This window comes from Lathyrus oleraceus, chromosome 5 (genome assembly GCF_024323335.1).
Source record: "Lathyrus oleraceus cultivar Zhongwan6 chromosome 5, CAAS_Psat_ZW6_1.0, whole genome shotgun sequence".
Lineage (NCBI taxonomy): Eukaryota > Viridiplantae > Streptophyta > Magnoliopsida > Fabales > Fabaceae > Lathyrus > Lathyrus oleraceus.
Window position 1 is genome coordinate 644154640 of NC_066583.1, and position 72089 is coordinate 644226728.

At 34.7% G+C, this 72089-nt stretch overlaps 5 protein-coding genes and 1 pseudogene across 5 annotated transcripts; 5 read left to right on the forward strand and 1 right to left on the reverse strand.

Moving 5' to 3' along the window:
* Positions 1 to 6786: 6786 nt before the first annotated feature.
* LOC127083671 (uncharacterized) lies at positions 6787 to 12714 on the forward strand. The gene is made up of 7 exons (XM_051024002.1): positions 6787 to 6901; positions 7651 to 7936; positions 11160 to 11404; positions 11479 to 11535; positions 11632 to 11889; positions 11976 to 12037; positions 12215 to 12714. The coding sequence occupies exons 2-7, from the start codon at positions 7677 to 7679 to the stop codon at positions 12503 to 12505; spliced, it is 1173 nt and encodes a 390-aa protein (XP_050879959.1). The 5' UTR covers positions 6787 to 6901; positions 7651 to 7676; the 3' UTR covers positions 12506 to 12714.
* A 7630-nt stretch (positions 12715 to 20344) lies between these two features.
* Positions 20345 to 23298, forward strand: LOC127087589 (uncharacterized). Its single transcript, XM_051028496.1, has 5 exons — positions 20345 to 20826; positions 20906 to 21041; positions 22151 to 22371; positions 22536 to 22709; positions 22899 to 23298. Exons 1-5 carry the CDS (start codon positions 20665 to 20667, stop codon positions 22983 to 22985), a joined length of 780 nt encoding a protein of 259 aa, XP_050884453.1. The 5' UTR covers positions 20345 to 20664; the 3' UTR covers positions 22986 to 23298.
* Positions 23299 to 30768: 7470 nt separating this feature from the next.
* Positions 30769 to 39400, forward strand: LOC127087590 (uncharacterized). Its single transcript, XM_051028497.1, has 11 exons — positions 30769 to 31344; positions 31503 to 31571; positions 32579 to 32671; positions 32920 to 33041; positions 33717 to 33912; positions 34695 to 34870; positions 35970 to 36099; positions 36906 to 37066; positions 37181 to 37269; positions 37484 to 37607; positions 39023 to 39400. Exons 1-11 carry the CDS (start codon positions 31054 to 31056, stop codon positions 39066 to 39068), a joined length of 1497 nt encoding a protein of 498 aa, XP_050884454.1. The 5' UTR covers positions 30769 to 31053; the 3' UTR covers positions 39069 to 39400.
* A 262-nt stretch (positions 39401 to 39662) lies between these two features.
* LOC127087591 (uncharacterized) lies at positions 39663 to 40319 on the reverse strand. The gene is made up of 2 exons (XM_051028498.1): positions 40060 to 40319; positions 39663 to 39970 (listed from the first exon to the last, which is right to left on the reverse strand). Exons 1-2 carry the CDS (start codon positions 40267 to 40269, stop codon positions 39782 to 39784), a joined length of 399 nt encoding a protein of 132 aa, XP_050884455.1. The 5' UTR covers positions 40270 to 40319; the 3' UTR covers positions 39663 to 39781.
* An 18270-nt stretch (positions 40320 to 58589) lies between these two features.
* LOC127082648 (uncharacterized) lies at positions 58590 to 59347 on the forward strand. The gene is made up of 2 exons (XM_051022879.1): positions 58590 to 58796; positions 58892 to 59347. Exons 1-2 carry the CDS (start codon positions 58590 to 58592, stop codon positions 59345 to 59347), a joined length of 663 nt encoding a protein of 220 aa, XP_050878836.1.
* A 2969-nt stretch (positions 59348 to 62316) lies between these two features.
* LOC127082649 (probable anion transporter 4, chloroplastic) lies at positions 62317 to 63965 on the forward strand (annotated as a pseudogene).
* The last annotated feature ends 8124 nt before the right edge of the window (positions 63966 to 72089 follow it).

The following is a 72089-nucleotide window of genomic DNA, read 5'->3' on the forward strand; positions in this document are numbered from 1 at the left end:
CTATTGGTGTCCCTCCATTTCCTCATTATTTTTTCGCTTCACTTTAGAGTGCGCTTTGTTACAAAAGCGCCCTCTAAAGTGCGTTGTCTATTCCAATAGTATGCTCCTTATTTTTTCTCTTTACTTTAGAGTGCGCTTTTGTAATAAAGCGCCCTCTAAGGGGCGCTGTCTATTCCAGTTTTTGGCGTAGTGTTTCAAATGGATGTCAAAAGCGGTTTCTTAAACGGCTACATCAACGAAGAAGTCTATGTCAAACAACCCCCGGGCTTTGAAGACTTCAAGCATCCTTCACATGTATACAAACTGAAGAAAGCGCTCTATGGATTAAAACAAGCACCAAGGGCGTGGTATGACCGTCTAAGCAATTTTCTATGTGAAAAAGGCTTTGAAAAAGGAAAAGTAGACAAGACGTTATTTATCAAGAAGATAAAAGGGATTACCTTACTTGTGTAAGTCTACGTAGACAACATAATCTTCGGTTCATCCAACAAAGAACTATGTGAAGAATTTGTGTTGATAATGCAAGGTGAATTTGAAATGTCTATGATGGGGAAGATGAACTACTTCCTTGGATTGAAAATCAAGCAACTAAAAGACGAAATTTTTATCAACCAATCAAAGTACTGCAAAGAACTGTTAAAGAGATTTGACATGGATGGGTGTAAAGCAATGTCAACACCAATGGGCTCTGGAACTTATGTTGATCAAGACGAATCGGGTGTGTCAATTGATATCACGAAGTATCGAGGTATGATTGGTTCTTTATTATATTTGAGGGCAAGTCGTCCTGACATAATGTTTAGCGTGTGTTTATGTGCTCGATTCCAAGCAAATCCTAAGGAGTCACATCTCACGGCAGTCAAGAGAATCATGAAGTACCTCAAGGGAACAACCAACGTTGGATTATGGTATCCTAAAGGTAGTGTGTGTAAGTTAATTGGTTATTCTGACGCGGATTATGCAGGTTGTAAAACAGATAGAAAAAGTACTAGTGGAACGTGTCACATCCTTGGTAATGCTCTAGTCTCATGGTCCTGTAAGAAACAAGCGTGTGTTGCTCTTAGTACGGCTGAAGCAGAATACATAGCAACAGGCAGTTGTTGTGCCCAGAATCTTTGGCTAAAGCAACAATTAAGTGACTATGGAATCGATATTGGATGCATACCACTCCGATGCGACAACACAAGTGCGATTAGTATCACAAAGAATCCGGTCATGCACTCAAGGACCAAACACATAGACATTCGACACCATTTCCTTCGTGATCATGTGCTTAAAGGAGATGTCGAAGTTACCTTTGTCGATACTCATAATCAACTGGCGGATATCTTCACAAAGTCGCTCGCAAAAGAACCATTCTATAAGATTCGAAGAGAACTTGGCATTCTGGATGAAGGTGACATATAACTATCTCACAATTATTCACTATACATAAGGCCAAGGTACACAAGTTCTCAATCCTTCTTAATTTTTATGAAATTTTTTTTCTTCAATTTTTTTTTGTGTATATGTGTTTTTTTTTGCCACTGTGTAACCGGTTACTTCACTTTGGATAACCAGTTACCCTGCTCATTTTTGCCTAATTCACGAAATTTCACTTTGTGTAACCAGTTACTCACATATGGATAATCAGTTACCCTGTTGTTTTTTGTCTAAAAATCACATTTTCCTCACTGTGTAACCGGTTACTCCCTTATGGATAACCGATTACCCTGCACTTTTTCAGTTTTCTTGTGTGGTATATGATGCTTAGCCCATTCTATTTTGCATGCTTGATATTTCTATCTTTTTCACCCTTTTTGTTAATGACAAAGGGGGAGAAGAAAATAAATTATTCCTATGATATTTCCTTGCTGGTTGTGTCTCTCTAACAAATATGCAGAATTCAAAGACTCCTTAATTCATCAATTAAGGGGGAGCATAGTTTAAGGGGGAGCTGTTGATAGAGAAACACCACGGGACCATATCTTCAGGTTTTTTGGGTTGTCATCATCAAAAAGGGGGAGATTGTGGAGACATGACTTCTCAGATATTTTGATGACGACAAACCTTGCTACATAGCCAAAGTCGGATTAACAAAAAGATTGATCAAGGTTTAAAGGTCGTGTATGAAGTTTCCAACAAATGATCAAGTCTTGGTGAATCACATGAAGATTCGACTTTCACATGGATTAAGGTAACACTTGAACTCTAGTTAGTTATACAAGTGTTCACAACATGTTGCATTCATATCATAATCATTAAAAATAGTTTTATGCATCAACAAACCACCACACTTCATTTTTTAAGTTATTTTTCAAAACTGTGTTAGAGTAACCGGTTATCAGTTTTAGAGTAACTGATTACTCTGAGTAATTTTCAAACCTTTTTGTAACGTTGGAACCATGTAACCGGTTATCCAATTTAAGGTAACCGGTTACCTCAAGCAAATTTCAAATTATTTTGTAACGTTGAATGCATGTAACCGGTTACCCTATTTAAGGTAACCGATTACCACTGATCCAGAATGAAAAATATTTGCATCTTTTCATGAAAACTCTTATGGTCTCTTCATCATGAAACATGGTAACCTTTGGATTATTGCATTCATCTGAGGAGGTGCTTTAGACATTATATAAACATCATTTTTCAGATTTCAAAATGACCTCCTTGCAAATTTTAAAATCATTTACACACATTCTCTCAATCTTTCTAAGTGTTCATCCATATTTTCTTAAGAGTGAAACTTTGCATAAACCTTCATTTTTCAGCATCATAGTTTCATTCCAATTCAAGAACACTTGTATAATTACTGTGAGATTTGAGTGTTACAAAGGAGAAGATCAATTATTTAATTGATATACTTCAATTTTCATCTATCTCATCTTATACAAATTATTTAGAATTATATTTATTGATTACAACTTATTCTTAGGATTGTTAAGGATAGGTTTGTAAGGTATTATCCTTGTTATCCGGTGTGTGGATACAAGAGGTCCATTTGTGAGAAATTGAGTCTCGATTGGACTTTAAACATTGTAAATCCAAGAGGATTGTTCTTGGTGTGTTAGAATAGATAGAAAGACCTTAAGGTGTCTTGTCTAGGAATCTAACATTATAGTAAAATTCTCTTTCGTGTTGAAAGGGGAGTGGAGTACTCTCAATCTGTGAGGGGAACCACTATACATCGCTGTGTCATTTACTTTCTGCACTTTAACGCTTTTCATCACTTAAACATTTCAGAAAGTAAAAGTCATAAACCGTCGAAAATCCGGAAAATACTTTAAGTGCCTCATTCACCCCCCCCCCCCCCCCCCCCCCTCTAAGGCACTCCTTAAACTTACAGATCCAACGTCGAGTATTTTCTCTCAAACTCAATTGAAATACCCCGATTAAATCAAAACATTTTTTTACAATAAGTTGAATGAAAAAAGGAGTTGACTTTGAGTTTTCAACTTCACTCCTCAATTGGACGAATACGAGTTTTCTTACTCGGTCAGTCGAACAATTGTCATTTTCCGCCAAACATACAACTTAATCAAATCATTTCCTTAAATAACTATACGAAAAAGGAGATGGTTTTGAGCTTTCAATTCCTCTTCTCAAATGCTTGGATATGAGTTGTCTTACTCAGTCATTCGAGTATTTGTCGTTCATTCTAAAATACGTCAACCATATACAACCTTATTTTCATAAACATTCAGATGAAACAGAAAGCGGTCTAGAGTCTTCTATTCCTTTTCCCGATTATTAGGATACGAGTTGTCTTACTCGATTATCCGAGTATTCGTCATCCGTTCAAAACACCTTAACTATTATCAAATTCTTTCTATAATTAAGGATGAAAAAGAAAGTGGTCTAGAGTCTTCTACTCCCTTTCCCGACTGTTAGGATACGAGTTGTCTTACTCGACTATCCAAGTGATCGTCATCCAACCAAAGAACATCTCAAACAAACAAAACGTCAAACATATTAATCCAACTTGTCACCCTCATGTGATCAAAACTCTTTCCAGAAAGAACACTGTTAATCCTTTCTAATGCGCACAACAAACTAGTGCTTAAGCCTCCGCCGAGAGTAGACAAGCCAGCGTTTAACCTTTAGAACACGATCTACATAGTTGTTCACTAAAAGACACTAACCAGTCGTAGTGCCCGAACTACGAATGCTCTGATTTCCTTATTATACCATAAGGATACGTAGGCAGGAGATTACTGTATCTTCGCGAGCACACTAATAAAAAACCTCCCCTTTCCCTTTCTGAGGTTCCCATCCATCTCTTTTCAATACTCTAATTACCTGAAGATAACAAACAAACATAAATTAACACTCGAAACACAAATTAGAACTAAAAGGTTCCCGTTGAGTACAACGGACGCAAGGGGTGTTAATATCTCCCTCTTGCGTAATCCACTCTCGAACCCGAATATGGTTGCGACGACCATTATTCCATTTCCTAAAGGTTTTATCGATATTTTCCCATCCCTTTATTGGGATAAATAAAGTTCGGTGGCGATTATGTTCGAACATATTTTTTCCGCGACCATTGCGAGGAATCGTATTTTTCGAGATGCGACAGATGGCGACTCTACTAGGGACTAGCTCCAAGCAAAAGAGAGTGAAGCCTAATTTAGTTCAGTTTCTGTATTGTGTGTTAATCTTGTTTGTTTGTCTTTTATTTTTATTCTGTTATTATCATTCTGTCATAATTATTATATTGTGATTTATTGACCATGTCTTATTGGGGGTTCTCTGGTTGGTGATACTTTGTGAGATAGGCTCTCCACCCGAGTCTGAGAAAAACCATAAGATTAAGTTGGTGGTTCCGTAGTGGGCGCCCGCAAGGAGTCTTCCTTGTTGGGAAGATACGAAGACCCCGCCTATAGGAGATTCTCTTGAAATATTATTGCCCGACGAGTTTTCGTCACGACGATAGTATTCTCAAGTTGGATCAGTGACTCTAGGGACCTTTTAACCCACTATATCTGGTGGTTATGTAGTATCGACTTGAAAAGTCCCAGACTTATTGGGTTAATACGAAAGCCCCAATCAGATGAGATCCCTTTGACGTATTATTTCCTTACAGTAATATTTCCAACCTCGATCTATGACTCTGAGAACCTTGTTAGAACCCTGGACTCGAGAGTCGTGTAGTAGAATCCCTATGGAGCCTTCCTTGTTGGGACAATACGAAGACCTCACCTAGACGAGATCTTTTTAAGGATATTATTGTCCGACGAGTCTTCGTCACGACATTGACGTTCTCAAGAAATATCTGTGACTCTAGGAACCTACCAACTGTAGAGCCTACCCCTGGGGTTACATTAACCAGAGATACCTGTTATTATGATCTATCTAAAAACACTTTGATCTTGTGATCCTGAACATGTCACTACACTCATACACGTATCATTGCATCTGCAATCGTCATGCATTGCATATCATTTTTCACCAAAAAAAATAAATACAAAAAAACTCATCCATCCTTCGTCCATAACCTGCAGTTGATTTCCCGACACTTATATCAGACTAAAAGTAGCTCTTGAAAAACCATGGATCCATTGGAGCAAAATCACATTGCATTAAGAGGAGATGTTGACTCGATGAAAAACCAGGTAGACCAACTTGTGGAGGCTATGATAGCTTTAGAAAAGAGGGAGGACAACATTCAGCAGACTGCAGTCGTAGAGAATGTTATTCCAGCTCCAGTAAATGGTCCTACCCAACCTCAGCTTGTGCGAACCCCAATTGATAACCCTATTGTACAAGAACGTCATGTTGTTCAAGATTCCTAACGTCATGATGTTGTTGAGTATCACAGTTTTGCAATCTCCGTGCCAGATTCCCATGGAACAAGCCTAGTGGTTAATGCTGAACAACCACAAGATGATGAGATTGCTAAAAGATATTGCGTGCTAGAGAAAAGACTCAAGGCCATAGAATGACAAGATACTCTTGAACTGAATGCTTTAGACATGTGTTTGGTACCTGGCCTGGTTATACCCGCAAAAGAAGATTTAAAAAAGAAGAAAAATAAATCCAATATAACTAAACCATTTATTTTATTTATGTAGAGATAAACTATTTAATTAATAATAAACAAAACCATTTAGATCAATGTTACAAAATTACAAAATCTTTGATTAATTAAAATCTCTCCTGATTTTGTGATTAAAAAAATCTCTCATGATTTATATGCTTTATTTGAAAAAGAATATTAAAATTAAAGAATCATATTTTAATATTATTTTATTTTAATATTTATTTTTGACAAAATCAAATTCATAATATTTATCATCAAGATTAGAGTTACAAATTAGATTCAATAAAAAGAGCTTTAACAAATTATCTCAATTAATTTTACTATACTTTTTGTATGCTATGATGAATAATTGTTTTTTTATAAGCCTATGTTAAATAATTGTGATTGTGGTCTAATTTAAAAAGATAAATTTCAACATTAAGATAGATTCAGCTCAAAAAGAGAATAAAAGATAAATAAATAAATAAAACCACATAAAATCATTTAAACAAACTCTTTAATTTTGAAAATCTCAATTTTTTTTTATTTAGTAAGTTTTATTATTTTGAAAAAGAGTGTTAGAATCAAATCCTAATAATTTCTTGGGCAATATTAAATTCCAAATATTAATTATTATGATATAATTTTATTTTATCGATATTGCAAATAACAAATAGTAGTAATTAGTATTTATTATAAATAAAAGTGAGTATTTTCTGATTTAAATAACAAACTTCCTAAAAAGTCTAACCCAAAACAAACTTTTAAACTAATTCTTGTTTTTCCTTTATTCTTTCCTATTCCTTTGCTGCCAATTTTCACCACTCATCTCTCTCGACTCCCACCACCACCTTCTTCATTCCACCGTCGCACCTTCAAACAGAACAACCAATCTATATCGTTAGGGTTTTTGAATTTTTATTTGTGATTTTTTTAATTCTATTAAATTTGTGATTGATTATGAAATTGGAATTATGATTGAGTATAATTTGTGTTGTGAAAAATCACTTTTATGGTTTTTGATAGGTCCAAAACTTTGTATTTTGGAATTGTTTGTTGTTGTTCATAATCTTTCTATGTTATGATCACATCAAAATCTTAATTTTTTGTTATATTATATGAAATACATCGGAAACACTTATACTAGTGGACACAATAAATAATTTGAAAATAAATAAATAAATAAAATATAATCAGGTGTATGAGTATAGATATCGAACACTGACACGGACACTCAACGACACTGACAGAGACACTTTTTTTCAAAGATGTCGTGCTAAAGAGGTTATATTAGTTTTTGTTCATTGTTGTTATTACTATTTGTGAATTTTAATTGTGAATACGCTACTGTTAATCAGTTTTGGATTCAGTGTGTTGAATTACATAATTCCAATAAATAGTATATACCATGATCATATAACAATGGTGTGAATGTGATCTGTCTATGGATATTGTGTTTTGGTAAATGGTTTGTTTGATCAAGATGTGAATGTGTTTATCATTTTTTTTATTATTAAGTGTTTACCATTATTTTATTGTGAAGAATGTAGTAATTTTAGAAACGTATTTTCCTTGATAATAGTAAAAAAATTTACTCTTGGAGTCTTGGTTTAGGATGATAATGTGGTTTTTGCATGATGTCTTAGCAGGGAAGGTTGCTGCGTCATTTGTGAAAATGAGTTGGGACATGGAGCTAGATAGTCTATTTGAGAATGTAAGTGACTCTCCATTGTCGGGACGAAATAATCTCGAGCCTTGGGAAAACTGGAGAGGTGATGATGGCAGAGAAGCTTTGAAAGTGCCAGATTCACGTCAGGATGTCGTTGAGACGTCTAGTTCTAGCTCCTTTGGTGATACAGCTGCTGCTGCTTCCTTCGGTGAACCAGAAGTCGAATCACGAATGTTTGATGACGGGCACGAGCCACTTCATCGAAGGTATATTTCAGTTTGAGTTGTTTTATGCATCTATTATTCCTTTCATGTCTATGAGAAGCATGTGTGCATAATGAAATAAAAAGAGTAGTTAGGAAAATCCCTCCAGTTCATTAGTTTAAACAACCGACCGGTTCACTCCTACCGTTACCTTCTCTTTCACAGGACTAGTCCCTTAACCCTTTCCTCTACTCCGCTCTCATTCACGCTTATGCTCGTATTAATGGCACATCAAAGGCTGTTTCTTGCAATGCAAGAAAACAGAAAAACAGAAGCAGAGAGCAAGAGAGGATTGAGAGAAAGAGAATTTCAGTCTTTTGCTTCTCATAAAAATTTCACACAAGTTTGTAAGAGTTATGTCATCACATGAAACGAATAGAAAAATGTTGATTATATAGTTGCTTGTGATTCAAGTAACTTACTTGAGTCACAAGTTAACTACCTAATTAACTTACAAACTAACTTCTAGTTAGTTTTAACCCTCATTTAGAATTAGTACAACATCCCCTCATAATTCTAAATGTCTCCGAGTCCTAATTGACTTCTTAAGTACTCAAAGCTTTCAATCTCCAAAGCTTTTGTAAAAGCATCAGCTAGTTGTTCCTTTGTAGGGAAAAGTATGACTTCTATCATGCCTTTCATCATTTGCTCTCGTATGAAGTGAAATATTTTCTCAATATGCTTGCTTCTTTCATGTGATACTGGATTCTTGGCCAAGCTAATTGCAGATTTGTTGTCAATCATCAGCTTCACAGACTTTTGCACTTCACACTTGAGTTCTTCAACAAGGAATAAAGCCAAATTGACTGACAAGAGGCAAATGAATTTGCTATATATTCAACTTCACAAGAGGACAAAGCAAGGATTGGTTGCTTCTTTGTACACCAAGAGGTGTCTGCTTCATTGTATAGAAATACATAACCAAATGTGCTCCTTCTATCCATTGTCTCCACACCAATCAACATCAGAATAATCAACCAAACCTGTTCTTCTTTTAATCACAGCAGTTTGAAATTTTAAACCTAGCTTCAAGGTTCCCTTTAGATACCTGGTATCCTTTTTTCAGCTACTAGATGTGCTTTCTTAGACACACTCATGAATCTACTCACTATACTTATTGTATATATCTGACTTGCTATTGAATAAGTATCTTAGTGAACCAACAATTTGTTTGTACAATGTTACATTTACCTCTTCTTCACTTGCACACTCATCTAGTTTAGGGTTTGTCTCAAAGGAATTTGTGAGTACTTTACAACCAGTCATACCTTTCACTTCTGTTCGTGCATGATCATTCCTTTTTTTGCTCTTCACAAACTTCATTCCAAAAAGGTTATGACCTTCTTAGGTCTGTCATTTCAAACTCTTCTTTCATTTGATCCTTTAGCTTCTCTAAAGCACATGGATGGCTTCCTGTGATAAGCAGGCCATCCACTCACAAGCAAATCATTATGATGGCTTCTTTCTCTGATTCCTGTACATATACACCATACTCCACTGTGCATTTTTTGAATCCTAAGTTAACCAGAAATTGGTCAATTCTTTTGTTCCAATGTCTTGGAGCTTGCTTCAAACCACACAAAGCCTTGTGTAGGTTGTATACCATTTTTTTTCCTTTTCTTTTATCACAAAACCTGGGGGCTGAGTTACATATACTATTTCTTGTAGAGGACCATTCAAGAATGGAGATTTTACATCCAAGCGGTGCAAGGACCAGTCTCTACTATTAGCTATTGCCACCACCAACCTCATAGTTTCAATCCTTGCCACTGGAGAAAAAACCTTATTATAGTCTATGCCATGTTTCTGCAGGAATCATCTAGTCACCAATCTTGCATTGTCTTTTGAAACTGAGCCATCAGGATTTAGTTTGGTCTTATACACCCATCTCACACCAATAGTTCTTTTCTTCTCAGATAGAGAAACCAACTCCCATGCGTGATTCTTCTCAATAGACCTCAGCTCTTCCCTCACAGATTCCTTCTACACTTTGCTTCTGAATGGCTGATTGGCTCTGCATCGGCTAAAAAGCAAAGTGTATTAAGTCTCCTTCATTGCTAACTGCACTATCAGGCAGTACTTCACAATCTTCAAGTCTCCTAGGTGTTTGTCTTCTCCTTTGTGTCCTCTCATTAGTATGAGATTCCGCAGATACAACTTCATCAATTTCAATATTTTTGCCATTCATTTCACCATCAGAATCTTCATCATGGCCCGCAAAAATTTGTTTGACCTCACCTTCTTTTGTGCCTTCAGCTTCCCATTTCCAAGTTTCCGATTCATCAAATATCACATCCCTACTAATTTGCAAGTTCTTGTCAACAGGGTTATACAGTTTGTAGCCACCTGTTGAATGATATCCTATGAATATCATCTTCATACTTTTATCCCGAAGTTTGGTTCTTCTTTGATCAAGGATGTGTTTGAAGCAAATTGATCCAAACACCTTTAAATGCTTCACAGATGGCTTTCTTGCACACCAAGCTTCCTCTGGTACCTTCATCTTCAACTTCTTGATAGGACATTTAGAATTATTACAACAGGAATGGACCTTTCTTTCAATCCATTCGTTTATACTCTTCCACTTTTTCAGCTCTTTTTTCATCCTTAAAAAACCCAGCTTTAGGATCACCTTCATGTTCACTCACTGTTGTTTGGGTTTGTCTCTGATTTATACATCGGCATGACCATTATTGATATGAATGTGAAATGCCATGCCGGGATGCGGTTTCTTGGACTGAGTTGATTGTTGCTTACGCAAAGAGTGGGGACATGGGTTCCGCGCGGGAGTTGTTTGATGGGTTTCCCTTTAAGGATAATATTGCTTGGACTTCTATGGTTACTGGGTATGCTTAGAATGCCATGCCGAAGAAAGTGTCGAAATTTTTTCTAGGTGTAGGTTTATCCTATTTTTAAGAAAACTATTGAGCATGTCTATTATTATTAATAATTATAATGCCGAAGAAAGTGTCGAAATTTTTTCTAGGTGTAGGTTTATCCTATTTTTAAGAAAACTATTGAGCATGTCTATTATTATTAATAATTATAATGCCGAAGAAAGTGTCGAAATTTTTTCTAGGTGTAGGTTTATCCTATTTTTAAGAAAACTATTGAGCATGTCTATTATTATTAATAATTATAATGACGATACAATTTACAATGTATTTGATTTTAATTTCAATAGTTTACATGTTTTACGATTTTTCTCTATTAATTAACCATTCAGAAAGAAAAGGGAGACAACAGCTCATTGGAGGAGGTTCATAAGTCCTGTTGTGTCGCGGTGTAAGTGGGTTGAGTTGCAACTGAAACAACTCAAGTCTCAAGAACGCAAATATGCTAAAGAGCTTGCGGCACTTGATTATACACAGGATATAAATAAAGACATGAAGAGGAAAAAACGAAAAAAAGTTGAAGAGAATTGCGATTTAGCATCATACATGTCTAACCATACCTTATTCTCCTACTATGGTATGCCATTTCTTTATTTAGTTTTGCAATAAGTTTTTGTTTATAATTCTCTCTCATTTCTGTCACTTTTCCAGAGAAAGCCGATTGTAATGTTGATGCTGGTTTGGAAGATTGTCATGAAGTTGTCAAAGGTTAGTTACAGATATATACGCGTGATGCTGTTTTAGTCATTTGTTTATGCGAGAGTTCGTGATATTTTATTCTACATCCTGTTTTAATGATATCAGGTGGTGACAGTGAAAAATCAGTAGAGTTCAAGTCGAATGATTTATGGGCTTCTTTTGGTAATTATGGTATCGATAAATCCTGGGACGATGCCATTCAAAAGATTATAGCTTTAGAGTCTCAACTTGAAATTTTGAAATCTAGACATGACAAGGTGATCAGTGAAAATCAAGGAAGGTTTTGTTCTGTAAACCAATCAAGCATACTTGAACCATCTGATGGATATAATCATCCCGATATAAACCCTGATTCTTTTACGGGTAACAAGAATACATTTCCAGTTAGTTTAACTCGTATCTAATATTAGCTTCTATTGAGTTTCTAATCGGAGATTTACTTATGCTAGGAAATGCATCATCAGGTGATGAAGCCACTATTCGGCCTCAAATGGATGTTCCACGGGACAATGTAAGCTTCCTATGGAACCAACTTCTTTATAACTTCTGAGTTTAATACTTGTTCTTTATAGATTCTATTATTGGTTTGAGTTGTTGAATACTCATGATCCAAGGTCGATTTTCTATTATGCATATTTCTCGCAACCCTCATTGTGAATTTGCAATGTTCGCCTGTTCTTATATGCAGATCAATGTTGAAGATCTCACACAGAATCATCAGGTAGTTACAGAAGAGTTCCATGAATTAGAAAATGTTGGAAATCAACTTGTCAAACAAATCGAATCATTTGGAGAGATTAAAGAGATTTTAAAGTTTCAAGGTTCAGAATCCGAGCACAATGTTGATGTGCGATCACGTTCTACATTAAAATCAAAGATCCCTAGACATGAAAGGAAAAGAGAAAAGTCAAAGATCCCTAGACATGAAAGGAAAAGAGAAAAGAAATCTGGTTCAAAGAGGTCAAGGAGATCTGGATAAACTGGATCTCATTCGAAAATGGAAGCTGCTTCTGTTGGAAGCAAATTGATCTATCAATTTTTGCATCTCTTTAAAATATTCATTTGGCACGCAACTGTTAGTTATTATTTTATTTTTAGTTCTTGAATTTTCCAATTAATTTATTGAACAAAATTTGTCTTTATTTTTGTTTTCAGGCCAAAATAATGCATTGTTTTGCCAAGATTGACTTTATGAGGAATAAAAAACATCTTCCAAAGCAAATTAACTTTGCATTTAATTAAAATAACCCTTTAATTTCCATCACAATATTGTATTACCGAATTTGAGTAAGTTTATAATATATATTAACGACTTACGTTAAATCTCAATCGTTAATAAAATTAAATCAAACGATCATATAAATAGTCTATTTAAAAAAATAATCATGTATTTTTTAAAAATTTTTATTTTATTTAATATAATTGTTTGATTCAATTCTATTAACGGTGAAAAATTGGTGTATTATATCTGATGTCAATTTCAATATATATATATATATATATATATATATATATATATATATATATATATATATATATATATATATATATATATATATATATATATATATATAACTAACACAAATTCCAATAGCTGCAACCCAATAATAATACAATGAAATCAATAGGTCATTTAGAAAGACACATTATGATGACTTTGAGCTAGGACATATGTGAAAGATACCTAAACTCAAGAAAAGTTATAGGACTTTAAGAGCAAGTGTGAATCTTCCTTAAAATAACACTTGATTTGAAAAAATATCGGAGTCCTTCCCTGTTAGATGATATAACAAATAATATTATGACCAAAGATTTTAAACCTTCAAAAATTCTAAAAATCTCATATAAAAGGAGCATCAAACCATCAAATCAAGGTACATATATTTTTTATTACATACACCTTATCTCTGAAAGAAACATATTCATATGTACATCAAAGTGTTTACATGTGTCGTCATCCATCAAGGTGATCGACCACGAGCAACACCACCTCCAGAGTTACCATATTATGCCCAACTTCAGAACCATGTTAACGATTCTTTACTGGAAAGATCATTGGTGCCCTATGTGGGAACGATCGACATCATTCAACCATCTAATCAAACATCAAAATGAAAAACCAACAAAAATGAACAACATATAACTTCAATCATTTGTGGTTCGTTGCTAGCGAGTATGTAAGGACAAACCACAATCTTGAAGAAGGAGTTGTGACATCCTCCTCACACCCCGGATAACCAAATCCAACTTCCACTAACTATTGAAACAATCCCTTCCACTGAATGATGAACCTCAACTACCAGTTGATTGAAACTTGGCTTCACACCAAGAAGAGGGTGATAGCATACATCATATCACCACTCTAGTGAATCAGACTACAAGCACTGAAACAAATACCTTGATAAAAGACTTACTCGTGGTTGTCAATAGATAGTCTGCAATGTAAGAGTTTCAAAATGAGCAACTTTGAGGGGTCGAAATCATAGGTCCCGACCACTTCCTTTCATTCAGGCTTCACAAATATGTAGTAAGAAATCCCAGAAATGACCAGACCGAACCCTCTATGTACCAACGAGCCAAAGATCAAAGAAGACATGTGACTCGTTCTCTTCTCCCAAGAAGGCAATCTTCTTCGAAGTTGGGACATGAAGGTAAGCTTCCAACGCATTGAGGCCGCCGCCACCAACATAACTCACATTCCTCATCCTCTAGATATTTCCCAAGAGAAAAAGACATCTTATTTTGAGACACATTTAGCAAAAGAATCAAAGAGTAGTCTATAAGGATATAACTCTATAATCCACTAGAAAAGAGATTCTACGATGGGAAGGTTGACATTTACGAACATATGGATCTCGTTGACACCTTATTGAACTTCTCTTTTTAATATTTTATTATTATTTTTATCATTTTCTTCATTTTTAAATAAAATTTAAGCTTTTGTTTAAAAGTTAAAAGTACTTTTTAACTAGTTTAATATCAATTAAACTAATTATAAATTTAATTAAATGATTAACATGCCCAACATACAATAAATTTTTTAGACTTATTTTACCATGTTTTCATTCAATTTATTTAGGTTATCCATTGAACTTATCATCTTTTGATTATTACTGATCCGATGTTGCACATGAGTCAAAAACGAGTTAATAAATGTAGCATACGGAAGTGACACTTGAGTTGTATCACAAAAACTCTTGATTATTTTAATCAGCTGATTGAAACAAAAAGGGGGTTTAAGTTTTCGGACAATTAAAATTAAATAAAACGATTACAATTATGATTAAAGTATTAATCTACTGATTCGGTAATTTCAGACTTATCGTCAGTTATTATATCACGAATTCGCTAAGCGAATTCAATTCCTATTTGCATACAGTATCGATTAACAAGCGTGATCAACACCTATGTAAATTATATTTCTATTTTCCGTATTAAGCATGAAAACTGAAGATCAGGTGAAGTTAGCGAATAAGCTAAGTTAACATGCATTGATCAAATTTAATCAACACTATTATATGTAACTCGAATTAAGAAAACAAGAATACACAAAACAAGATTGAAAGGAATTGAATAAAAATTGATAATATAATAACCTCAAAGTCTCGATAAAATTCTAAAACAGTAGATTAACCTTGGAGGTTAATCGGCCATGTAATCCTAATGATCTCTCTAATTCCTAAAAAATGTCTAACTTTCTCTAATGTTGAGTTTATCTTAAATAATAAAGAAAATTGGGCTTTAAGAGCACTGGCCCGAAAAATATAGGCTGACCCAAAACTAACTAATTTATTTTTATCACGCCAGAAACGAAAACTGATAATTCAAATCCTCTTCACTCTGGATTAACTTCTGACATCAATATTAAACTTGTATCTCTTTCTCTTAAATTTCCAACGCATATTAGAACGCTTCAAATTGCATCTTTTAGCTCAAGTTATGATATGCACAGTGAGAAGGTATCAAACTGTAGTTTATTTCCGAAAATAAGCAACATAAAATGAAATCAAAGAGAATTCAAACCTAACTTAAAAAACATATTAAAAGCATTGAAAATAAGGCGAGAAGTCATAGAATTGTCTTAGCACAAAGTAAAATATGGTGCATTAAAATACACTGATCAAATTCCCCCACACTTGAACTTTTGCACTATGAGCAAAACTCTAACTTCAAAATTCAAAACAGACTAAAAATGAGAAACAAGAACAAAAACAAAACATACCTTTCAAATACTTTCAGGATCACATAGGGATAAACAAAATTATCATTCTAGGCTTCATAAATATGGCGTTAGTGAATAACCTCTTGTGACAATCAAAGCAAATAGGAGGATAATTTATCAAAGAATACATCAGAAGTGACAATATCCTCACAAGATATAAATATTCACTCACTCTCAAGTGTTTAGATTATTTCTTTATATTCAAAGCACATCATAAAAGTTAGCACTACCATAAACTTGAAAAGACTCTAACATCCACACTTGAAATACATTTACATAAAGATCAAAAGGACTTTATTTGGGTTGTAATGTGGCCAAGGTAATAGGGAGATAAATACTAAGGGGTACTAAGCTAAAATTTAAAGGGACAAAAGAGAATTTAACGGAACTGCGAAAGTTGAACTAATGATCACTTTATTCATTTTCAAACAACTTCTGTACAACCATTTTCTCTTCTCTTTTCTCTTTTTCTTTAGTTTCTTTTTCTTTCCTTTTTTTCTTCTTTTTTTCAAAAGGAATAATAATATGATTTTTTTTTTCTTTTCTACCAACTGTTGAAATATCACAAATATACTAATTTAATGTCACACAACTTCAAACAAGACTTTTTCACCCCCTTAAATAGGGTTATAACATTGTTTTTCACTTTTAAACTTTTAATGAGTTATAGAAAAAAGGAATAAATAAGCTCAAAGAGATTTCAAACAAAGGACGAGAATTTCATGGTTGACTTTTTGCCTAAGTAGCTAAAAATAAAAAAAATAAAAAATTGCATTTATCATATCAGTGTGCATAAGTAAACAAGAAGTTTCAACAAGAGTCAAGTTCAATTCTAGACTAACTAACAGACATGAGTGAAATCACACAAGAAAAAAAAGAAATGAAATTTTGTATGTCATCCATTATAAGGCTCAAATTCTCACAAAGGATAATGATCTACCACAAATAATGCATAATTTATAATTTAGTATACTTTATCATACTGGGAATGCAAAGAAAGTCACTCATATTTGAAGGTTTAAGAAACATAAGAAATTGGGGTTTGAATTGGATTTATAGATTAATTTTTTTTTGCAACCCAAGAACTCAAACAGCAAAGATAAGACAAAGGTAAACAACACAAGTATTTTTATTCTGGTTCACTGTTAACGAAACTCCATCTAGTCCACTCGTCTGAGTGATTTCACATTTTCAATAAGTACTTAATCTAATAATCAAACTGATTGCAAAAGTCAAAGATAATTTGTCTAAGACTTCTTAAGAATTCTAACTATAATCTAGTCTCTCAAGAAATACAACTCAAAGACTAATTGGTAATGACTTCTTGATAATTATGACTATAACTTAGTCTCTCAAGGAAATTAACCAAAGGTTAAGATAAACAAGGTTGTGTTTACAAGATACTCCTAAAAACAGGCATATCCACACGTTTAAAACAAGTATTACACTTAAGAAAATATTTCAAGAAAAATGTTCTAAGTGTTAGAACGATGGAGTTCAAACAGGTAACATCCTTGCCAGCTCCAGAATTCTTCTACCCAGAGGTTGACTTAGATCATCCATATGTTATTCTATAGCCTTTAAACTTCATTTGTCTTTACTTCTATGTTTAGTTAACCCTTCTGGAGAGTATATACAACTCATCTTCTTCTTCATAACTTTCTTCAGCTTGCAAAGTTTTGCCCTTTTCAGGCTTACCTTTGGACTTCAAAGGCACAAACTTGACTTTTTTTTTTAAGGCTCATCCTCTTCAAGTTCAATCTCATGACTCCTTAGAGAACTTATAAATTCCTCCAGATTCGTTTTGTTTAGATTCTTTGACACCTTAAGTGTTATCACCATTTGTCTCCATTTCTTAGGCAAACTTCTGATTATTTTCTTAACATGATATGAAGTGGTATAACCTTTATTCAGAATATTTAATTCAGATACAAGAGTTTTAAATCTTGAGAATGTCTCCCATGTCATTTCATGCTCTTCCATTTTGAAAGATTCATACTTTTGGATTAAAGTCAAGGCTTTAGTTTCTTTAACTTGCTAATTTCCTTCATGAGTCATTTTTAAAGAATCAAATATAGACTTAGTAGAGTCTCTATTTGTTATCTTTTCATACTCATAGTAGGAAATATCCTTCAGAAATATAGTTCTGGATCTATGGTGATTCTTGTGATCCCTTTTTTGTTGTTCATTCATTTTACTTCTTTCAATCTTAGCGCCACCTGCATCTGTAGGATGTGTGTAACCATCCATTACCATATCCCATGGATCAATATCACAACCTATGAAGAAACTTTTGATTCTATCTTTCCAATAGTAAAACTTTTCTCTATCAAAGATTTGAGGTTTTACAGAATAATGATCTTTATCATTGTTTGCATGTGCCATTTTATGTTAAAAAATATGGATCTTTATCTAATACAGTTCATTGTTTGACACAGAGTAGTCAAAACCAGAATCGAAGCTCTGATGCCAATTTAAGGTTCAAGAAACACAAGAAAGGTGAGTTTGAATTGGGTTTCTAGATTAAATTTTTTTTGCAATCCAAGAACTCAAATAACAAATTAAAGATAAGTTAAAAATAAACAATACAAGTATTTTTATCCTGGTTCGCTGTTAACGAAGCTACGTCTAGTCCACCGCCTGAGTGATTTCACCTTCTCAATAAGGACTTATTCCAATAATAAGACTCATTACAAAAATCAAAGACAATATGCCTAAGACTTCTTGATAATTTTGACTATAACCTAGTCTTTAAAGGAAATACGACTCAAAGACTAACTGTTAATGACTTCTTGAGATTTTTGACTATAACTTAGTCTCTCAAGGAAAATAACCAAAGGTTAAGATAAACGACGTTGTGTTTAAATATGCTTCTAAAAACAAGCAGATCCACAAGTCTTAAACAAGTATTACACTTAAGAAAATATTTCAAGAAAAATGTTCTAGGACATCAGGAACAAGTGTGAAACATCCTTAAAATAACACTTGATCCAAAAAAATGATTGAAGTCCTTCACTGTTAGATGATATAAAAAAATAAGATTATGACACATGTCTATTTAGACAGTGATCTTGCATGAGAAGATTATAGACCTTCAAAAATTCTAGAAACCTCATATAAAAGGAGCAGTAAACCATCAAATCAAGGTACATACATTTCTAATTATATACCTCTCACCTCTGAAAGAAACATATTCATACGTATGTCAAAGTGTTTACATGTGTCACCACTCATCAAGGTGACAGACCACGAGCACCACCTTCAGAGTTACCGTGTTATGACCAACGTTACAATGACGTGAACTATTCCTTACTGGAAGGATCATTGGTGACATATGTGTGAATGATCGTTATCATTCAACCATCTAATCAAACATCAGAATGGAAAACCAACAAAAATGAACAACACATAACTCCAACCATCTGTGATTCGTTACTAGCGAGGCTGTAAAAAGAAACCACAATCTTGAATAAGGACTCACGACATCCTCCTCACACATGGATAACCAAATCCAACTTCCACTAACTATTGAAACAACCCCTTCCACCAAATGATGAACCTCAACTACCAGTTGGTCAAAACTTGGCTTCACACTAAGAAGAGGGCGATAACATACATCATATCACCATTCTAGTGAATCAGACTACAAACGCTAAAACAAATACCTTGATGAAAGACTTATGCGTGGCTGTCATTTAGTCTGCAATACTAGAGTTTCAAAATGAGCAACTTTGAGGGATTGAAACCATAGGTCCCGACCACTTCCTTTCATTCAGGTATCACAAAGACGTAGTAACAAGTCCCATAAATGACCAAACTGACCCTTCTAAGTACGACGAGCCAAATATCAAAGAAGACACATGACTCGTTTCCTTCTCCTAAGAAAGCAATTTTCTTAGAAGCTGAGACACGAAGGTAACCGTCCAACGCATTGAGGTATCTGACACCAACATAACTCACATTCCTCATCCTCTAATGATTTCGCAAAAGACGAAGACATTTCATTTAGAAACATATTTAGCAGAAGAATCAAAGAGTACTCCATAAAAAGGTAACTCTATAATTCATTAGGAAAGAGATTCTATGATGGGAAGACTGACATCGACGAACATTTGAATCTTGTTGACGCCCTCTTGAACTTTATAATAGTGTGAGGCCTAGAGAAGTGAAAACTACCTCTTTTTAATATTTTATTATTATTTTTACCATGTTCTTCATTTTTGTATAAATTTTAAATTTTTATTTAGAAATAAAAAATTATTTTTAACTAGTTTAACAACAATTAAATTAATTACAAATTTAATTAAATGATTAAAATGCACAAAATACAGTAAGATTTTTTGATATATTTTACCATGCTTTCATTCAATTTATTTAGGTTATTCATTGAACTTATCATGAGTGAGGTGCGTGGATAGCATGGCAAGAGAAAATTAGACTGAGGCATATGAGGAGTGGAGTATTGGTTCATAAATGATTGTTAGTGGAAGAAATTATCAACCCACTAAAAGAAAGGCTTTCAGGTAATTTTATGGTTGAAGAAAATATACATTACATAATAGCGTGCTAACATATATATATTAATCATTTTTATACAAGTAATACTGTAAGAAATAGAGGAGTCTAATTGTAAAAAGAAAATTTAATTTATTGAAAATTATTATCGTTAAGACAATGATGTGACGACATAAGGAAGAGAATGTTGGGCAATATAACCCTGGATAGATTGATTTTCTACCATAACTTGTCTTGTTCGGAAAGAATTCGCCCAATCCAAGACACGAATATTGTATCGCATTAACCCTAATTTTTACAATTCGATTTCAATTGCTATTGTATTTTGGGGAAGATCAAGCAAATACAGAAAAAGCATAAGAAGAAACAAAACCTAAACGACGACGACGCAGTTTTGAACGATGTCTGCTGCGGTGTGCGGAACCAAGAGATCTTTCTTCGAAGACCTTCCTCCTTCACCACCTGTTTCCAAGAGGCTTCGTTGTTCATCTTCTCCGATTCGCCTTTCTCTTCCGACGCTCGTTGATCACCTTCGCAATCTCTTTCCCAATATGGAAGATCAGGTTTGATGATTTTGTTGATTTTTATTGTTTTTGATGAATTGATTAATGTTCTTGATAATTTATGGTGTTTTTGTTTTAGATCCTTGAAAGAGCATTGCAGGAATGCGGTAATGATTTAGATGCTGCTATTAAAAGTTTGCACGGGCTTTGCTTGGGATCTGCCGATGAAATTGCCGCAATTGCTCCACAGCCTGATGTTGTTACCGTTGAATCAGGTTCGATTTGATTTTTAGAGTATTCATCAACGTGTAGTAAAATTGATTTTAGAGACCTTTGGTTTGGTTTGGTTTGGTTGCTCTTAATTTTAATTAATTTTGTCTTGATAATTGCTTCTAACTTGGAGCTAGAAAGCTGAGCTTTTGATTCTAGAAATGTCAAATTTATGGTTGAATTCTCTTTTATATTTTAAATCAACTTATCTAAACATAAGTAGTGTTATCAAATAGCGGCGCCATGGCTGCTCTGGGGATATACATGGCCTTTTTTGGACTCTCTGCAATGATAAATATTGGCCGATATTGTGGGTTTTTCTGCCATAATCCGCTATAACGGCCTGTATGATGGGATTTTGGCTCTCCACAATGGACCGTCATCTGCCATCGGCAACACTGAACATAAGTTACTTCACCTTCAAGACACCTTTGTGTATGTTCTATTTAGCTTTTGGAAGAGCCAAAAACAATTCTAAAGATGTAGAATTGATTTTGGAATGATTTTGAGGTGTTTGGTTCTTATAAATTAGAATTGATTCGGCCTCTAGAGTTGATTCTAGTGAAGCTAGAATTTGTAGCTTTTGAGTTTAAATGTGATTGTTACATTAAAATTTAATGTTCAACTTACTTCTACGTAAATATATCCAAACATAAATAACTTTACCTTCAAGTCACTTTTAGCTAGAATAAGTTTTACAAAATTAACTCATTCAAAACCAATTCTTTTCAACGCAGAACCAAACACACGCATATGTTTGCTTACACGTTTGGAGCACTTCTGTATGTTAAAAATTGATTTAACATGTTTCGTTGCTCTCAATTAAAATTGATTTTGGAAGTGATGATTTCTAGCTTTTGAGTTTAAATGTGATTTATACACTTAATTAAAGTCAATTTTATATAATCAATTCATCAGAATCAATTTTTATTTCTGCAGAACCAAACATATTCTCTAGTCGGATAGGATGTTTTATTTGTGTATATGTCTATTACTTAATATTTCAAGTACTGTTTTGTTATGCAAAATAATGCAATTTTTCTAATGGCATTTTGTGTCATGATTAAGATGAAAAATAAATATTTGATGGATTAGTTTTTGGAATAATTTGTAGGTGTTTTTGAAAATAATGGGGATGCATCTGCCTCTGGGAATCAGCCAGTTGAAAACAATCTTCCTGCTGATGGACCTGAATGGATTGACTTGTTTGTTAGAGAAATGTCATGTGCTACTAGTGTTGATGATGCCAGAGCTCGTGCTGCGAAACTTCTTGAGGTTCTGGAGAAATCGATCAGTGCACATGCGAGTTCTGGGGCATTAACTGATCTTCAAAGGGTATGTGTTTGGGCTGTAATTTCGTTTCTTAGTGTTTTGTTAATCGTGCTGCTAAAATTTGTGGTATATGGAATTTCAAATACAATTATGGAGTGGAGTTGTTGGTTGTGGAAAATAATTATCGGTTGTAAGTTTTGAGCTTATATAGTGGTTTTTGTTTTCAGGAAAATCTGATGTTGAAATATCAAGTTGAAGTCTTGACCAAGGAGAGAAATTGTTTTAAAAGTGCTTTTAGAATCCAGCTTGAGCGCCTTTCAGATTATGAAGATAAAGACCGAGAGTTGCAGCAGCTGAAGCAGTTGGTATCTCAATACCAGGAACAGATCCGGACTCTTGAGGTTAGAGATCAGCTTTATCCTTGTTCTGTTCTCACAGTTCCTCGTTTTAAAACTGCTATTTAGTTTTATACATATATTTTGAATTCTTTTCCTTTGTAGATAAAGGGAGAAAATGGTTTCATTGTTCTAAAAAGGTACAATTGTTTTGCATATGCTAATGAATGTGGGTATCTATGGCTTTGTTTACAGGTTAACAACTATGCTCTGCGAATGCATCTTAATCAGGCACAAAAATACAACCCCTTTCCCGGGCGTTTCCCTCCCGACGGCTTCTAATGCAATCGGCGGGTAGAGTTTCACAATCAAGGCAGTTAAATAGCTGTATCTGGCTAATTAATTATATCCCATGTTTTATTTTTCCAAAAGAAGTATGTATTGTTTATTGTTACAATTTGTGTAGCTCCTGTAGGTCAAGGAAATGTAGCGCTATTCAGGGGTGAATCTATCTTATCCTGGAATAGAACCGATGATAATAATTCGTTATTTATTCCTCACTGAATTGATTTCTGGTATTATATGTACTAAAATTACTGAGAATGTTCAAGACCAGTTTGTTACCATCACTATACTACAAATTATGTTTTTATTTGCTCTTAGAGTTGATTATTTTCAGTTAATTGTTTCATGCATATTATGTTGATTTGCATGGTACATGTCTAAATTGTGTTGTATTACTAAAAACAGAACTCGCTTATGTCATAGGAAAAAGGGTTATTAATCCTATAAACAAATACCAACTATTTAGTAGTATACTAAATAATGAACATGTAAGACCATCTTACTTGGATTTGAACTCAATAGCCCCGACAATGTGAGGAATAAGTAACAATTTAGTACAAAGCATTTTTTTCCAACAGAATTTGACCATTAAACACCCTGACTTTCAAATAACGAGCAAGAACAACATTTTTGAGAATAATCATATTATTATGTATGCATCTAAGTCATCTACATAGGACTTAAATAGTGCATATTCAATCATCACACTGCAGGTACCTTCAAGTAATGGTCCCACAAAATTTGCATTCATATAATTAGTCTCGTGACGGTATTTTTTCAGGATTAATAGGTGGCTGCCTACATGTTTTCTATGTTAATAAAAACCCTAAAATTCAAAGAAAATTCATAATTCTCTATACTTCAATTTCAGCTATTTTCTCCACTCACACCTTTTGTAGTTGTGGTCCCAAAACAAAACTCCATTGAAGACACATTGAAGCACGTGGTCCCCACGACTCTAATGCTCTTCGAATTTCATTACTTGTGGTCCCAACATTGACGAAGCTTGCTTTGAATCAAAACTGTGTTTGTTGTGGTCCCAATATTAAGGTTAGTCCCACATGTGCCATCGTGTGTTATGCTTAGTTGTATTATGATTTGCTTATGTTCTTGAATATTGTATGTCTTTTCTATACCCCACTTGCTTTGAAATCACTGCATGTTTGTTTTGTTGTGTTGACTGTAAACTTCTAGGGTTTTTGTCTTTGACTGTGAATGTAATGTCTAATTTACCCTCTTTCATATTTGTAAAAGATGCAAGGTTAAAGTATGAGGGTGAAGATGTTTATGCTTTCAGTGGGCAAGACTCTGATTTTTGGTGCTTCTTTGAAGCCTGTGACTTAATCAAGGGGATGAATCCATCCTTTAACCTTTACGATGTGAAATTATGGTGGAAACATAAAGTGGGTTGTCTTGAAAATATCTAAAACCCTTTGGTAATGATGAGGATGCAACAATGTTAGCTTTGTTTGCTGAGAGGAATAATTATGATCATAGCCAAGATTATCAATGGGTGAGAAGATTTATATATAGAGGTTAATAGAGAAACAAAGGACATGGAAGTGTTGAGGAAAATGAAAGTGCTAAAGACAGTGAATCAAGTGAAGGTTCTTTGGATGGTATAAATTTTAAAGACAGTGAAGAAGAGAGAATGCATGATTTTGATGAAGACATTGATGAATGGTTAAACATTTGGGTGGATAATGGTGAGTCTAGAAGGGAGCTGCTGATGGTGGTGGTACAAGTCAAGTAAAAAACAAAGTGTTTACTACAACTAAGATGGATAGGGAGCATGTCATAGAAGATGATTACATGACTGATGAGCTTGATAGTGGCGTAGATGGAGATAGTTGTGATGACAGGCCTGCAATGATTATGTTTAATGAAGAGGAAACACTTAGAAAGGGTTTCACATTTAAGGTGAGATGAAATTTTCATCTCTGAAGTAATTTAAGAAGGTTGCACTAGAACAAAATGTGTTGAATGGTAGGGAGGTAAGATTTGTCAAAAAAATATGAGAATAGGTGTAGGGTTATTTGTAAGAACAAATAACATTTTGACTACATTATGCTATGTAGTAGAGTTTTGAGAACTACATCATTTAAGACTAAATCTCTGTTTTAGAAATACAAAAGTGGAAGAAAGTTCTTCAACAAGAATGCTAATGTTGATTGGGTTTCTAGAGTGATTATAGACAAGTTGAAGAATAATTCTAGTATGAAATTAAATGAAGTTGTAGCAGATGTAAGATTGGGGTTTGCTATAGAAATCACTGGATATAGGGCTTTCAAAGTTAGACAACTATCTAAAAAGATTGTTGAAGGGGACTCGGCCAAGAAATATAGTATGCTATGGTCATATGATGCTGAATTGAGGAGGGCATCAAAAGTCCTACATTGAGGGACCCCTAGGAAGTAGCAACCACTCCACTTTTACTGGGAAGTTGTTGACAACCTACTTCTTAAGGATTTATGGCCATGACTTCTTGAACATGCAGTTATAGGTAATATACATGTCATCATCCATGTTTCCTCTCATGGTGGATCGCATAATGTGTGAGGGGTAGACTTAGGTGATGTGCTTTAGGGCGGGCGCCTAACAAGGACATGCTTCATGCCTCCCCTTTTATGGGCACTAACAAATATATCACTACATGAGTGACAAAATGGATGTATTGGATTGGTAATGAATGAATCAAAATAATTCATTAATCATTAACAATACACTAAAATTTCCTTTAAATATCTTATTCATCCAGTAACATTTTTTCAATAAAAGGAAATCCATCCATCCATGAAATTTGTTTACTTCATTTTTTTTAAAATAAATCATTTTATTTTATAAATTTTACAATTTTCAAAAAATATCTCGTATCTAAATATTTAGACATTAACTTTTAAAATTATAGTTGTGTGTGGTATTACAAGGGTATATGATACTTAAAGACCTTAGTGGGTTTATAACGGTTAAGGCTTCCTTGTTGCACGAGAGGCCCTAAACGGTGGTGTTATGGTGTTTTCGGTGATAAGAGAGGCCCTATAGGATGTCTGTTGGGAATGTCAAACATCAAGCATTCAAATGACCATACTCGCTTCTATTTAATGTAAGCAATGATGATCTATATTTCGAGACACTAAACACCAATGCCACGTGCTAGAAACATGTTGGATTTTTCCAAATTTTGAGGGAGCCTAAAATTTCTATGGTTTTAACTCTCGTATAAAAGTTTCTCTTTTGGTTTTATTGCTCTATTTCATTCTTACAACTTTTGCAAGCTCTCCGAAAATCTTCTAGCTTATGGGTTCTTGATTCCTCATTTCAAGCCTCTCATGTATGCATTTTTCTTTTTCTTCCTTTTGTAGTAGTTGTGAGTATATATTATAAGGAAAGTTTGAAATATGGTTTTAGGTTAGTGTAAAGTTGTGGGATTTGAGGATTATAGGCATCCTTTTGACAATTATGATAGTGGTGATGATTTCTTTTTGTTCTTCTATTTTCTCATGAACAAAAGGATAATGGCTACCCCATCCGTCATGCTTAAGGACGTAAAGGACACTTGACCTTACTATACTTCTGATAAACATATCCTCTCCTTTCAAACAAAAGTAGAGGTTTTTCCTTAAATGATGAAGGAATGGTTATCTTCGAGGCTTGCTCACCATCTAAGAGGGTTACCATGGTCGTCTCTTCTGATCCCCCATCCCCCTATTTCTACTTCTATCTCTCATTTATCAAAGATATGGGGATTTTTCTTCCCTTCCACCCATTTGTCATTGAGGTATTGAACGTCCTCAATGTTGCGCCCTCATAGCTTCTCCTTAACAATTAGGGTTTTATCAAGCCTTTTAGATGGTATGCGAGGGGATGACGGTTTCTCTAATATTGGGGATATGTTTCTCATTTTATGCTACCAAACCTCCAAAAGGAGGTTGGGCGTCCTTAGGAGGTTTGTCGAGAAGGTTCTTTTTTAGGCCTCACTCCAACCACCACAAGAATTGGAGAAACATGTGCGTCGCGTGAGGGAGAAAGAGGATTCTCCCATAGTGTTAAGGGTTGATGGCGCCCTCTCTTTCCCTTATCTTGGAAGGATAAACTCTGGGGTCGCAGGATATGACATTAAGAATCTTACCCCAGGATAAGTGATGACGGCTTGCCTCCTGGGGAAGTTGAGGTCATGGACTCATGCACATTAATCGATATGTGGTTGAAGGGAGATAATTACCTCGCTGATTACCTGAGTAAAATTGGGTTTGATTTGGTGTTTAAGAGTGAGGTTGAAAGTTTCCCTAGTTGGTCGAAGACCAGTAATAACAACAATATTGAAAAGAGTGGGAGTGGCCATTCCACATGTTAAATGGAAAGTATTGTTTGAAGACTCCCAGAAACAGATGGCAGCTATAAGCATGTAAGGGTTATACTTGGGTCCAGTCTTCGAAAATTGAATTAAGTCGAAAAATACCTTGATCTTTCTAGGTTTATGCTTTCTTCTTTTCAACTATGTGCAAAAAACTAAGATAAATGTCATTGTTGGTGGAAGGAGAAGAACATAACACACAGTTAGGATGTTCCATGAATCCCAACACAAATCCTCTATCTTCAAACGCACGAGGTTTGGTTGATGATGAACAAGGGAAAACGTTTTCAGATTGTTTGGTTTCATAAATGATATGGGTAAAGGGTCCAGAAACGCATGAACAATACATGTAAGAGAAAAAGGGATTAATACATGGAAAGCAAAATAACAATTTTCTCTTTCTCCGTTGGAGGTTTTGGAACATATCTACGATTGTTAATGAGGATAGTTCTTTGAAGATCAACAACAGAAGAGACTTGTGACTGATTCTTACCGCTTAAAGTAAAAGCCATTGTTTTGAGCTTTAGTAGAAAATAGTGATAATGGAAGTTTGAAAAAATGAAAAATTCTTAGGGTTTAGAAGAGAAAACAATGTTGCAAAAAGGGAGGAAAAAAGGAGAATAGGGTATATATAGTTATGTGAAAAGAGACTATCCAGTTTCCTTTTCAAATCAAAACAAGCGGCATTTTGATTTTTGTTTTTTTAATTATTAATTAAATGATTTTATTTTTATTTTAATGCGGTTAATTCTTGTGACACACGATGGTCTTGGAAGTTGAAATTATGATGGGGACTGCACACACGTTCATTGACGTGATGGTTAGGTGAAAGTGGTCATGATGACAATGACGTATGCATACTGCTTTGAACATTGTCGAGAGTGTACTAAAGCACCACCTTTATTCCATATTGCAAACATGATTGAAAATGGAATTTTTTAGGAGCATCTGTTAGCTTGAGATTTTTATCCAGTATGTTCGAAAAAAGTGGAGGTGAGATAAAAATACAGGCTACGTATAGTTAGGTAAATCATATTTTCGACACCAACGTCACAAGGTCTAGTATGAAGATTATCAACAAAGGTAGTTATGAGACCTGAAGATGTTCTTTCGACAACAATAGCAGTTTTACAATATTTAAAGAGCTGAAGACATGTGGAAGTGATGCATAGGACAAAAGGTAACATAATGTTGTATATGTCAATTTCTAGATAGTTAGCCGTTGTCTACGGTTAGTGATGTACATGTATATAAGTCGATTTAATCTTTGTAACAAGGGTTCACATTTTTCATTATTGTTCTCTATAGAATTCAAGAATCTAAGTTACATAGATAAAAGGATTTGGAAATGTATGAATCTGTGTCCTACTTTTTAATCAAAGCATTTTTATTTGATTGCCTTTTATGAAATTCTTTTATTTATCTTTTCAAGGAATTAGGCACTTTACTTCTTGTAATTTTTATCCGATTATTTTTAAAAACTGAACCAAACCGACCGGTTCAACCAGTGGGACCGACAACCAGAGAGAATGTGGTTGGATCAACCTTTCAAAATCGTTAGTGGATCAAAACCAGAGTAAAACCGAAAAAACCGGGTTGAACCGTCTAAAACTATTCGAACCAAAGAACTGGAGCCGATTTTGTAAAACCATCCGGTTAAAAAAAAACATCAAATTAACTATTTTTTTGAATTTTAATATGTCAATATCAAAACTTAACATACATTGCCTAATCACAAAAAAGAATTCCGTGTTTTTTTACAATCATACAAACTTTTAAATTTTGTCACTTCATTATAGTTTTTCTTTCAACCACACTTCATCATCATCACGCTGTCTCTTTTAAACATATTCACGATATTCAACTCAATATTGATTGTCGTTCAAGTCAATATTATTTGTTGTTGTCAAGTAAGACTCGTTTGTCGTAGTTCAACTCAAATTCATTTTTTTTTGTTAATGAAATGTCTTGTACTATTTATTTTTGGTATTCTATCTTAATTATTTAAAATTTATTTTAGTTATTATATTCTATTATTTTAATTATGGTTTGAATTAGTTTAATTTATTTTATTCTAATTCTTTAATTTGATCAAATTATTCTTAAATAAAGGTTGAAATAAAGTGTAGAACTATGTTATGTTATTATATATATTATTGATATTGTTGTATTAATTTTGTAATAGATTTTTAAAATATTTACTTTATTAAGTTGTGAACATATGATTATGTGTGACATATCTATAAAATTTAGTTTCATATTATTAGTTTATTTAATAAACGGTTTGACCATAGGTTTAACCGATTGAACCAATTAAACCTTAAATCGCAAGTTTCACCGGTTCGATATCCAGTCCGGTTTTTAAAATATTGATTCTACTTTTAAACTTGAATTTATCAAGCATGAACACACTTTGTCAAACATTTTTGCACAATATGTTCTTAAATTTTTTTCGAATTTAATTTTGTAAGTGAATTACAACTTGTGATTTAATTTACTAAAAACAACATTAACCAACATGGTATTTAGAATTGAGCCAAACATTATGAACAAACCGCACTTAACACTTACTTGGGAGTGAGTGCAAAGAAAAACAAGGTGACGATAAACCAAAGTAAGCCAAAGAAGAGAGACGGGGTGTAATAAGTAAACTCATGTGGAGCATGTAAGAGAAGGTTACATGTAAGTTACACAAGGGTGTCCAAAAAGGATGAGAGATTGCATTTTTGTGATTCTCAAAACACTTATCGAGTTTGTAATGATTATATGTCCGAGTTACGCAGTGTGATAGAGAGTTTACGTACGTATGTTTGGTTCTGTCCTGAAAATAATTGATTTTGAAAGAATTGATTCTAATTAAAAGTGAATCAAATGTAAAATGATTTATGTTTGAATAAATTTATCTTAAAATTATTTTAAAATTAATTATACTATGAGATTAATTACTATATACTGTCAATGTAAAAAGTTTTACACTGTCGATTCATCACCATCATCCGTTTGTATTACTTTATAGATTTTTAAAATAAAAATCAAATTTGTTTCAATATCCAACATCTATGATTAACTGACGGTGTAAAATTCTTTTACACTGTGAGTGTATATAAATTAAATTTTTATACTATTCTATAACAGTTTATAAAAAAATATATTTCACATTTATTAAAAAAAATTAAATTTTTGTATCTTATCTTAAATATATTTTATGAGAAAAATGTAATAAAATTATGATTGATAGTTATTTATGAAAAAAATGGAAGAGAAATCAAATTAAATACAATCTATATTTAATTTTATCTTTAAAAAATAGATTTTAGAAGAGTTTAATTTAAATGAAATTAAAGTGAAGTTGTTTAGCTTATAATTTGTTAGTTACATGAAAATGAATATAAATGGTTACACATGAAGTACAAATTTATTTAAGTTGTATAGTATAGTAGTTAATATAGAAGACTAAAGCATAATAAGAAAAACCGGTCACAAGGCGAGGCCAGCAATAGGCCACAACTTATCTCATAGCCGTGGGTCCCACGAACCTCTTCCTTTCCGGTTTCTACCAATGCCAATAGTCCAGTTCACTTCCACCACCATCACCACCAGCACCGTACCCATAAACCCCCACTTTTTTTCTCCCACAATACAAGCGTGCGTTAATATCATGAACAAGCCATATTTTTAAATTCAATTTCAATTTCATTTCAATTTCAATCAATGGCAGTTATTTCCCTCTCTCTTCTTCCTCCTCCTTCTACTACTCATTCTTGCTTCTGTGCCTCCGGAATCCATTTCCGTTCCCACACCACCACCAACAATTTCCTTTCCATTCATTCTCCTTCTCCTTTTCCTTCTACTTTCTCTAACTCTAATTCTAAATTCTCCGCTAGAAGAAAACGATTTCACACTGTTTTTGCCGCTTCTTCTGATTATTACGCTACTCTCGGAGTTCCCAAATCCGCCACCGTCAAAGATATCAAAGCCGCTTATCGAAGGTTAGCTCGTCAGGTATCCAATTTTCGTTTCTTAAAGTGTTTATTTAATTTTTTGTTGATGAAATTGTTCTTAATTATGTTCCTCTATTGCAAGAATTTGTAACAAGTAGGATCTCCTACATTTTGAAATTTGATTTATGTGATTTTTCGGATTGTTTGATTTGTATGCAGTATCATCCTGATGTGAACAAAGAGCCTGGTGCAACGGATAAGTTTAAAGAGATTAGTAATGCTTATGAGGTATGTATAGAATTTACACTTCTCAGTGTTTGTTGTTACTTTGTTACGTTTTCTTTACTGGAAGAGTATGCATGTTCAAGTTCAATTTCATTTGCTTAAGTAATCAGCTGAAATTTTTATTGCGAATGATTGGATGTTTGATTTAGGGTCCCTATTTCTACCGCATGTGTCATTTTTCTTTTCTTTATAAGTAGAATGGAAAAACTAGTAAGCGACACACATAGCCTTTGGTCATTCGAATGAAGTTTAAATGGTTGCAGTAGTGCTTTAGCTGCCTCTGGCCTGATCCAATGGGTTTTCTGTTCAATTCTGAGGTTTTTCTTATTTCTAAACAATGCGTGCTGTTAGAATTTTCGCCTTAATTGCGGTCCACCCCTAGTTGCCTTAATTGCGGTACTTTGGCTTGCCTTCATTGCAGCCCCAACACCTTCATTGTGTTGGGTTTGAAGGGGTGGATTTAGTCCCACATTGCTTAGAGATATGATATGTGTTGTGCTTATAAGTGGGGTAAATCCTCACCTTACAAGCCTGTTTTCTAGGGAAGAGTTAGGCTCAACCCAAATTCTTGAGACTTGCTTTTAAAACGTTTTCAGCCATTTTTTTGCAGAATATGATATTCAATATGAAAACATTTCTGCGCTATGAGAAATTGGGCTAAGTAACAAGCTAGTACTCTAAATTACTTTAGTTAAAAAAGAAAAATGACAGATCAAAACAAAAAAGTCAAGTTTTAAAGAGTAGGTAAGCAGAAGCACCTTAAACTCTCTCTGTTTTTTTATCTAATGCTGTGCTATAAAGGACTCAATAATCAACGTCATACGAAAGTAGAATGGTACTTATGAATTACCTTATACTCTTAATTGGGTTGGTGGAAATGTCTTAAGCTCCGGTTTCTTTTAGGAACAAAGGTCACAAATCCATTTTGAAGTTCTATATCAGAAAATGTACAATTGTTTTAGATTGTATTTTGATACTGTCTTCTGAGTTCTGAATTACAACACTGTCAGGTGCTATCAGATGACAAAAAGAGGGCTTTGTATGATCAATATGGCGAGGCAGGGGTTAAGAGCTCAGTGGGAGGAGGATCAAGTGCCTATGCGGTATTCAATATGATTTTTATGCTTGTTTGTTTAGTATGTCAGATTATGGAGCCACAAACTTGAAAAAATGATAAAAACTTGGTTGTCAGGAGAATAACCAGTTATTTTACTGATGCTCCAATGACACATATTGCCTTCTTTATGGGAAAAAATTGAAATGCATGTCAATTTTAGTTGTCTTTACTCTATCTACCCATCTCTTACTGTTTCTGTAAGGTAGATTTAAGTTAGTAATCTTTTTCTTACAGACAAATCCATTTGACTTATTTGAGACATTTTTTGGGTCAAATATGGGCGGCTTTGGTGGCATGGATCCAACTGGATTTGGCACACGGCGTCGTAGTACAGTTACTAAGGGCGAAGACATCCGGTGAGTTACAATGGATAAATAGTTCCGTTTCTTCCAGCCATGCATGCCAAGTCAATGATTATAATATTTGCTACTTGATTTAAATGTCTAAAAAAATATCTTATTCTAAATAGATTTGTTGATTTTATTTATTTATTGATTAGTTCAACCCCAATAAGCCTTGTTTGATTCCTGGATCTAATCTCGCCTAGTTGAATAAAGCTTGGTCTTCAATGCCTATAAAGTTTCAATAAGAGAAAACCGAGGAAAATAAGTACATTATTAATCAGCCATACTGGTTTTGAACTTTACCAATTTAGACCCTTATATTATTAATCTAGGTCAAGTACTAGAGTAGTACAGTACAGATAGCATAAGCTTCTCCACAATACTTTTCCATAAGATACAAGGAACGAACTCACAAAGAGAATAGAACACCAAAATCTAATGCTTTGGCTGGGGGTGGTGGAAGGATCAGGAGAAATGATTCGTTGGGAGCAATTAAGTGACACTTCAATTCATCCACATTGTGTTTTAACACGGGGAAATTGTAAGCAATAACTTTCTCCAAATATCATCCGGTGATCCGACATCTTTTATATTTAGTATTGGCAGTTTTACACAAAAAAAATTACACCTGTACTTTTAAGAGAGTTTTCTGTAAATTGAGAAGACTTTTGATTCAAATATCAACAGGTATGATTTCTCCTTGGAGTTTTCTGAGGCAATTTTCGGAGCAGAGAAAGAATTCGAGCTTTTCCATTTAGAAACATGTGAAGTCTGTACTGGTACTGGTGCAAAGTTAGGATCCAAGATGAGAGTATGTTCAACTTGTGGTGGCAGGGGTCAGGTGATGAGGACCGAACAAACACCTTTTGGGTTGTTCTCACAGGTAATTTGAGTTGTTTTCTTAATAGGTCTGGATATCATTTTCTCTCTCTTTCTCTCGATTTTGTAAGTTCTGCTAATGTGGAGAACAATAACCGAGAATTCTTGACAATTGCTACTGGAACTTTAAGATCATCCTGCTGATATGACAACCTATCTCTTTGTTGTATTTCTATGTTGTAACTTGTAATTGATTTCCACTGGTTGTTCTTGAAAAAGAATCCCATTTGCTGCATGAAATGATTGGAAGAGATCAGTAAACCACATACTCGTAACATATGGCAACCGTCCTCCAGTCAGAAAATAAAAAGAAAAAAAATGGATAAAAGTAAATCTACCATTTATTGAATTTATTTTGATTAATCAGTCTCTGTAATGCTGATATTGTTGATTTGTTTTAGATAAAGATTTTGAAATTGAAATTAAATCCCATGAGAAATACTTGAAAATGTAATTACACAACAGAGATTGTATTTTGCAACATGAATACAAAGGTATTCCAGTTAAGTTTCTACATTGGTTAAACACTTTGCATGCCCCTAATATAATTTTCCTTTTATTTCATGAATTGTTTACCCCCCTAATCCAGGCTTAGTAGGAAAAGATTTTCATTGTTCTTTGCTGTTGTTGACATCTTTATGTTTGACTTTTGGGAATAATCATTTCATTTATCTTTTCATCAATTGTATATATTAGTTCATTTTTGTGCAGTTTTCTTACATAATATAATTTTTTTGTACTTTTTCTCTGGTTGACAGTACTATGCTAATCGTTTTTCAATGTTAGGTTTCAGTATGTCCAAACTGTGGAGGTGATGGTGAAGTCATATCTGAAAATTGCCGTAAATGCAGTGGTGCAGGACGCATACGGGTTAAGAAAAATATGAAAGTTAAAGTTCCTCCCGGGGTTAGCTCAGGCAGTATCTTAAGAGTCACTGGAGAGGGTGATGCTGGACCAAGAGGGTATGCTATTTTATATCTGGTTTTCTCATTGTGAAAGTATTCAGCCAATTATTGGATAGAAGTTATACTAAGTTGCGTGTGTATTGCTTTTATTGTATGTATGTATTGCTTTTACTGTATTTATGTTACCACACGACATATATGTTTCCATCAGTTAGTAAGTTTTTCTCACACTGATGAACGAAAAAATACTTATAAAAGGAAGGAAGGGTATTACAAAATAAAAGGAGGATTAATATCGATTCTCTTTGATGTAAACTCTTAGAATTTGAGTTTAAAGCCTACCTTAGCTCGACAAAATCAACTTCTAAGGTGAGGGCTGTCCAAGCTTTATAAGCACAGCCTAGGACATATCTCTTGTCTAACTCTCAGCATATCCTTTCACATTTATGACTAAACATCTAAAGTGTGAACTAATAGGGATGGAATACTAGGGATCTCAACATAAACAAACAAATTTGAGTTAAGCAATGACATTCTTACAAAAGAGCATTCCAATAATGAGTAATCCAATCCCTCACTATGTTTAGAAAGGAGACCTCATCAGAAGCCATGAAAAATCCTGTAAGGCAAGTCCAGCTTTTCAGGGACAAATGTCCCATCAAAGCACAAGCTTAATGCTCCAACAAAAGACAGCAAGAGGGTAAGCCTACAAAGAATGCTGCATAGGAAGCCTGCTCCAAAAAAAAACACCTAATTGGAAATGTATGTACAGTGATCAACACCCCAGACGTAAATTATGCTTCTAATATATCCAATTAAGAGAAACGTAATTTGATTTGTTATGAAATTGTTGACCTTTCTTACTGCTCTTCTCTTCAAGTTTTATTATATCCAATTTGGAGTCATGGAAAAACTAATTGGACTCAAATATGTATCTACCTTGAGCATTTTAAAAAGGTCAAAGACATTTGAGATAAAAGTTTTCAAAGGGTCTTTGTTAATTATTTTATCTATGCTAGAAAATCATTTTGTATCTTCTGATGTTCCTCCCCAACAGCGGGCATATTAGTTTGTCAAAATGCTTTAGTTATTCATTAATTCAAACTATATCAATTACTCGATTCAGAAGCTGCAATTGATTATCTTGTCACAATAGGGGTCCTCCAGGAGATCTTTACGTATATCTTGACGTGCTTGAGATACCAGGAATTCAAAGAGATGACATTAATCTCCGCTCAACAATATCAATCACTTATCTAGATGCTATATTGGGGTCTGTAGTGAAGGTAAATTAACTTATATACTAATACTATTCATGCAAGCTTGAGTATTTATTGCATCTTTTTATACACTCTAATTATGCTTTAGTCCTTTTAATTTCATTAAGGTTTTATTTTGGTCTGTTTTCACTTGCATTAACATCTTCCCTGTTGTTTTCTTTGTTATCCTTGAAACCCGATGCTTAGCATGATGTGCCATAATGTTCTATTCATATTTTTCCCTGACTAAAAGTATTTTATGCAATAATAGCGCTATATTTTCCCATATGATGGTAGCAGAATGATAATTATACTCCTATCTTCTCTAGAAAATAGTAACCGGAAGGAATAAATTTTTAAACTATGACAAATAATCAAATCACTACTCACAAATATAGAAAGGGAAATAGAGATTCTCATGATGATAATCCCGTTATTTGGATATTAATCTAATCCCTTAGTATTTGGGATTTTACTACAGAATCTAACATTATCTTATGTTGGCCTTTGAATGTAACTATTTGGATAACACTTTGTTTTTCTGCTAGCACTTTTATTGCCTTGCAAGCATCACATGAAAAAAAGTGAGACTGATTTGGCTGATGAGATTTTTTATGACTAAAATTGGAAACAGTCTGGCCATTTTTCTTTTATAAACATGTTTAGCCTTTTTTACTAATTGACATTGTGATTTATTGAATGTTAAGATTTGAGTTTTGCTGAATGTATATATTTTTTTCTTGACTTTTCTGTGTTTTGGGTGTCCACCCCGAAGTGACTTGTTACCTTGAGGCATTGCAATCAGCAGTTAACATTTTGTGGCACTTAAACAGGTAAAGACAGTTGAAGGCACTTCTGAACTACAAATCCCTTCTGGTACTCAACCTGGAGATGTCCTCGTCCTTGCAAAGAAGGGTGTACCAAAATTAAACAGACCATCAATACGTGGTGACCACTTATTTACTGTTAAAGTTACAATACCAAAACGTATCAGGTAAAGTCATTTTATAATTGACTTTGTTTCTGTTACTCCCTACCGAGTATTGTTTTTTTGGGATCCATATCAGCAGTTTAATTTGAATTGCCTGCCTCTACTATGTTTATTCAGTTCAAAGGAGCGTGAGGTGCTTGAAGAACTTGCTTCTCTAGGTGGCACAAGCAGTCATTCAAGATCCCGTCCTAGGACCCAACCTTCCAGTATGTGGCGTTTTTATCATTTGTATATCTGTTGTTCTTTCTCCCCTATCCTACAATCTTAGGAACATTTGATTTGATGTCTTAAATCTTTCATATAACATATGATATATAGTTAGGTCTTCTAGACATATTGGACAATGGCAATAGAGAATTGTTACTGTGCAATAGTAGACTAGATAGTTTAGTTATGAATCGTGATGTTTACCTTTTGCAGCCGGAAGTAAGGAAGCTCCTGCAGCTCAAAGGGCCGAAAGTCCAACAGAAACAGTCACAGAAAAACCAGAGAAATCAGAAGAAGAAGATGATGACTTATGGAACAAACTAAAGAACATGGCTGGGTAATAATGTTATTGTATTTTGTTTCCTTTTTTCCATAAAAATGGGTAGAGCCTTCAGTTTTCATTAATTGGAAACTATCTCAGACTAAAAAGATGGGTAGAGCCTTCAATTTTCATTATTGTATTTTGTTTGGATTGATGGAATAGCGGAGCAGAATGGGGTGGAATGGAATAATATTCCATTGTTTTGATTATTTAAAATCGGATGGAGCGGAGCGAACTGTAGTGGTATGAATTTCATTCCATTCTATCACTTACCACCATATTCCTTCCCCTCCGATTTGGGCAGAATGAACAACTTGTCTTGTTCAGTCCTAAAATTTTCAAGCATGGAATGGGATCTTCGCTCCGCTCTGCTCCATTCCAGCTCCGTTCATTTCATAATATCCAAACATGACTCTTTTAAAGCATAAAAGCAGTTTTAAAACTAAATAGGCGAGTGGCTATAGATTTTATTCTTTAAGTTAGGGATGACAATTAAACCCATCCCTCCCTAGTGGGTACCCGCAAAATTTACCTACAATGGGTAGGGTAAAAATCCGCAAAATAGGTACGGATACAAACGCGGATAATTATCCATTAAAATAAGCGGGTATGGATACTTAGTACCCACCCGTTCCATACCCGCACAATATATATTTATGTGTTTTTATTTTTATTCTTATGTACACAAGTTAACTTATCAATTTTATTAAATACATGTGTTTTAATTTTAATTCTTATGTACACGAGTTAACTTATCAATTTTATTAAATACATCATTATTAAATTTGTATGTATTTTTATATAAATGTTTGTTTATTTCTTAACTCAACAATAACATCCTTAAATTTTTTTAGTGGTATTAAAAACTTAAATTTACATGATAAATTATAATTATCAATTATTTTTATTAGAATTGTGGGTAAATGGGTATGAGTATGTGTACTTAGATACCTATAGGATACGGATACGGGTACAAATGTTGGTGTTCATGCGGTATAGGCTCGGGTACGGAGATTTTTTTAAACTGCGGATATGAGGATGGGTACTATAGTATCCAACATATACCCTACCCATTGCCATCCCTACTATTAAGTCATGTCATTTTCCCTATGTACTCGCATTCTATTTTTCAACAAAATCTGATTCTTTGTATAAATTTTTGTCATTGAGTTGATACATAATAGCTGAAATTTTCCATTGGATATTTTTTTCATTGTTGAGTCCTCACTAATGGTTTGACTTGGAAATTATTGTTGAACAAAAATGGATATTATGTCATTCATTTATTGTCATTTTACAGGATAAGGTGTCACTTTCATTATTAATTTTAGCCCTTGATTAGGTTGAAAGTATCCTTGTTCATCAAACCTTGGTAATTGTTTTGTGCATCTGACGAGTTGATTAAAAATTACCACCACTGAAACTTGCAGGTCTGTGGCAAATGGAGCTCTAAAGTGGTTTAAAGATAATCTCTAGCTCAATGGGATTAATAAGTGATCAACAGTCTCCAGAATATAGCTTATCTTAATAGGGCTAGAGAGTTGTAATGTTTGAAACAGCTGCCAGCCGAAGGGTAGGGACTATGCAGACATTTTCTTCAAATGCTACAACTGAAAATTGTTAGAGGAAAGCAGCAAAGTGAAACAAATGATGCATATTCTTTTATTTGTTGTACTTGTAAATTTTGGCACGAGGCAGTTTATACAGAATAACTTGTTGGAGAATGAATCTTTTGTACCCATTAAGCAGGTTGCACTAGAGAAAGCTAGTGTATACCTCATATGAAGTCTAAGGTCCATTTCAGTGAATCACTTGAAAATTTGAAGTTATTGCTTCTTAACTCCTTCAAAATGTCAAGCTCATACGGCATTGACCTCAAATTGCTTCTATGCATGTCAAGTTTACTTTCATAAATATAATGAAGTTTGAATTTTTTTTTAAAACAATGGATGTTGATTAGACATAAAAGATGGATCTACTTTTTGTGAAGCTTTTTATTTCTTTGGAGAAAGAAATAAGATCTAACTTAAAAAAAATATGGGTACGAGTACATGATTTTTCTATTGGAAATGTATCAAAATTCTTTGGCATTATTGATGCACTTTTGGACAATAATCATGCAAATTCAACAGAGCAATAAACAAAGAAATGATAATTACACTGTTTTGATTCATAAGTAAACAATGTGTCTATGTCTTCTGGCGAAGGCTTTGATTTATCAAAAGAAAAACAGCAACAATGACAGGAGTTGAGATGATAACAAGAGCCAACACAAGGTTTGGAGTAGTTATCTCAGGGAAAACACCAGTACCATATTTAATCACACCCGCACCAGCAAAAGAACCCATCACTAGTTTTGCCACATACACTAAATCCTCCTATATTACATCATTCAAACAAAAACTACTATTAGTAGTTGCAGAAGAAAGAAAATTAATAATAAATAAAAAAGGTTGATTTATTTTACTTGAAATGAAGAAGTAGTAGAGTTTTGTTCTCCGTTTTTGGGATCCAGGGCTCGAGGAACAACACTAGACAATCTCGTTGTAGTTGTTGCAGGGAAGAGAAGTGATGCGTTTGGTGAAGTAACAACATTAACCTTTCGGCGGAAACAAGAAAACTTACAATTGTTGTAAGTGCTTCCAAGTCCAACTATCTCTGAAACTGAAGTTGCCATATCTATTCACAACCACAAACCAGAACATCACCACAGGTAACGGTTAAATGATAAATAATAATAAATAAATATATTTCAGATACTATAGTTACGAAAATGGACACAAATAGGTTAAGGTTAGTGAATTCAACCTTGCACCCTAAAATTCAATGAGGCACCCCTCTTTAATTTCAAAATGACAACGCTCCCTCTCATAAATTACAAAATTTAGATAAAAATAAAAATCTTGTAATTTATCTAAATATTCAATAGAAATATGTAAATTCGAAAAGAGAAAAGTTGGATATTGTACTAGATTTCTATTGAATTTAAAAATATAGTATGCATTTTTATCGGATATTTTGTAAAAAGTACGGTGGTCTTGTATATGTTGTTAGACTACTTACCATGAATGGATCTGAGATGGATGATACTCTAGAAGATTTTACATAATTCTTCGCAAATGACTTGATATATTTTACTTACATTTTTCATATGAACTTTTGAAAATATTAATCGAAGTATGAGTAATTTATTTTATGTTATAATAGCAGATATTTCTCTCTCGAGTAGAAGTGTTATCATAAGCACAATATATCGGAGACAACATGGTTACCATTTATTTTGATACAATGAATATGCTAAGAGGCAGGAGCAGCAAACTAATTCTTGGTTGTGAGATGAGAGGAAATTACAAAAACAAAGGAAAGTCATAAGTTACTTATAGTAAAAGAGTTGAATGTCCCTTTCGGTTCAGATCTCTGCCAAGTGGTTGTGGTTGAAACATAAAGGTTAGATGTGGTATTTGAAGGTGAGAAAAACAAATGAGGGGATGAGGGTTGGATTATTTTGGCTTTTTCTTCTTTGAGCTTTTTCTTCTTCTACTTCTAATAGCTTTCAAACAGATTCTGAACACTTAGTTCAGAGTCTGACTCAAAAAAGCATGAATAGCTTCTAAAGGTCCTTATCAGATTCTGAACCAGAATCTGACTTGGAGGATCAAAGTTGACAACAACGGAATATTTAAGTACAGAAGCAAAGAAAGTAAAAGTAAAGACGCCTGCAATTATCCTGGTTCCTATTACAACCTGAGAATAGTTCAACCCACTCCCAAGGGATTTCCAATATAACCAAATCTGATTACAAATGCTCTAGCACGAAGCAAGATACTTTCTTTGCTCAAACTCACAAGTAAGAAACTTCAATGCTCAAGCACACAAGGAAGAGACTTCCAATGCTCAAACACACAAGCAATAGACTTCAAATGTTCAAGTACACAAGTAAAAGACCTTTGACTCTATAACAAACAATTAAGAGATTTGAATAACAACTACACTTGATATACAATCAGAGGTGTAAACAGAATCGACTTAGAAATACTTTAAGACTCAAGAACTTCTAAAATATACAAATATTAAAATGTTATAAGTCTAACAAATTTGACAGAGTAGTTTATTCTTGAATGTCAATGTTCAGAGTCAGTAATGTAGTGTGTTATATTGTAGCTTGATAGTCTTCTTCTTCTGATCTTTTACTTCTTATATATAGAGAGAGAAAAGAGACATTTGAGACTTTCACCAAAAGGATGGATAACATTTGTACTTGATTAAACACACCAAGCAAACACCTTTCTGCAAGAGGAATTATCCGTTTAAGCTCAGACACCTAAGAAGAGATTTTTCCTTAAGTCTTCACGTGATTAAAAAGGTCTCCGAGCCTGCCCGAGTTACCTCAGTTGAAGAGCTTTTGCTTCAAAGATAGACTTTGTTCATACTTCACTTCTCATAGGCTGATCACATCAAAATCCATTTTTGAAGCTTCAGAGTCTGGATCATTAGACCATGACTATCTTCAGAGTTGACTTATTTAGAGTCTGGATCTTCCATCAGAGGCAGAGTCTTCATAAGTGGTCATTAGAGCCAGAGTCTTCAGAAGTTGCCCTTAGAGCCAGAGTCTGATCTTTTGATTCAGATTCCTTAAGCAGTTCTTCATCTGTTCTCAATCATATATTCGTGCAAGCTTGAACATATGTTAGCATACCCAATTTTTATTTAAATACTTTGTTATCATCAAAGATCAAGAGATATAATATCACCCAATTTTGTTCCAACAATATTCATAATCATCGTCTAGATTAGAATTTAGACGATCATGACAAAGTAGAACATGACGCTGAAGTATATAATGGGTGCACAAAAATATATGAACGTTGAGAATCCGACAAGTGTTTGGAAAATGTATAAAATCAACAGGGATAAGCTGTCACATGAAATTGTTGGTGTTACGTCATTAAAGTTGATATTCTATGTTGAGTTTGCTTACTTGAAACATGAAAGGGAGGTCAATTTCACACGAACACTAGAAAAACTAAAAGAGTTATTCACATCCAAGAAGTTATTTCCCAAAGTCATGGTGATTGATCGGGAACTTGCTCTGATTAATTCCATTGAAGTTATTTTCCAATCCTCAATCCACCTCTTATGAGTTGTCCATGTTACGAAAAATGTTGGTGCAAAGAACATGATATAGAAATAAGAAATGAGATCATGTATTCAAATAAGGTGTTTAAGCATGAGAAACACTTGCAATATTTTGAGCTAGTATGTGTTGATATCCCTTCCTTTATTGATTAAGTTAACCAAACATATTTGTCACCATATAAGGAGAAATTAGTTGTTGCATGGACTACCAAAGTCACTCACTTAGAGAACACTACATCAAACAAATATATTTGTTTACATGATTTTAATATTATTACGCAAATATTAATCAATTTATGTATTACATATTTCTATAATATTTTATATATGATTGAGTCTGCTCATTGGAAACTAAAAAACATGTTGATTATTAATATAGGATCTATGTAGAAGAAGGGATGTAGTCAACATCATGTTGAAGTTGCAACTACGTGCAATTAAAGTATCACTTTAAAAAGAAAATGCAAACATTGATTATCAACATAACACTCATTTTTATTTGAGATTGCATAGATTCATCTCAAGACAGTGTAAACATCACATTGTGAATGTGTTTGAATGATTGAAAAGAGTTGGTGATGACAAAGTTGCATGTGGATGCTTCAATAAGATAACACAAGAGTTACCTTCTACATGTGAACTTGAACATCTTCAAGTATAAGATGATCATGTTCCATTGAATTCCATTAATGTATTCTGGAGGAAATTACACATTCAAAAGTATGAAGTCATTGAAGAATGTGAAGTTACACATTTCATGCTATTAGAGAGATATACTTGGATGAGGTTAAAAGTCATGTTCCTTGGTTAGTACGCAGTTAGATGGTGAAGTTTTTCACTATAGTGGTTTGTATTCTAAATTATTGAACGACACAATGTTAGAAGTTAGGAGTTCATTAAAATTCTCTTGCTTGAGTGTTCAAAGGTGTGAAAAATTTATGATGATTCTTGATATGTGTTATCTTATTGCAAACATATTCAATATGATATTGGTCTCATTATTCCATAACATTAACATCACATATTTTCTACTTGTGGTAAATGTACGATCATCTATGGCGAAAGTATGGTGTCCATACGACATCATATAGGGTCAGAGCGTCAATCTTCCACATGTACTTTTGAAGACCACCTAGATGAGAATGCTTGGAGCTTATGGCATGTGGGGATCCATTAACGATAAAATCTCGACCACGCTTGTCACAAATAAATGGGAATTGCTCAAATATCCAACATTGCACTAAATCGTACAATTTTAACTTAACAAATTAAACATACAATTTAAACATAATAAATACGTAGAAATAAAACATAATAACTATTTATACCTAAAATATGCTCATATAACTGACAAGTTGTCTCGTCTCAAATGTAGTCTCCTCTCCAATGACATGATAGAAAAATGTCACAACAACCCAACTCCATGTCCAACTATAAAATCCAAGGCCAACGAACATGGCCATCTACCTCATATCAATATAGACATACGACTTATCTACCAAAAAAAGTGCATCCAACGAGATGCAACATATATAACCTGAAGGCCTCCTGGTACATAGAATGATCCACCAGTCTGCTTGTTAACCGTGGTAATACCTCAATTGTGGACACACTTTTTTTAATTTATATTTACGAAAATATATTGCACTACGATCAAACTAATAAACAATGGTTATACATTTATGGAGTGACAAGGTTCGAATCCCAACTCCAATTTTTTACTTTTTCGTTACAATTGATGTTGTCCTTATATTTATAATATATAAATTAAAACTGAAATACCTATCGCCATGGTTGATACTGAGAACCATTGTGAAAGTCATTACATTTCATCACGATTTTTTAAAACAACAGTGGTGAAATTGTTTACTTATTTATAATATAAGTGAATTAGCTTCCGCTTCTTGACAGTATCGTCGTATCTATCACAACAAAACCCTAACACACATTTTATCTCTTCTTTGTCATTAGCTATCGCTTCATACATAAAGGTATTCTTCTTCTTCCTTGTTCAAGAGTTTATGTTTTTTTGCTGTATGTTGTTATTGTTGTTGTATTTTCCGATTTCAGTTCCTTCTCTCATCATGAATGGGGGGAGAAACAAACTTATCCACGAGATTCAGGTTACAAAAGAGGTTATTGATATGATGGAGTTATGTTTGAACAAAACCAAGGAATTTGAATCTGTTAGGGAACACATTACTGTTGTTGAACCTTCTGATGGAAAGGGATATAAAAAGATTCATTTCAATAATATTAACCCTGAAAAGATGAAGAAGGTAGAAGTTATTATGAATGACCTTATGAATCTGGATGTAACTGATTCTGAATCAGATGAAGAACTTGAGAACTATGAAGACCTTGGGAACTACATGAATTCAACTAGGCATGAAGATTGAAGACCTTGTTATGTTTTACGTGATTTGTTGTTAGTTGTTGTTGTTGACAAGCTTTTGATTTGTTGTGGGTAGTTGTTGTTAGTTGTTGTTAACATGCTGCTTTTTGTCGTGGCATGATTTACTTCCTTTTTGGTTCGACAATGTACTGTTGGTTGTTATTGGTTGTTATGTTACAATGTTGATGGTAGTTATGTTGTGGTTGTTGTTGCTTGTTATGTTACAGTGTAATGCTTATTCATGTTAACATGCTGCTTTTTGTTGTGGCATGATTTACTTCCCTACTACTTTGTTGTTGCTTGTTATGTTATAATATTAATGTTAGTTTATGTTTTCAAAACAGGTTAACTCATATTATGGGTGTGGTCATAAATGCTTTATTTTGCTATAGAGAAACAATACAAGAAGTATAAATCAATTTTGGAAGCTTCACCCGCATTGTACTTTTTCTTCATGGCAACACAAAGTAGATTAACTTCAGATTATTCCACGCATCTTTTTAATAAAAGGTACGTTGTTGCCGTTTTGTTGATGTATATGTTGTTGTTGAGTTTATTATAATGTATGTAAATTATTTGTTTAACTCCCTTCATTTAATATGCATTCATTTAAAGTGATTTAGAAAATAATAATCTGAAAATTAAGGTATATTTGAAATGAAACGTAGATCAAACATGATTTTCGAATTGCATCCATCTCGTAATTTGTCTATATCACTCTTTAACACGCATAACTTGGTTATTGCCCCAAATTCTTCAAAGCAATGGTTCGTTCTCTACTAATTTATATTGCAAAACATCAAATGTGTTGAGAAATTAAATCATCTTCACCGTTGTCATCATAAAAATCTTCATCATTGATTGAAGTAATGATGATAGTGATGATGATGATTTATAATTAGTCAACATATTGATACTTTGTAAAATAAACTAGGAATGAACTATTGCTTTGAAGAATTTGGGGCATTGAATCAAATACTACGTGTTAAGAAGCAAGAGAAGAATTATGGTATGCATGCACTTTGAAAAACAGTAGTTCGTTGAAGCCCAGACACCCAAGAAGAGATTTTTCCTTAAGTATTCACATGATCAAAAAAAGGTCTTTGAGTCTATTAGAGTTGCTTATGTTGAAGAACTTCTGCTTCAGAAGTAAACTTTCTTCAAACTTCACTTCTCAAAGGCTGATCACATCAGAGTCCACTTCTTGACTTTTGAAGCTTCAAAGTCTAGATCACCAGGGGATGACTATCTTCAGAGTCTGGATCTTCCATCAGAGATAGAGTCTTCAGAGCCAAATTCTGATCTTCAGATTCAAATTCCTCAAACAGTTCTTCATTTGTTCTCAATCATATATTCCTGCAAGCTTGAACAGACGATAACATACCCAATTGTTCTTTAAATACTTTGTTATCATCAAAACCTAAGGGATATGTCATCAACCAATTTTGTTCCAACAATCTCCCTCTTTTTATGATGATAACAATGGTTATTAATTTAATTAACATGTTGACTTCAGGGTCCGAGGTTTGTAAGCTCCCCTGAGTCTCATAATCTAGAGGGTGAGGTTTGTAAGCTCCCCCTAAATCCTATCCAGGTTAATTAAATTTCTTTAACAACACAATGACATTAATCTTCAGAAGCACAATAATAATTATCACCAGTTTCAGGTGCTTAAATACTCTTTATCTTTCCCCTTTTTGTCATCATCAAAAAGATAAATAAAAGGACAGAAAAGATACTGAAGAAGAGTTTTTCATTAACTAAGAAAATAACATAAGTTCAGACAAGATAAAAAGGGTATGACTAAATCCTAGAGCATAAGGTTTCTGCTTCAGAAGCTCTAGAATTGCTTTCAGATTAGTACCCATGACATCTTGTCTGACATCCATAGCCTTCATCCTATCATCCTTCTCTTTCTGCTTTTTAGCCATGACTTCTTGATTAGCAGCAACAGAAGCCAACTTTATTTTCATAAGTTTTTGTCTCTGACTGGTAGAGGCAACAGACTCTGAGGAAATATACTTCGAATCCTGAAAAACTAATACCACAGAGTTGTGAAAGAATCCCATCTTTTTTTTATATATTTCTTCATATGAACTTATTTGATGAGACACTCTATCTCCCTTTTAAGTTGATAACAATCCTATATTTGATGTCTTTTAACCTTATGGAACTTGTACCAGCTATGAGGATCAGGCCCCATGTCATCTATTTTTGGAGCTGACGGTTGCAGGATGTTATGGATATGTAGGACCTCTCACTGTATTTGCTCTTGACGTGCATTCAATGGTGTGCCAGGAGCGCGTTCATTTGTGTCACATGCCTTATCAACATTATTTATCTCACCCTTGCTATAACATTCCTCTTGCTTCACCACTTCAGCTAAGGACATTACGAGTCTTTGGGCAAGAGACTCGTTGAAGTTTCCCACCTAAGGTCGATCTAAAATGTTCATACAAATAAATTTATTTTACTTTTACGTCAATAATTAAAAATTAATTAAATGACAAGTTTGAATAACAATATTAAATTTAAGAATTTTAAAAGTACCAAGCATCAATTATAAGATTAAAAAAAATAATAAATAAATTAAAGAAGAAGAAAAATTAAAACTCTATTTTTTACTACTTTCACTTTGTTCGTTTTTGTTATAAATAATGGATCGTATTCACAAATAGAAGATATTTATTTTCAAATTGTATTGATCAAAGATTATACCTCAAATCAAATAAAAATATTCAATGCCACATCATTTTTAATATTATATTTATTTTTTAAAAAAATTAAATCAATTAACATTAAGCATACCAGTACTCTACTAAAACTAAAGGGTACCAAAAAATTTGCCAAGATTATAATTGATAGCTGTCATAATTTGTTTTTATTGAAAATGTACTTTTCCTTTTCCAAAAAAAGTTTGAGTTAAAAATTTAAAAATTAGTTATTACAAAACAATTATTTTACATATAATCGAGATGGAAAATAAATTACCTGATTAAAATTGGAAGAAATATATAAAAAAAGAAAGGGGAAAGAAATTAACAAATATTCTTTATGTCAAATTAAACCATGTTATATTTATTTTATATAAATTAAAAAAAGATTTTGTTAACTTGTAAATTAGTATAATATAAGAAAAAATTAGAATATTGAATAGAAGGGATAAAATTACTCAACTAATATGTGTTAATTGAATTAGACAACAATTATGAGTTGGATGTATAGGGCTCAATATTTTAAATTTTTTTTTTTGTATTTTATCATTAATGTACTGATGTTTATAAATTAACAAAACAAAATATTTATTATTTTAAAAAATATATTATAATTTTAAATTTTTAAATGATATATATTTTTAAGATGAATAACTACTTTATAGTCTAATGATATAAGTAATTTTTTTAAATAAAAAACATATTTAATTTTAATTAATGAGAAATTACGAGATAATTTTTAAAATTATATTCTATCAATTTACATAAAATTAAATAAATGGAAAAGTATATTAAAAGAATTTAAAATTAGTTGAAAATATATAAGTAAAATAGGATTAATTAATAAGGAATGACATTAATGTAATTATAAATAAGTGAAGTTGAATGACAGTTTGTTAATGAGTAATTAAGTACATAAACATAATAGAAGATGGACAATTACTTTCATTTGAATCAAAAATAGTTTCTCTTTCTTTTCTTCTTCTTTCTCAACCGAACATTCATCTCATCCATATAGTCAAAATTATCAAATTTTAAATCTTAACAAATAAAAACTATGATTCAAGTATGAAATCTCTTAGAAAAACTTGAATCATTATCGTGAAGACCTTAGTTTTAAATTTCACTCCTCCTTTTTTTTTTCATTTGTATCAAAATCCTAAACCCCAAATTTGTAAAATATAAAATTTTCAAATTTTGCATGTGTTACTAGCCTCATCCTATAAAACCTTCTTCTAGTAAAGGAAGTAAAGTTGAGTTTTTAAAGTTCTAAGTGATGAAATTATATCATCTTCAATTTTTTCTCCCATGCCCTCTCTCATGTGCAATTCTAAACCATTTGATTAATGTAAATGTTAAAATACAAGAAAGAGAAAAATATTATTTAAAAAAAAGAGAAAAATATATCAATTTTATTTTTTTTCATCCATCGAATAACTTAACTTAAGAGAACAAAGATCATAAAAAAGACCACATCATATAATTTGTTGCTTAAAGCTTGCTCTTTTTATTTTAATATTTTTTATTAAATAAATATTTTATAGATAATAATTAAATTATTTAAATTATCTGTACAAATTAAATATTTTACATATTTTTATTTGATGATAATTAAATAATTTAAACTATCTGTACCAAATAAATATTTTATACATTTTTATTTCATGATAATTAAATTATTTAAATATTCTTTACTAAATAAATATTTTATGTATTTTTGTTTGATAAATTATTTTTTAGGAATTAAATCCTCTGTAATTTTTTCTCTCATGTGCAATAATGAATTATTGGATTAATCCAACAATTGACAACAAAGAAAAAAGAGATAGAAATATATATTAATTTTAATTTTCTTTTATTAATCTAATGTTTAAAAGGAAAAAATAAGTACAAATGAGAATATTTCACATGTCTGTTGTTATTTTCTTTAAATTTTGTGATACTCATTGTCTATATTATTGCCAGAACAATCAACTCACATTGATTATGACTAAATGAAAAATATTTCAAAATTAATTAAAGAAGATTAAAATAATCATCTTCACTATTAAAAAGATTAAAAATTTCATAAAAAATAAAATCTATTTTCAATATAATAAAAAGGTTACGGTGTCTCATTTCAATGTTAAGTTATTTAAAAACAATGATTTTAATTAATTCTTTAGTCACAATATTTGTTTTTGTGTATATTTTTATAATACATTATAATAAATATATTATAACTATTCTCATTTTTAACTAAAAAATATATAATAATAAGTTAATTAAATAATTATGATTTATGAAAAACAAAAACAAAAATCAACGTAAAAATTATGTGCTTCAACAATTTATATAATGACTCATTCTCAAATAAAACAATTTAAAAAAATTTAAGTTTAAAAAATAATAGTTGATATATTATATATTTTATTTATTTTTATGTTGATAATATAAAAATAGACATTAACTTTATTCTTTAATCACAAATATGCATTTCAAATATAATTTTTATAATATATTAAAATAAAAAATAGTTAACATTTACTAATTAAATTAACTACATATAGTTTAAATAATTTAATTATTATCAAATAAAAATGTATTAAGAATAAATTATAGGGGGTGATGTGGTCTTTTCAATCAACTATGGATAGATTACTGCACCATTATATCATGTTCTACCCTTACCTAGATATGCTATGATCATTGCCCAATAATGATTGACTTCAAGTGTCAGGAGGTTACTTTCAAGTCTAGCTTCAGATTCATGCAAATGTGGATGCAACATGATTCTAGAGTTTGGTGCCTTGAAACAGATGGAAACTTTAGCTTGAAAAGGACATTCGTGTTAGGAGCTGTGCCCAGAAAATTCATTGGAGTAGGATCATTTGGACAAAGGTATTGCTCCCTCCACTTTTATTCTCATGGCAAGCTTGTGACTGATGAGCAATTACTCTGGAGAGGCCATCACTTCCCCTTAATGTGCAGTATTTGCAAGAGTTTTCTTGAGAGCATCACACACCTTTTCTTTGATTGCCCTTATGCTATGAAACTTTGGGCTTCCTTCAGCACTATCACTAGAACCCATCGTATCTTTTCTTTGTTTTCCTTATTTCTTAGGTCGTGGTGACTCTTTGTTTTCCTGAGATTATGGGTGTGATTCTTTCTATTGAGCACGCCATAGCTTCGAATTGGAATTGTTTTTGGTTGGAAAGAGACTTCATGCTTGTTATTCTTTCCTTTGATAACCCTGATTTGGTGCCTTGGAAAGTTAGAAATTGTTGGTATTAAATTGATCTCTTTTTTAGCCACCCACGTATACATGGAAGAAAATCACTATGCATACATTTTAGCTAGCTAAAGCCTAACTTCTACAATTTATTCGTGGTGGGATAATCTCCATTTTGATGTAATTAATACTTATAGAAGGAACCTTCATGGTTTGCCTAACTTTATACTTTATTAACTTTTGAGGTTTTGGCCCGGTCCCTCACATTTTTGTAACTCTTTCTGTTTTTATTTCGTTTGGGCCTGAGGCCATATATATATATATATATCCCCTAAGGATACTCTCACGTCAGAGGCATGAGTAAAAGATGGCCCCGAGGACACTAATACATTCGATCTAGACGCGCGTGATGACGAAGTTAGACCCGTCCTAGATAGTGAGTTTGATTTTATCTAGTTCAACGATAAATTTGTCAAATCAGTAAAGATAAGACTCATACTTCCCTTTGAGATAAGATACACCTTAATTGAATGACTCCAATCCAACACATAATTTTTTGCTATCTCACCATATGAGATGCCTGACATCGACCTCGACGTGGCATGCCACAAGTTGAACGTGAACTCCAACGATCGTTAAGTCTCCTAGTGGCGAATGAGGCAGATAACAGAGAAAGTTGAAGCAGCCACGTGCGCAGTGAATGACCTATTGGATGCTAGATTCATTTTCAAGGCGATGTATACACAGTGGCTTTCCAATGTCGTTCTAGTGAAGAAAGCATCGGGAAAAATGAGGATGTGTGTTGATTATGCAGATCTTAATAAAGTGTGTCCGAAAGATCCATACCCACTCCCGAACATTGACAAGCTTGTAGATAATTCAACTTAGTACAAGTTACTATAATTCATGGATGCCTACTCTAGGTATTATTAGATCCCTATTTTGGGCCTGAATAGATAAAGACAACATTCGTGATCAAGCATGCCAATTACCAATACAAAATCATGTGGTTCGGATTGAAGAATATTGACATGACATATTAGAGGATGATGAACAACATCTTTCAAGAAGAGATAAGGGAGACGCTATAGGTTTACATGAACGACATGATCGTAAAATCTAGTCGAGAGGATCTCCACGCTCAACACATCTAGTGAGTATTCAAAAGGGTCCGACAATATAACATGAGACTCAATCCAGAGAATTTCACCTTCGGGGTAAGAGCCAGAAAGTTCTTAGGGTTATATCTAAGTGAGCGGGGGATCGAAGCTAATCCCGACAAGTATGATGCAATAATCTAAATCAGTTACCCAACCTCAAAGATGGAGGTCCAAATATTGAATGGTATGTTGACTGCTTTGAACAATTTCATTTCAAAATCCGCCCAACACATCTTTCCTATCTACAAGTTGTTGAGGAAGAAGGAAAAACTCACGGACACCTATTTATGAAGAAACATTTGAGTATTTTAAGAAAACCCTGGCTACACCACCAATACTCATTCGACCACTCCCTGGTGAAATATTGTATTGAACATGTGACTCCACACACTAGAGGGGGGAGGGGGGAGGTGAATTGTGTGTTTCATAAAATTCTAAGTTTGAAAAAATTTAGGATAAACAAAGGATTTAAAAATATTTTTAGAGAATACTTAGAAATAAGTTGTTGAAAGTGTTAGACTATGGCACGGATCTAGAAGGGGGGGTTGAATAGATCCCAGTTAAAAACTTGAGTCGGCGCTACCAATTTAAAAGAAAAATTGGTTTTAAAATTGTTTTAGGTGCGGAAGCGACCGAGGAAAATTTAGTCTAAAAACGAACCGTTATTGGAAAACCGGATATGCGTTAAGCTAATGGATAAGAGATAAAACGAGATACAATTCACTACACTAGTTGCACAATCAATGATAGAGTTCACTCACTAGCAAGCCTAGTTCCAATGAACCAAAATACCAGATTAAAACTCAGTGCAAACTTAAGGCAACTTTGGCTTAGGCAATTTTACAAACACTTGGTGTGCATAAGCACTCCAAGTGATATTTGAGTTGAGTAAGTCAATTTATCCTAGTACAATATGTTATTGTACTTAGTATTCCAACAGCTGTTTTAATCACTTACTCAACTTATATCAAAGTTTGTTGAAAAATTGCTTAAGCTAAAATCACTTAAATTTTAAGCTGAAAAACAGATTATGCAGAAAGTTAAAGGAGACAGAGATTTGATGAGGCAGTTCCCCCGCCGTCCTCGCTTCGGGGTACGTCTGCCCTCAATTCTAAAAATAGAATTGAGATGATTTAATTAAATATCACCTGTGAACTTTAACCGTTTATACAAGGATTGCAAAGCAAGTAAACACAGAATTTTCAATGTGTTGAATGATGCTTCCTATCCTTGCTCCTTGATTCAAGATGAATCAAGACCTTCGATCGTTGATACTGGACCTCCGATTCCAGCCCCTTTGTTGAAGAATCTTCCGTTCTTCAAACCCTCGGCCCGGCTGATCTCAAACACAACGAGTCGAACCCGAATCCTTCACTTCAATGCCACCGAATCCGCTACTAGACTGACGAAGACTTCCTCTTCTCAATCACCTTCACTCGGCTGAATATTGATGAAGCGATTCGTCCAAAAACCCCCAAACGCAAACTTGTATTGGAGGATAAAACCCTAATGGTTTTATTCAAGAAAGAACCTGCCAAGACTTCAACTCGAACCTGATTCTTCAATCGCAACTTCGAACCTTATCACCTTCAAGTTATCACGAATCACATCAAAAGTTATTGTGTGCAGTTGATGTATTGTGGACTGTTGAAGATGAAGATGATGAATCTTTGACAACTTTTTCACTCTTTCTTGTTTCCTTGAACACTTGAACTCAAAATAGCAAATGTTAGTTAATAGAAGTGTTTTGACTTCTATATATAGTAACAGACAAAATCAAACAAACATAACAGTATTTCAAAAATTTGAAATAACTCAGAAAACTGAGATTGCGCGCGAGCGGTCGACCATAGGTCGGCGTGTGCTGACCCGTGAGGCATGCGTCGATCCTATGCGTCGACTCAAACGTTTCATGTGCTGACCCGTGGATAACATCGTTTTGCCATGCGCCAACGTGTGGTCGACTCAAGGGGTTTATGCGCCGACCCGTGAGCTATGCGCTGACCCTATGCGTCGACGCATGCAGCTTTGCGCTGACTCCCTTCAGTTTAGGCAGAGCTTTGCGCTGACCCATGAGCTTTGAGCTGACCCCTATGGTCGACTCAAAGCATTCAAATCTGCAAAGAAACTGTGATTAGTGATTCTTTATGTATTTAGTCATGATCACACTTTGTCTACATGTTTTTAATGATTATGGTAGATTTAGAATAACGTGGAAAAGGATATTGTGGGTAATGTGTTGCATTTGTTCGTAGATGTGCATGATGGTCTTTTGTCATCATCGAAACTTGATATCGTATGTTGTATGACACTTTGTCTTTACAGAAAGTAAATTGAATAAATTAAAGAGTTAAGGAGGAGAGAAAAACACTAGGAGTTACACAGGTTCCGTAAAAAATGACTTAGTCATGTCCCCAAGAAGTGATCTTGAGAGTATCTAATAAACTTAAGAGCTTTTAGTAGGTTAAGTTCACGAACCTCCTTATACAAGAAAAATGAATTTTATGGATAAATTCCAACCAAACATCAAACTAGGAGTGACACGTTGAGTCTTCCTTCCAAATGACGAATTGAAGTTGTTAGTCTTCAAGCTTCCAAACAAAGAGTTTCCACAGAATAATCTTGAACCTTGTAGAGCTTTTAATACAAGGCTTTGCTCACGAACCTCATATTGGTTTTATAACAGGCTTACCAAGAACCTATGAGATTTTACCACGAGTTAATCTTGAACCCAAATAGGCTTTTAATATTGGGCTAAGCTTTAACCTAATCTTGGTTTTATCGCAGGCTTACCAAGAACCTAGCGGAGACTTGATCGCACAATCCCCACACTAAAGCTTTTTACGGGATTAGCTTTGAACCCAAACAAACAATTCGTAAATGGATAAAATATTTAACCAAGGTAAAAATAAACTTCCTTGGTGAAATTATACAACCACACTTCCAGAATTACAGCTTCCTCACTCGCAAAAATACTTTCTCGAAAAGCATTATGGCTAAACTTCTAGTGAGATAAAGTACACTAAATAATTTTTTAGAGAGAGTGTGAGAAATGAAATCTCGTTTCTAGATGTGAAAAGAGTGGAAAATGGACTCTATTTATAGGCTAGAGGTTGGCACAAAAAGGAATTGATTTTAAGGCATTTTATGACTTGCCAATTGATTGGCAACATGCACCAATCAATTGGTAGCCTCCAAGTTAATCAATTTCCAAGTTAAAAATGGCAAGAAATGATATTTAGCCATTATCCATCATTAAGATGTTGTCATAATCGCTTAGGCTCAATTTTGAATTTAGCCAATCGATTAGGTTAATGTGTCAGTTGATTGGCAAAGACAAAATTTTACCCAAAGCTATTATGACAACTCCTAACTCATCTAGCACTACTTCAAGGTATTTTTCAAATTTTTTCTTGAGAAAAATAGGTTTGAAAAGTTTTATATGTGTGTGTGATTAGCCATGCACTTTTACGAGAATGTGTATATGCTTTTATAGTATATTCACTCAGACATATCGAGGCAGGTTTTCATAAACTTCAAGTCTTATCAGATGCTTCATTCTTATAAACACTTGATTGAGTTTAATTTATGATGAGGCTTGAGTTATATTTCATTTGTTTTCCATCATCATAGATCCAAGTACATAAAACCCTAATAGATTGTTTTGCATCTTTAACTCCTTATGATTGACTTGTCATTAAGGACTAGTTGTCATCATTAAATATTAGTTGTCACCATCAAAAGTTGTTATCCTTATTATGAGAGTACCATAAATGCAAGGTTATGCAAAATTTGTTTTCCCGCTTAAATGTGCTAGGATTTCAATTGGCGAAAGGTGTATCAATTTTTTTAATCCAGATATATTTTTTACTTGGACGAAGGTGCGTTTTTATGAAAAGAGTTATTGTATAGTGGTGCATCCGAATTTCAATCTTCATAATGTGAAAAAGAGTAGTTTTGAATTTTCATAGAGTTTGAGAGAAGTGGTAAGGGTGCAATGAACATGCCCAAGATTTTTCTAGAGAAAAATAGACAAATAAGTTTAGTGCATGGGGTTACTCATTACACCCCATGTCAAAATTCTAAAAATAACTCTCAATTTTGGATTTTAAAACCCTTACACACTTAAAACATAAACCATCTATAGAGATTGTAAATAATCTTCAAAGCTAGATGTTGATGAGCAAGGTATTACACAAATACTTCACTGTTGTTGCTCTTGCCACTGATGATAACTATGTCTTAAACCTAGAGTAATCAAGCAAACTGCAAACCCAAACGTTATTCAATGGATTAAAAATGGGCAATTCAGACTTGACAGTGGTAATAATCAGTCTCATGGGAACTAGTTACAAGTCAGACAGGTATAGATAGTCTGATTTTCATGAAAAATAAAATTCTAATCTTTACCTTTTTCTGCAAGTCAGGATGTTAAATAAACCTATGATATAAAATGTACTCCCTCCGTCTGAAATTATAAGACGTTTTGTACTTTTCATGTAAATTAAGAAATATAATTATTGTTGTATGAAAAAGAGAAGTTATACATGACTTTACAATATTGCACTTCATTTATTATAGATGAAAACGAAATTTAAAGAATTGAAAGAATAAATAGTAATAAATAATAGAGGGTATGTTGGAGGAAAAAAATCATTAACATTGTATTGGAATTGTAAAATGACTTAGAATCTAGGACAATTTTATTTTTTTGGCAAACTTTGTTACCATTCAATATTTATTTCTGCCATAACTCATATGATGGCAATTCTAATCATGATTCAAGTGTTTTCTAGTTTTCTTATATGCTTTTCTCATAATAGTTTCACATTCTACTTCATTTGAGGTAGCCTAATCATGCATGGTGCATTTAGTGATTGGCAATTCTATGAGAAAGACAAAACAAACATGTAGTCCTACTTAGATTAGATTACATTACATTTTTCTGCCCAACTTAATGGAAGGGAGAGGAAGTGAAACACTTGATTGATCAATTTACTTACAACGCCCACCTAAAGTCACAGTGAAAATACACTAACATATCCACTCCAGAAATGATTATTAAATTGCAAACTTCCATTTATCACCATGGAAGTAGTTGGAGTTTCATCAAATGGAAAAATTGGTCACATGTATAGAATTTCACCCAAAAGGAAAAATTGGTCACATTTATAGAATTTCACCCAAAAGGAAAAATTAGTCACATTTATAGAACTAGTCCAAAACTCTACCAGAGATATGCGAGTATAGTAGGTATTTGTAGTTTCGATGCCATTACCGTGACGATGACAGTTGGAATTTTGGGAGTTCTGATCAGCTTGAGCACACAGCAAGGTATGGATTTCATACATAGGAGTGTATTGGAGTTGAAGTTGTTGAAGACGTTCATTGAACCTTCGTGCATTGGAGTTGAAGTTGTTGAAGACGTTCATTGAACCTTCGTGCATTGGAGTTGAAGTTGTTGAAGACGTTCATTGAACCTTCGTGCATTGGAGTTGAAGTTGTTGAAGACGTTCATTGAACCTTCGTGCATTGGAGTTGAAGTTGTTGAAGACGTTCATTGAACCTTCGTGCATTGGAGTTGAAGTTGTTGAAGACGTTCATTGAACCTTCGTGCATTGGAGTTGAAGTTGTTGAAGACGTTCATTGAACCTTCGTGCATTGGAGTTGAAGTTGTTGAAGACGTTCATTGAACCTTCGTGCATTGGAGTTGAAGTTGTTGAAGACGTTCATTGAACCTTCGTGCATTGGAGTTGAAGTTGTTGAAGACGTTCATTGAACCTTCGTGCATTGGAGTTGAAGTTGTTGAAGACGTTCATTGAACCTTCGTGCATTGGAGTTGAAGTTGTTGAAGACGTTCGTTGAACCTTCGTTCCAGTTTGTCTAGGGTTTGCGAAGGACTATATATGCCTCAAGTCAAGGGCGGTACCAATTGTAACAGGTTTTGTTACTTTGTATTATTAGGGAAATCTATATAATCCTAGATGAACTCAAGAATTCCAATGGAGAAATGGAATTCTTCGAAATAGAAGTTGTTGGGGGTTATTAGGGTTACCAGAAGGTGTCAAAGTACAATATGTTAATAAATCCTAATATTTATGAAATGTTGGTAGAGTCTAACTATTTCCTCAGTCATTTACCATTTTATTAGAATTAGTAAAAAATGACTAGTTTGTTTTCTATTTTTTCTCATTGTAAGGCTTATATAAGCCATCTATTTTGCTTCAAATAAATAACAATTCATTTCATATATTTTGTGTGAATTGATTTCTGCTTAAAATTTACAACAATATAGTATCAGAGCTCCATCACGGGGTCTGATTCTGAGAGAAAAGAAATCGCAGTTTCTTAAGGAAGAGTGAGAAGAGAGAGATTCAAAGCATGGCGGTTGAAAATAACTTTGTTCAACCTGTAATTCTTATGTTTGATGGTCATTACGATCATTGGTTCATGCTTATGGAAAATTTTCTTCGCTCAAAGGAGTATTGGAGTTTGGTGCAAACTGGAGTCCCTGATGCAGCAAAAGGAGTGGAGTTAACTGCAGTACAACAAAAATCAATTGCAGACCAGAAGCTAAAAGATTTAAAGGTAAGAATTATCTGTTCCAAGTCATTGATCGAACCATTATGGAGACGATCCTCAACAGAGACACTTCCAAGCACATTTGGGACTCCATGAAGCAGAAGTACCAGGGTTCCACAAGAGTCAAAAGAGCACAGCCCCAAACTCTTCGGAAGGAGTTTGAGATTCTACATATGAAAGAGGGTGAGAGTGTTGATGCGTACTTCGCTCGAACACTCACCATAGCAAACAAGATGAAGATTCATGGTGAAAATATGCAGCAAGTGGTAATCATTGAAAAGATCCTGAGATCAATGACTTCAAGGTTCGATTATGTTGTGTGTTCAATTGAGGAGTCTAATAACCTAGACACCTTAACTATTGATGAGTTGCAGAGTAGTTTGTTGGTACATGAGCAAAGGATGAACGGGCATGGAGGAGATGAGCAAGCATTAAAAGTGGCCTACGATGATAGAACTGGTGGAATAGGAGGCGGTCGAGCTCGCAGAGCTTTTCGAGGAAGAGGCAGACAAGCATTCAACAAGGCTATAATTGAGTGTTATAAGTGCCATCAATAGAGAACTTTTAATATGAGTGTCCTAAATGGGAGAAGGAAGCGAATTATGCCGAGCTTGAGGAGAAAGAAGAAATGTTGTGGATGTCATATGTGGAACTTAATCAATCTAGGAGAGAAGATGTTTGGTTCCTTGACTCAGGATGTAGCAATCATATGTGTGCAAATAAGTAGTGGTTCTTGGATCACGATGAGGAATTTCGGAAATCGGTAAAGCTCGGGAATAATTCCAAGATGGTTGTATTGGGAAAGGGTAAATAAGGATGCAAATTGTTGGAGTTACACAGGTAATCACTGATATTTTCGATATACCTGAGTTGAAAAATAGCTTATTAAGTATTGGACAATTACAAAAAAGAGGTGTAGCTATTTTGATACAACATGGAGTATGTAGAATCTATCATCCCAAGAAAGGGATTATTATGCAAATAACAATGTCTGCAAACAGGATGTTCACAATACTTGCAAAAATTCTGTCAAAAGCTTCCACTAGCTTCCAAACAATTCTTGAAGACAACACTCATCTTTGGCACTGCAGATATGGGCATCTAAGTTTCAAGGGTCTGAGAAAATTGAAATATAGGCAAATGCTGAGAGGGTCGCCACAGTTGAAAACACCATCCAAAATATGCACCGGTTGCACTGTGGGAAAGCAACACAGGCATGCAATTCCAAAGAGGAGTTTATGGAGAGCATCACAAAGATTGTAGTTGGTACATGCTGACATATGTAGACACACCAAACCTGTCTCTAATAGTAAGAAGAGGTATTTCATAAGATTTATTGATGATTACAGTCGTAAGGTATGGATATATTTTCTTACTGAAAAATCTGAAGCTTTTACTATATTCAAGAATTACAAAAACCTTGTTGAGAAAGAGACATGATCTTTTCTTCGTTGTCTATGCACAGATAGGGGCGGAGAGTTCACATCTCACGAATTCAACGCCTTTTGCAAGGCTAACGGTATTAGCAGGCAACTCACTAGAGCATACACTCCCCAGCAAAATGGAGTAGCTGAGCGTAAGAACAGGACAATCATGAACATGGTTAGAAGTATGTTATCGGAGAAGCAAGTTCCAAAAAAATTCTGGCCAGAAGCAGTATTTTGGACAACACATGTACTCAACATAAGTCCTACATTGGCAGTGAAAGATATGACTCCTGAAGAGGCTTGGAGTGGTGTCAAACCCAATGTTGATTGTTTTCGGGTTTTTGGATGCATTGGCCATGTTCATGTGCCGGACAGTAAAAGAAAGAAACTGGATGATAAGAGTTTTCAGTATTGTTGCTAAGGAGAAGTGAAGAGTCTAAAGCATGCAGACTTTATGATCTAGTGTCCAAGAAAATAGTTGTAAATAGAGATGTAGTTTTTGAAGAAAATGAATTAGGGGAGAAGTACTGAAAAATCAAGACTTGATATCCTTGATTAGTGAGATAGTAATGAAGAAGAAAGTGAACATGATCAAAGTGAAGAAGAATCTCAAGAGGAGGTGGCAGTAGAAGATGAAGGAAGAGAGGTTATCATGTCTTCAAGTGAGTCACCTAAAGAGAATTCTCCAACATCTGGAGAAAGCTCACCGAAGGAGAGGAATACAAGAGCACCGTTATGGATGGAAGATTACGAGAGTGGGAGAGAGAATTTTCAGAAGAAGAAACTGAACATAACAATTTGGTTTTGTTTACCTCAATTGTAGATTCGACTACCTTTGAAGAAGTTGTTTAGAGTTCCAAGTGGAAAGCTGCCATGGACTTGGAGATAGAGGCAATTGAAAGAAATGAGACTTGGGAGCTAATAGATTTTCCTAAAGGATTGAAGAAGATCGGAGTAAAATGAGTTTTCAAAACTAAATTTAACGAAAATGGTGAGGTTGACAAGTGTAAGGCTCGATTGATGGTGAAAGGGTATATGTCACACCCCAATTTTGATCCTGAATTACTTATTCAATACATTCATCATAGTTATTGCATCTCTACATAGCATACCATGCATTTCATACCGCATAATGCCTAGAATGTCAGTCGAAATGAATTTTCAGATTTACAGACAAATCGGTTAAACCAATTATCAAATGTGTGTCAAAATAGCGGGCGAAAAAGTTTCAAAATCAAGCTTGCAGACATCAGTTTTATTAATCTATGTTTCACGTAGTTTAACCTGATATGCTCGATTTATTTTTCAGCTAATTTTTCGGTCACTTTTTGATCAGCTCGAACCTGTTTAACCGGTCAAAATTTATTTCAAAATTAAAAGAAACACTGTATTTTTCTAATAAATTTATTTTGAAATGATCATTTTGGTGCATTCATTTTAATTTTTCGAGCACTTTTACGCCCGATCTTTATCCATTTTGAGACATTTTATTTTTATCTCTTTGTCAAAATGTTTGATTCAATTAATTAGAATTTTCTACATCTTCTTTTCAGTTTAATATAGTTTTTTTAGAATAATTTAATTTAATTGTAATTAGTTCTTAAAACTCATTTTGTTCTAGAAACTTTGAAAAGAGGGGCATTTTGATATTTGTCTCAAATTTAGCAACCCTAGTTTGACACTATATAAATCCTAAAGGTGCTGATAAAAAAGGGGACGGCGCATTTCCTCTTGGAGTTAGCTCCATTTTCAAAATTTTATGTCAAAAAAACTGAACATGAAACGTTGAGGGAAAAGAGGACTTTCCTCTTCATTTTCATGCTACAGTAACCTCTTCCACCTTATTCATGTTGGACATTCCTTCATAAACTCACTTCCCTCATCTCTCAAACCACTCTTTCCATCCATACAACTTCACACCATGTTAACAATACCATAATCACACATAAACCATGTGGAGAGTAACATAACAGTACACCATAAACCTCTTGCTACATTCATTCTTTATCACCCTTCAACAACCTTACAACACACATTCATATTTTCTCTCTCACACATACTCCATATAAACTCTCTCGAAACTTCATCTTTCCACTATTATGTCTACTTCATGTCACTCTCTTCTTCACAAGGTTTCATGTAGCAACACATCAACTTCCGCCTTAAAACCACCAACATTTCCTCAAAAATATCGTGGCGTAGTCGCTAAGTTCTACTCACCCAAACTCAACCTCACACGTTCAGTATTTCAGAAGAGAATCCAATATCCCAATGGCTCAACCTCTTTGCGTTCCCTTCTCCGCCACCGCGTTTCTTCCAATGACGCACAGTTCAACTCAGCTCCCGAGAACAACAACCAACAACAACCGAGTTTCACTGGGTTCATCACTTCTGAGCGAGTCAAAGTGGTGGCGATGTTCGCTCTCGCTCTAGCTCTCTGCAACGCCGATCGTGTAGTCATGTTTGTTGCCATGGTTCCTTTATCGCTTGTCAACGGTTGGGGTCGTGCTTTCTCTGGAATCATTCAGTCTTCGCGTCTGTGGGGATATCTGATTTCGCCAATAGGTAATATTGGTGGATAAGTATGGTGGCAAAGTGGTCATGGCTTGGGGTGTGACATTGTGGTCACTTGCTACTTTTCTTACTCCATGGGCCGCAGAGACCTCTCTTTTGAGTCTACTTGTTGTCCGTGCTTTGCTCGGTGTGGCTGAAGGCGTGGCTCTTCCTTCCATGAATAATATGGTGGCCAGATGGTTTCCTCAAACTGAACGGGCAAGGGTTGTTGGCATTTCGATGGCTGGATTTCAGCTTGGATGTGTGATAGGGCTCACACTTTCTCCCATTCTCATGTCTCAAAGCGGTATATTTGGTCCATTTGTGATTTTCGGTTTGTCTGGGTTTCTTTGGGTGTTGGTATGGTTGTCAGCAACATCGAGCACTCCGGACCGAAGTCCTCAAATATCAAAATATGAGCTGGAGTATATACTGAGTAAAAGACAACAGTCTTTTCCAGTGGAGGCAAATAAAGTTAAAGTTATCCCTCCTTTCAGACGCTTGCTTTCAAAGATGCCAACATGGTCTCTAATTGTCGCAAACGCCATGCATAGCTGGGGTTTTTTTTTCTTGTTTTTTCTTGGATGCCAATATACTTCAACTCAGTATATCGTGTGGATCTCAGGCAGGCAGCATGGTTTAGTGCCATTCCATGGGTTGTGATGGCTATCATGACTTACCTTGCCGACTTTTTGTCAGATATGATGATACAAAGGGGTACAAGTGTTACTTTGACTCGTAAGATTATGCAGTCCATTGGTTTTGTTGGTCCTGGAGTTAGCCTCGTTGGTTTAGTAACAGCAAGAAACCCTTCGATTGCTTCTGCTTGGCTCACGTTAGCCTTTGGCTCAAAATCTTTCGGTCACTCTGGTTTTCTTGTGAACTTTCAGGATATCGCACCATAGTACTCTGGTGTTTTACATGGAATGGCAAATACTGCTGGAACACTTGCTGCTATAATTGGAACAGTTGGAGCTGGCATTTTGTAGAGCTAGTTGGTTCGTTCCGAGGATTTGCCTCTGTGAGTTATAGTTCCACACGAACGCAACAAAAACAAAAATGTGCCACTGTTAAGAACAAGAACACAGAGCCAGCACCACGCACGGATCTGTCGGAAGCGCAAGTGACCACAATTTGGAAGTTGGAAGAAACAGATTACCTGGGTGAAATATCCAGATGTAGTCTCGAGTATTAGACCCAATTTGTAAGAGCTTACATGTCATAAGTACTCGCCTTTCAAACTCAAAGATACTTAATTCCTATCTTAATACCTTTTCAATAAAGATGGAAATGGAACATGGTGGATACCGTGCACTCTTGAGATTAAGATTCGAGGTGGATGCCTCGCCTATCTTAACTCTCGCTGTCATTGTCAATGCAGTTTCTTCAAACCCCTTTCTCAATCAAATTCAAAGCACTTAATCTTTATTAAACACTTTTTCCAGTAAGATGGAAATGGAACGTGGTGGATACCACGCATTCCTGAGGCTAGGATTCAAGATGGATATCTCGCCCATCCAAGTTCTCGCCATTACTCAAAAATACCTCCAACCAATCAAACTCTTTTTTCTCCGTCGTGCGATTGATCAGAAAAATCTTTTCATAAACGAAAGATATCTTGTCTTAAGGTAATGCAAAGCAATGTTTCAGCCACAATTGTTGAGTTGAGGTAAGTGACGTTTTTCCGAATGTTGATTTGTAAATCCATTCGATGTGTGGTATGTAACACCCTTCTAAAATACCCCAAATATTTAATCAAAATAACAAATATGTATCTATCAGAGTAAATATGCAATTAAGGGTGTCACACAATATTTCACACTATTCATCAAAGTGGCTTGTCATGCTCATTTATTTATCAAATAAAACAGTTGCATAATACGCAGCGGATAGAGATCAAATCGATCATTCAAAACATGCAACATACTACATGTAAGCTGGTTCAACAATCATCAACAACACAATTAAAATGTTCCCTCCCGATGTTACATCTATCAGAGCATGACCCACTAAGGAGACTACACTATACTCCAAGCATTAGCTTCTACTCAACTCATTGCTCGTTACCTGAAAAATAGTTGTAAGGGTGAGTTCCTCAATCGATATAGTAAGCATTATAAAATATCATGTCATGTTAAGTAATTTAACACATTAATCACCCTAATCATATCACACATTCAGTAACGGCACATTAACCCAATTATCATACTCAATACTACACAATTCATACTCATACTCAATGTCAACACGACCACACGTATAATATTGGAATACATCCATTCATATTATACGCCATACATACATTATGAAATGAGACTCCACACATGCGGTACCGACTATTCTTGAACATATAGTTCAAGCTCACCGATCAAATCCAGATACGGCTACTAAGCTCACTAGTCCCACTCATTTGAGATCTAGTGACTCACTCACTAATTCCTCACCATGGGAATTAGCTACAACCCCAAAGGCTATGCTATGCACACTAATCACCTAGCATGCAAACATCAACAACGAATCCACAATGATTCACTCACTAATTCCTCACCATGGGAATTAGCTACAACCCCAAGGGCTATGCTATGCAAGCTAATCATCTAGCAATGCAACATCAACAACAATCCACAATGGACATATGCTCACACTCTAAGTCATACAACAGTCCATTCACAAATACATGCATAATATATACATTCACAACATTATGCATATCATCATACATCATCAACACATGTATCAAACACCATATCATGTCAAATAATTAATCACAGTATTAGCACACTCTACTAATACCCTTACTACTCAAAACAACAGGAAATAATCCCTATTACATCATCCGCCAACATATGCCAACCATCAATTAAGTACACAACATTTAAAACACCAATTTTCCACTCTGCAACAGTGTTAACCGGTTAACGCCCTGGGTTAACCGGTTAACGCAGCACAAACACGCTTCCTGCCCAAAACCTAACAGTGTTAACCGGTTAACGCCCTGGGTTAACCGGTTAACGCAGACAGAACAGCAATATCTCAGCAATCACAACAGTGTTAACCGGTTAACACCCTGGGTTAACCGGTTAACACAGACAAAACAGCAATTTTACACAATACAACACAGTGTTAACCGGTTAACACCCTGGGTTAACCGGTTAACGCAAGACAGAAAGCTGTTCCTGCGCTAACACAAGGCAGAATGCAGAATTCTCCGCATTTTCCGCCGTTGGAGGACTTCCGGACCTCCGATTCCAATTCCGTAACAAGCTATACGTCCAGCAAATTACGACTCACACGACTATCGATTCAATTACAGTTTTTAACACTGTTTATCCAACGTAATTTTCAGCATTCACAATCCCAATTAGGGTCAATTCAACAGTTTATCACTACCCATTACATGCTAATCCATAATACCCATTAAACGACGATAAACCCCCCTTACCTGAGTTAATCCGGCAACTTTGAGCTTCAAGCTTTTTCGTTCTCCAACCCTTGCTCTCTAGCTCTTCCTCTTGCCCTTTCTCCACTTTCTCAATCGCTTCTCTGTTTCACGTGAAAACCTTTTCTTTACCAAAATGGAACTCTTTTCTTATTTCCAACATATATATATTTTCCACTAATTATTATTCCCATAATAATAATAATAATAATCCAAAATTCCAATTATTTAATTAAATTAATAAATATAATATTAATTTAAATCAAATAATTATCTTATTTTTATCGGGGTGTTACAACTCTCTCCCACTAAAAGAGTTTTCGTCCTCAAAAACATACCTCAAGCGAATAACTCCGGATAAGACTCCTTCATCTGACTCTCAAGTCCCCAAGTCACATTGCCACCTGCTGGTCCTCCCCAAGCTACCTTCACCAAGGCAATCTCTTTACCCCGCAACTGCTTCAACTCTCGATCCTCGATCCTCATAGGTGATGTTTCAACAGTCAGGTTATCTCTCACCTGTACATCATCTATTTGGACTACATGCGACGGATCATGAATGTACCTCCTCAACTGAGACACATGAAAAACCTCATGCAAATTCGCAAGTGACGGCGGTAAAGCGATACGATAGGCTACCTCCCCTATCCTCTCCAAAATCTGATAAGGACCAATAAATCGAGGTGTCAACTTCCTCGACTTCAAAGCTCGACCAACCCCAGTTATCGGAGTAACACGAAGAAACACATGATCTCCCTCTTGGAACTCAAGTGACTTCCTCCTCTTGTCATGATAACTCTTTTGACGACTCTGAGCAATTCTCATCTTCTCCTGAATCATCTTAATCTTTTCCGTAGTTTGTTGAACAATCTCCGGTCCAACCACAGCACTCTCACCGGACTCATACCAACATAAAGGTGTCCGACATCTCCTACCATACAAAGCTTCAAACGGTGCCATACCAATGCTCGAATGAAAACTATTGTTGTAGGTAAACTCAATCAAAGGTAAATAACAATCCCAAACACCTCCCTTCTCCAAAACACAAGCTCTCAAAAGATCCTCCAGTGACTGAATCGTCCTCTCAGTCTGACCATCAGTCTGCGGATGATATGCAGAACTCAATCTCAGCTTAGTTCCCAAAGCCTTCTGCAAACCTTCCCAAAACTTCGAGGTAAATCTAGGATCTCTGTCCGAAACAATACTCGACGGAATACCATGCAAACTTACAATCTTCTCAATATACAACTCAGCTAATTTCTCTAACGGATAATCCATTCTGATCGGAATGAAATGAGCCGACTTTGTCAATCTGTCAACAATCACCCAAATAGCTTCAAAATTCTTATTTGTCCTCGGCAAACCAGACACAAAATCCATACTGATACTATCCCACTTCCACTCTGGAATAGTCAACGGTTGCATTAGCCCAGACGGCTTCTGATGCTCAATCTTTGACTTCTGACAAGTCAAACAGGAATAAACAAAACTCGCAATTTCTCTTTTCATTCCCGGCCACCAAAATAACTTTTTCAAATCATGATACATCTTCGTAGCTCCAGGATGAATACTCAGGCCACTACGATGTCCTTCCTCAAGGATACTCTTCTTAAGCTCGGTAACATCCGGAATACACACCCGATTACCAAATTTCAAAACACCATTCTCATCAACTCTGAATTCACCACCTTGACCTTGATTCACTAGAGTCAACTTGTCAACCAAAAGCATATCGGATTTCTGACCCTCTCTAATCTCATCCAGAATACCACTCGTTAACTTCAACATTCCCAATTTAACACTATTGTGAGTACTCTCACACACCAAACTCAAGTCTCTAAACTGTTCAATTAAATCCAATTCTCTAACCATTAACATAGACATATGCAATGATTTTCGACTCAATGCATCAGCCACTACGTTTGCTTTACCCGGATGGTAATTCAAACCAAAGTCATAATCCTTCAGAAACTCTAACCATCTCCTCTGTCTCATATTCAGCTCTTTCTGATCAAACAAATACTTTAAACTTTTATGGTCACTGAAAACCTCAAATCTTGACCCGTACAAGTAATGCCTCCATAACTTCAGAACAAATACCATGGCTGCCAACTCTAAATCGTGTGTCGGATAGTTCCTCTCATGAACCCTCAACTGTCTCGAAGCATAAGCTATAACCTGCTTATTCTGCATCAACACACCACCCAAACCCAACAATGAAGCATCACAGTAAACCTCAAATGGTTCCGACGGACTCGGTAATATCAGAATAGGAGCAGTAGTTAACCTTCTCTTTAACTCTTGGAAACCTTCTTCACATTTTGAGTCCCAAACAAACGCTTGCCCCTTTCTAGTCAACATCGTCAACTGTAACGCCAACTTAGAAAATCCTTCAATGAACTTTCTATAATAACCTGCCAAACCAAGGAAACTTCGAATCTCAGCAACAGACTTCGGAGCTTCCCACTTAGATACCGCTTCTATCTTAGAAGGATCAACAGCAACACCACCTCTTGAAATCACATGACCAAGAAAACTCACCTCTTCTAACCAAAATTCACACTTAGACAGTTTAGCAAATAACTTCTTTTCTCGGAGAACTTCTAAAACCACTTTCAAATGTTCAGCATGCTCTTCTTCAGATTTCGAATACACCAAAATGTCGTCAATAAACACCACAACAAACTTATCTAGGTACGGATGGAAAATCCTATTCATATACTCCATAAATACTCCAGGCGCATTAGTCACACCAAAAGGCATTACAGAATACTCATAATGTCCATACCTTGTTCTGAAAGCAGTCTTCTGAATATCCTCAGCTTTCACACGTATCTGATGATACCCTGATCTCAAATCTATTTTGCTGAATACACTCGCACCAACCAACTGATCCATCAAATCATCAATCCTCGGCAAAGGATACCGATTCTTGATCGTCACTTTATTCAGTTGCCTGTAGTCCACACCCAACCTCATAGTACCTCCTTTCTTCTTAACCAATAACACTGGTGCACCCCACGGCGACACACTCGGACGAATAAATTTCTTATCCAACAGATCTTCCAGCTGACTCTTCAATTCAGCTAACTCAACAGCAGCCATACGGTACGGAGCCATCGATATCGGTCTAGTACCAGGTACCAAATCAATCGAGAACTCAACTTCACGCTCTGGCCGTAATTCATTCACTTCTTCAGGAAACACATCAGGAAAATCACACACCACGGCTAGATCGCGAATCACCAGTTTATCTTTGGCCTCTAAAGTCGCTAACAGCATAAACAACTCTGCCCCATCTGCTACTGCCTCATTCACTTGCCTTGCTGATAGAACCAAACTCTCTCCTTCCTCAATCTCAGGAAAGATCACAGTCTTATCAAAACAGTTGATAGAAACCCGGTTAGACACCAACCAGTTCATACCCAAGATAACGTCAATCTGCACTAGTGGAAGACACACAAGGTCCATCCCAAAGTCTCTACCAAAAATACTCAAAGGACAATTTAAACAAACTGAAGTAGTAGTCACTGAACCCTTCGCAGGAGTATCAATCACCATACTACCATGCATCTCAGATATCTCTAACTTAAGTTTCACAGCACAATCCAAAGATATAAAGGAATGAGTCGCACCTGTGTCAATAATAGCTACAAGAGGAAGGCCATTAATATAACACGTACCTCGGATTAAACGATCATCTGCAAAAGTCTCAGAACCCGATAAGGCAAAGACCTTGCCTCCTGACTGATTCTCTTTCTTCGGCTTAGGACACTGTGGACTGATATGACCCACCTCTCCACAGTTGAAACAAGTTACAGTCTTCAACCGGCACTCTGCAGCCAAATGACCACCTTTGCCACACTTGAAACACTTCATCTCAGCACTGGTACACTCATGGACACGATGTCCAGCCCGACCACATCTATAACACTTAGCAGGGGCGCTAGAGTCTCCCCCACTAGGCCTCTTCATCCCACTCTACTTCTGAAAACCTTTGCCAGCTGCATACAGTTTTCCACGATCATTCTGATTCTTGCCTTTCCTATCAACCCTTTGCTGATAGCTCTCTGCTCTGGCTTTGGAATCCTGTTCAAAAATCCTGCAACAGTCAACCAAGTCAGAAAACACTCTGATCCGTTGGTATCCAATAGCCTGCTTGATCTCGGGACGTAACCCGTTCTCAAACTTCACACATTTCGAAAATTCTCCAGCAGCCTCATTATAGGGAGTATAATACTTTGACAGCTCTGTGAACTTAGCAGCATACTCAGTAACAGACCTGTTACCCTGTTTCAATTCCAAGAACTCTATCTCTTTCTTTCCTCTGACATCCTCTGGAAAGTACTTCCTCAGAAATCTCTCTCTGAATACAGCCCAAGTGATCTCAGCATTCCCAGCAGTTTCCAACTCAGTGCGGGTAGCAACCCACCAATCATCTGCTTCTTCTGACAGCATATGCGTACCGAACCTGACCTTCTGGTTATCGGCACACTCAGTCACTCGGAAGATTCTCTCTATCTCCTTCAACCACTTCTGAGCGCCATCTGGATCGTATGCTCCCTTGAACATTGGAGGATTGTTCTTCTGGAACTCACTCAATTGACGAGCAGCTCCCATTCCCACAACATTCGGATTCCCTCCAAGTACTCCAGCTAGCATACCCAGAGCCTCAGCAATCGCAGCATCGTCTCTACCTCTTCCAGCCATCTCTATTCTGAAAACCCAACAAGCTAAAACAATAAGTACTGATAGGGTTACACAACACCTATCCCGTACAGGGGAAACAGAATAATTACGACTCGACTCGACCGACTATGCTCTGATACCACTAATGTAACACCCTTCTAAAATACCCCAAATATTTAATCAAAATAACAAATATGTATCTATCAGAGTAAATATGCAATTAAGGGTGTCACACAATATTTCACACTATTCATCAAAGTGGCTTGTCATGCTCATTTATTTATCAAATAAAACAGTTGCATAATACGCAGCGGATAGAGATCAAATCGATCATTCAAAACATGCAACATACTACATGTAAACTGGTTCAACAATCATCAACAACACAATTAAAATGTTCCCTCCCGATGTTACATCTATCAGAGCATGACCCACTAAGGAGACTACACTAGACTCCAAGCATTAGCTTCTACTCAACTCATTGCTCGTTACCTGAAAAATAGTTGTAAGGGTGAGTTCCTCAATCGATATAGTAAGCATTATAAAATATCATGTCATGTTAAGTAATTTAACACATTAATCACCCTAATCATATCACACATTCAGTAACGGCACATCAACCCAATTATCATACTCAATACTACACAATTCATACTCATACTCAATGTCAACACGACCACACGTATAATATTGGAATACATCCATTCATATTATACGCCATACATACATTATGAAATGAGACTCCACACATGCGGTACCGACTATTCTTGAACATATAGTTCAAGCTCACCGATCAAATCCAGATACGGCTACTAAGCTCACTAGTCCCACTCATTTGAGATCTAGTGACTCACTCACTAATTCCTCACCATGGGAATTAGCTATAGCCCCAAAGGCTATGCTATGCACACTAATCACCTAGCATGCAAACATCAACAACGAATCCACAATGATTCACTCACTAATTCCTCACCATGGGAATTAGCTACAACCCCAAGGGCTATTCTATGCAAGCTAATCATCTAGCAATGCAACATCAACAACAATCCACAATGGACATATGCTCACACTCTAAGCCATACAACAGTCCATTCACAAATACATGCATAATATATACATTCACAACATTATGCATATCATCATACATCATCAACACATGTATCAAACACCATATCATGTCAAATAATTAAT

Bases quoted from the DNA above. Each gene is read 5' to 3' on its own strand.
- LOC127083671 (XM_051024002.1), top strand. From the start codon at position 7,677: ATGAGTTGGGACATGGAGCTAGATAGTCTATTTGAGAATGTAAGTGAC. The intron at 7,937-11,159 runs GTATATTTCAGT...TTAACCATTCAG, and splicing joins CACGAGCCACTTCATCGAAG to AAAGAAAAGGGAGACAACAG. The intron at 12,038-12,214 runs GTAAGCTTCCTA...TCTTATATGCAG, and splicing joins TGGATGTTCCACGGGACAAT to ATCAATGTTGAAGATCTCAC.
- LOC127087589 (XM_051028496.1), top strand. From the start codon at position 20,665: ATGTCTGCTGCGGTGTGCGGAACCAAGAGATCTTTCTTCGAAGACCTT. The intron at 21,042-22,150 runs GTTCGATTTGAT...AATAATTTGTAG, and splicing joins TGTTGTTACCGTTGAATCAG to GTGTTTTTGAAAATAATGGG. The intron at 22,710-22,898 runs GTTAGAGATCAG...CTTTGTTTACAG, and splicing joins AACAGATCCGGACTCTTGAG to GTTAACAACTATGCTCTGCG.
- LOC127087590 (XM_051028497.1), top strand. From the start codon at position 31,054: ATGGCAGTTATTTCCCTCTCTCTTCTTCCTCCTCCTTCTACTACTCAT. The intron at 33,042-33,716 runs GTGAGTTACAAT...AAATATCAACAG, and splicing joins ACTAAGGGCGAAGACATCCG to GTATGATTTCTCCTTGGAGT. The intron at 37,608-39,022 runs GTAATAATGTTA...TGAAACTTGCAG, and splicing joins AAACTAAAGAACATGGCTGG to GTCTGTGGCAAATGGAGCTC.
- LOC127087591 (XM_051028498.1), bottom strand. From the start codon at position 40,269: ATGGCAACTTCAGTTTCAGAGATAGTTGGACTTGGAAGCACTTACAAC. The intron at 39,971-40,059 runs GTAAAATAAATC...GATGTAATATAG, and splicing joins CTACTACTTCTTCATTTCAA to GAGGATTTAGTGTATGTGGC.
- LOC127082648 (XM_051022879.1), top strand. From the start codon at position 58,590: ATGGCGGTTGAAAATAACTTTGTTCAACCTGTAATTCTTATGTTTGAT. The intron at 58,797-58,891 runs GTAAGAATTATC...TCCATGAAGCAG, and splicing joins AGAAGCTAAAAGATTTAAAG to AAGTACCAGGGTTCCACAAG.